The following is a 72,089-nucleotide window of genomic DNA, read 5'->3' on the forward strand; positions in this document are numbered from 1 at the left end:
CTTATGTTGGACAGAAGAGGATATATAATTCTCCTATATGGGCAGGAGACAAAGATTAACGTGAAGATAAGTTAAGGAATTTGTTTGAACTTGTTTATCAAAGGATTGCTTGCTCTGTTTTCATGTCAGTGCTGTAAATTACACGAACAAACCCTATTCCCTAAAATGTCTAATTAAGGAAGATGATTTTGAATGTCACACATAAATGTGATAGGACCTAATTAGAAAACTAAAGCTATCAAGGGAAGTGGGTGGACAGAATCCCTGACGGGTCCTACGGCAGGGTGGTCCGAGAGAACTGAGAGGGTTCTCATAAGGTTTTACTATTGTTTTGACCCTTAGGTAAGGTTAGGTTAGAACCTGATTCATGCCGTTTTAGGGGACCAAAATGGGACTATGCCCTATGGGCAGAGAGGTTGAGCAACGCATCCCTCTCGTTTCCCATTCTCCTTGAACCAAGTGCGGCATAGGTCTGCTTCAGATTGGTTATCTCTACGTAAAGTAGGATGTCTAGAATCCGATGCTAGAATACTGTTAGGAGGCCTTGACCCCTAGGGACGCAAGTTTCAAGTCGATCCTAGTGAGTTCAATCACGAACGTTGCATTCTCGGGAAACCCTAGGAGACAAACCCCGGAATATTCCATGGGAGTGCCGGGAAGCGACACTTAGATTTGTTTCTCGATGGACCTCTAAAATGTGCTTGGACAGCCGATAGGCGGGCACATTACAGTTGGTATGAGAGAAAACCTCGTAATAATATGGGATTAATTTATGTATAGGTCGTAGACATATCTTAAACAAAATAACCTAAATGATATGGCTTAATTGTCAGGTACCTTCTACACCCACGAATGCTGACATGTAAGAGAAGAAATTCCTTCTCAAGTAAATTAAGGCACTCGAGTTTGATGGAGAAGGGATATATGTTGCAGTAGAGGTCGAGATATGGATTGAGTCAATGGACGATTATTTCTCTACTTTGGGAATTGCTTCTGCCAACCAAGCAATGATAGCCAAACTTAAGTTAGTTGGCTAGGATCGGATATGATGGAAGCAATGGTGCAAAGATCAAGGTATTTCTAAAGCCACTATCACTTGGACTCAACTGAAAGATGTTGTACGCAGAAAATACCTTCTGCCAACCTACCAGATTTTGAAGATGAATGAATTATTCAAGCTCAAGCAGTTGAAATTAACCTTGGAAGCTTACTACTTGAAGTTCGTAACCCTAATAAAATACTCACCACCTATGGATATTGCGCAGCAAGTATCCAAGTTTTGCCATGGCCTAAATACTCCTCTGAGCCACCGTCTAGAAGTAATGCGTCCAACGGACTTGCAAGATGCATTACTTAGAGCAAAGCCAATCGTCCATGAACTTGGACCCGGCACTGGTGACAAAGATAATCCTTGAAATTAGGGAAAGAGGTGCCACATGTGCGGAGAAATAGAGCACATCCGTAGGAAATGTCCCTACCGTCAATGCATCCATTGCAATGAGTTAGGACACGTCCAAGCAGACTGCCCTAACGTAAGTCTAGAAGACAGTGAACCTCCAAGGAAATGAGGCTACACAAGTGCGATCTTCGGATATGTAGATGAATCAGATGAAGACAAAGACCTAGAACCCACTACACCTTTTCAAGATGATTAGCAATCCTAGAAGTTCTATCGACATGTAATACAACTTGTATTGGAATAAATCCTACTCTTATACCTACGATTGAATGCAATAATACAAGTTGCACTACTTGAGTCATTAGGAGTGGCGCGGCGGATGCATGGTGGGTCTTAACCCATAGGCCTTAAGCCCCATTAATACTTGTCTTCCCCAATTCTTCCGAGATGAAGACATATTGAGTTCTCTAAGGGGGAGAGGATGTAATGTTCCATGGAGGAACCAACCCTCCCTAAAAAGTAAAGGAAAAAAATTTCCCCCTGTCATCATTGATGACATATGGCAAGGAGGAGAGGGAAAGGACGAGGATGATTGAATGAGAGAGACATGACGACAGTGAAGAGAAAGTAGATGATGCTGACAAGGCTGAGGAAGCTGACGACGTTGAGTGGACGATGGCGTCAAGGATGCAGACACGGCGATGATGATGATGATGAGATGCCACAAGCCTATCACCTTTCCCTCCCTCTTGACTTGCCATGATTGTGACAAGTGGTGGGAGGGGAAAAACCACCCCTCCACCTTCACTCTATGTCCCCCCTAAATATTTAAATAAACCCCCCATCTTCAAGAAGATAAGAGGCTTGGAAGGGCAGAGGATGTTAATTAGTTGGCCCTTCCTGCCGAGAGCCCCCCCTTAAGCGAAGTATTTATATACCACCTCCTTACCCCCTACTACTACTACTGAGAGAGAGTATAGAGAGAGAAGAAGAAGAAGAAGAAGAAGAAGAAGAAGAAGAAGAAGAAGAAGAAGAAGAAGAAGAGGAGGAGGAAGAAGAAGAAGAAGAGGGAGAGAGAGAGAGAGGAGAAGAAGGAGAGAGAGAGAGAGGAGAGGAAGAAGAGAGAGAGGGAGAGGGAGAGGGAGAGAGAGCGAGAGAGAGAAGAAGAAGAAGAAGAAGAAGAAGAAGAAGACGAAGAAGAAGAGAGAGAGATAGGAAGAGGAAGAGAGAGGGAGAGACATTCTTTCCTTTTCCCCTCCTTAGAGGGTGGCCACACACCTGTTTCCTTTTTCTCCTTCCCCGAGTTTACTTCTCTATTCCACAAGCTAGTTTCCCCAATTAGCCCCCTCTCTTTGCTCAAGAGGTTGCTGAAATTCATGCAAAGATCGAAAATAAAGAGGAACATCAAGAATGGCCCCCAAGTGAAGAGTGTCAAGTGCAAGTAGAAATCTCACATTCCACAACGAACCCTCGGGCGAGGGCATCTTTGCCAATCCAACAGCGGTACTACAAGTCGTAAGTAATATATTTCCAAATTAAAGGACTACTTACTTTGATTTCCACACGAAGTGCATTAGGCCATACTATACTGCATGAGATTAGGTCAACTAAAAGGATAAAGTCCATGTCAAATATTCGAGGATGAAGTTTGCGAAGTGCTTGTATCAAGGGAAGTTAATTGCCCTAGTTGCTATGCGATAAATCCATGCATATCATAAGCAGAATATAGTGTTTCTAAAGTACTAAGCATCGATAAATCCTCGATTATTCTTTACCTAGGACAATATTGTTAAGACTCATAGATGCACGTAGGAGGTACATGCATGTGAAAGATTATATGACACATGCATCAATGGTACACAAATTGACCTTACATTAAAGTCTTGCTAATATCACGAGCTACTAATTCATTGGGTTCTTGAAGTTATGCCTAGCTAGTGCAAATAACAATCATTAGGATCATACCTATGATGCCTTGAGATCTATCTGATAGTGAATATGTTTATCGATCCTATTTGGGGTTAGGCTAGATGCAACAACAACCTTAGGGCAAGCCAAGAGCTCAAGGACTAGGAACCCTAAGTCAAAGGAAAGGCTGATGCTTTTGTACTTGTTGGAAAAAAGGTCGGGGGGTTGTCGATCAAAGTAAGTATTCAATTGAATTTACATTCTTACATTGTTGTATGAGACCTTGGCATGTGTCTTAGGCAACGTGTTAGGAAAATTTTGCATGGAACCGCTTAGATCCCAAGGGGGAGAGCGAGTATGCAAGGAAAGGGTAATGACGACTAATCTTGCAATGTTTGGAAAGGAGTATCATTGCTTGGTGATTGATCAAATAACGTCCTAAATGCTCTTGCATTAAATTGATTGTTGGGATGTGATTGGATGATTACTCCAAGTGCTTGTGTTTGATGGTAAATGCATGGCGGGGTCTGTGATGACGAATTGCCATGTGAAGTAAAGGAATGTTTTCCTGGAAAATGATATTAGACGGATTGCCTTGATTGTGCTTGGTTCTTAATTGGATTAATTAAGGAAGGATATTTTGCGCAGGTGGATCATCTCCAAGGTCACGCAGTGTTTCAACCCGAGAGGGCAGTTCTCGATTCACGGGCCGAAGGTCAAGTGGTAAAAAGGCCAACCATGGATGTTGTCTCACTCCTAGGATGCTTGGGGTCAGTGGAGCTCTAGACACCCCTTGCCAAATCCGGAACGGAGCTGTAGATTGCCATGAGACCAACTTCTAGGGCATTGGAAGATCCTATTCTAGATAAAGGATGGAAATTATGGTGCTATGTGATTTGGACCACAGGTACTTATGTTGGACAGAAGGGGATATATAATTCTCCTGTATGGGCAGGGTAGGAGACAAAGATTAACCTAAAGATAAGTTAAGGAATTTTTTTGAACTTGTTTATCAAAGGATTGCTTGCTCTGTTTTCATGTCAGTGCTGTAAATTACACGAACGAACCGTGTTCCCTAAAAGGTCTAGTTAAGGAAGCTGATTTTGAATGCCACACATAAATGCGATAGGATAATATTGTTAAGACTTGTAGATGCACGTAGGAGGTACATGCATGGGAAAGATTATATGACACATGCATCAATGGTACACAAATTGATATTATATTAAAGTCTTGCTAATATCACGAGCTACTAATTCAATAACAATCATTAGGATTATACCTATGATGCCTTGAGATCTATCCGATAGTGAATATGTTTATCGATGATATTTGGGGTTAGGCTAGATGCAACAACAACCTTAGGGCAAGCCAAGAGCTCAAGGACTAGGAACCCTAAGTCAAAGGAAAGACCAATGCTTTTGTATTTGTTGGGAAAAAGGTCTAGGGGTTGTCAATCAAAGTAAGTGCTCAATTGAATTTACATTCTTACATTGTTGTATGAGACCTTGGCATGTGTCTTAGGCAACGTGTTAGGTAAATTTTGCATGGAACTGCTTAGATCCCAAGGGGGAGAGCGAGTATGCAAGGGAAGGGTTATCATGACTACTATTGCAATGTTTGGAAAGGAGTATCATTGTTTGTTGATTGATCAAATAATGTCCTAAATGCTCTTGCATTAAATTGACTATTGGGATGTGATTGGATGATTACTCCAAGTGCTTGTGTTTGATGGTAAATGCATGGCGGGGTTTGTGATGACAAATTGCCATGTGGAGTAAAGGAATGTTTTCCTAGAAAATGATATTAGACTGATTGCCTTGATTGTGCTTGGTTCTTAATTGGATTAATTAAGGAATGATATTTTGCACGGGTGGATCATCTCTAAGGTCACGCCGTGTTTCAACTTGAGAGGGCAGTGCTCGATTCATGGGCCGAAGGTCGAGTGGTGAAAAGGCCAACCACGGATGTTGTCTCACTCCTAGGACGTTTGGGGTCAGTGGGACTCTAGACACCCCTTGCCGAATCCGAAACGGAGTTGTAGATTGCCGTGAGACCAACTTCTAGGGCATTGGAAGATCCTATTCTAGATAAAGGATGGAAATTATGGTACTATGTGATTTGGACTAGGTACTTATGTTGGACCGAAGGGGATATATAATTCTCCTGTAGGGGCAGGAGACAAAGATTAACCTAAAGATAAGTTAAGGAATTTGTTTGAACTTGTTTATCAAAGGATTGCTTGCTCTGTTTTCATGTCAGTGTTGTAAATTACATGAACGAACCCTGTTCCCTAAAAGGTGTAATTAAGAAAGCTGATTTTGAATGCCATACATAAATCCGATAGGACCTAATTAGAAAACTAAAGCTATCAAGGGAAGCGAGTGGGCAAAATCCCTGACGGGTCCATCCTACGACAGGGTGGTCCCAAAGAATTGGGAGGCTTCTCACAAGGTTTTACCATTGTTTGACCCTTAGGTAAGGTTAGGTTAGAACTTGATTCACGCCATTTTAGGGAACCGGAATGGGACTATGCCCTACAGGCAGAGAGGTTGAGTAGCACATCCCTCTCATTTCCCATTCTCCCATCCAACGCTCGAATACTGTCAGGAGAGCTTGACCCCTAGGACTCAAGTTTTAGGTCGATCCTAGTGGGTTTAGCCACGAACGTTCCGTTGCGAGGCAAAATCGGGAAACCCTAGGCAACAAACCTCGGAACATTCCATGGGAGTGCTGGGTGGCGATGCTTAGATTCGTATCTCAATGGACTGCTAAAACGTGCTTGGACAGCGGACACGTTACATTTGGACAATCAATAGGCGACGCTTAGATTCATTTCTCGATGGGCCGCTAAAATGTGCTTGGACAGCCATAGGTGGGCACGTTACATTTGGAGACTAATTCCGTATGTCTAATAGAAGGCCTAGTCTCATGGTTACAAAGAGTGGCATTAATATTACTATATGCACCATATTCTTAAGAATCTTCTTCATTGTGATGTGACTCAAGTATTGCCTCATATTCTTTCTTAATTTTTTTTTGAACATCATCATTAGGCTTGTTCTTTCCCTTGTTTCTAGCCAATTCTAGTCAATCTTATAGTGCAATCCTCCATGTAAACCCCCTAACACAAAAATGGCTATAACTTTTTGCTCTGATATCAGAATCAAGAACTTTTTAATGGAAGCAAGATCCACAAGTTGTTCTTTAGGATGAGCTATAGTACTGCATTTCAAAATCAAAATAGAATATTCTAAAAATATTCTTATACTGCTATATAGAACAGTCCTACAATATGTAAAAGCAACCAAACTGTCTCACAATGTTCTAAACCCAACTCACGTATTTTAGTTTGTCCACCTCTCTTAGGTCCAAATTAAGGTCTCACAACCCTATAATCCCCTGTAATTGACCTGTAGAAGTTGAATATAACCTACAGTATCTTATATATACCTTAGAAAAATTTTGAATTACTCTACAACACTTGAAATGAAGTAGGAAGTTTTTCCAAAAGGGTCCCAATTCACTAGTTGAGTGAAATACCCTATGTAAAATCTATAATCAATCTCAAGTGACTTGTAGCACCTATGGATGACTAAAAATCAACTTAAATCAATATCCAAGTATCCTATTACTCTTGAATACAATTGCTCCCTACTACTAAAGGGTGTAATAGGCTAAAATTCCATGTAGTAAACATGTAATAAGCCTTTATAATCCTTGTAACTGATCAATGAGGTCTAGATCAATGCTCTTCAATAGAAATCTTGGATCTTCAATGATTCCACTTGTAGTACCTCTGATGAGGGATATAATGGCATGACAAGGTCCCTACACACGCTCCAAATCACCAGGAGGTGGGCAAAGTTTCTCCCAAGTTGGTTGGTTGCACCCCTTTGGGATCTTTAATAGTGGGGGAGGGTTACCTCTCTATTGTCCAACTATCTTCTGTAGCATTCACCTTTTTCCTGGACAGAAATATCAACATGGCAAGAGCATTCTATTTAAGAAAACATGGATGAGATGCATGACTGCAAAGTTTTTTTAGCCTTCAAGGATATGAAAGATTTGATCAATGAAAATTGGAATCAAGAAATAGAGATTGGCCAAGGATCTTACCAATGCAATTTAGTGACTTATTGATTATAAAAAGTACTTACCCTTTACAATATTTCTTTCTTGGGTATAAGAGAATCACAAAATCAAATGAAAGTTATGTATCAAGAGAAAATGTAAATGGTAATCATGATGAAAGAGAACTAAGATGAATGCTGAATTTTAATTGAGAGACTCTGATTAATGAAAAGAAGCACCAATATCTGATTGATTGATCAATTCAGAGATTTAATTGATTGAGAATATTTCTTCAACAAGTGTAAAAGCTTAGAAAAGTGGATTTTGAGAGATCTTAGAGATTAAGCATGTACATTACCTATATTAAGCTTGAAGAAGATGATTGATTCACTTAGAATCAAGCTTAGTAAGAGCCTACTATTTCCTAAAGACCCATACCAAAAGGCACAATATACCACTTACCAAAGGAGTGTCAATGACACCCCTTTTGGTACCACCTAACCATGCTTCCATCTAGAAGTGTGTAGACCTGCATTGGTCTCCTTCTACTCATTGTGATATATCTGTTGCTACATTTCTATGGATCTACTTCAAAGTTGTGGCCTTCATTCAAGCTTCATCGACCTCTTAGTTTGGAATTCACACTTTCTTATATGTTTTATTATTACTCTTCTAAATCAAAATTGATAACCTTGTATTGTGGTCTAATATGCTAGGTAGTTCTAATTGTGCTTGCATGCATAATCATAATAGATTTTTTTTTTTACCAAATTACTATGAACACCAACATTAACATCTATTATATTTGAGGAACCTTGCCTAAGATATTATGGCACTTTGTGTCCTTTTATTTCTTCATGTGAGCTCTTAGAATTGATTTTGACAAGAGCTCACATAGAATTGGAATGTTATAGCCCTTAGATTTCATTTTGAGATGGACCATAAATTAGGACTAAGTATGCTATATGTAGGTCTAAGTGTGCTATCTAGTCTCTTCTATAAACTCACTTGTTAGTGCATTCCACCCTTCACTCCATCATTTCAGCCAAATATCATCAACCCTCTCCATGCCCACTATTATCTATACCCTTCTCTTGGTGGATATCAAAATTCATGGTGCTTCTTGGAGTGCTGATTTTGCTGTCCAAGTAATCCAGACCAACTTTGTGGTCCCATATGGGCTCCTTTATTGGGTCTTCATACCAATATATAGTTCCTGGTTTTGCCCGATCTATTTTATTCCTTCCTACATCCGTTATTACCTCTCCCTTTAGACTTTTTATAGAAAAAAGATGAACGAACTCACTAAGAGAATGAACTCGTGATATGGCTGTGCAAGGTTTATGGAGCATTGTTATACCCATCAACCTTGCCTATCTATCCACATCCTTGCTTGTTCATTGAATGGAGTACGTCCAAATTGTCAATGGGGAGGGACTCAAGGGGGCCGGCAAGGTGGTGGAAGGAACTTGCAAACTATTGGGAAGATAAGGCGGCAGAGGTACCTCGGCGGGTAGAGGGATATGATGCACAACCAAGGTGGCGCAGAAACATCTGGGACTATAGCTTGGAGGCCTAGATGGCTTTCTACAACACCCTACCTTATGAGTAGAATGATCCTATCTACATGCCCTACCCACGACAAATTGGAGTTGATTTCAGCTGGAGGTGCATGGTAGATATGTCTTCCCATTGATATATAATGTAAATGCCTCAATCCTTGAAGAGAGCTCGAAGGGACCTCCATCCATCTATAGCAAGTTTCCTGTCTACCACATGTAATTACCTCTGCCTACTATGAGTACTATTAAAACAAAAACCTACTACTGCAGAGGAAGAGAGGCTACTACCCCTCTTTTTTTACCTCAATGCTAGGATTGATAACAGTGCTATGGTGCATCTCATGATGAGAGCCACTCTCCTGCCAGCATTTTGCATGAACCTCTTAGAGGACATGAGTGATAGTAGATTCAACGGGTGTAACTACCCATTTTTGTCGTCTACTCCACTCAATGTAAAAACCAACTTAAAGGGATATCTACAAAGTAGGGCATTCCTTAGTGAAGCCCTCAAGCCACCACGCAGCTTGGTCCCTGCTTCGCAATGGGATGCCTCTTAATATACTTCCTTACTAAATTTATTCATTTAAAAGAAGAAGAAGAAGAAGAAGAAAGAGAATGAAAGAAAGAATTAAAAAAAAGAAGCACATCAAGGAAATCAACCATCTGTACTCCACGAGTGTCACAAGCACTGCACCTCTAGGAACAACCCTAGCCCATCTCCCACTTCACCCTTGGGGCTCATCAAGGACAGGACATACCTAGGGAGGTCACACTTGCCACTTGTCCCCCTAAGCTACACCTACCTCACCTCCCCTTTACATGAACTAGGTCCTCAAGTGTGGGACAATGCCCTAGGCTTACTTGTGGTTCGACCCAACTCCCAACTTCACTGGCATGGACACAATGCATTGCACGAAAAGATAGGCACACCCCCTAGGCAGTGCACTTTCTTTTCCTTTCCAGGTGCATTTGACCAATTGCGACAACCATTGACTTCAGAGGTCCGGTCACCCACTCAATCCACTCTCAACCTCCACAACCTCAACCATTTTGATATGCTTCTTCTCCATGTCCAATCCCTGCAAAGCCCCATCATCGACCTCTATGACAACCCTCCAATCACTCGAGCCCTCATCAACAAAGCCCACAAGTGATGGGATTGGCACTCTACTAGGAGAGGGTAATATTAACCCCAGTGCAAGAAATGTTTTTTAAAAAAAAGAAGCAAACAAAAGAAAATTTTAAAATACAAGGCAAAGCAGGAAAAAGTGGCCCAATAGCAGAAAGGGCTAAAAGCACAAAGACACCTTAAAAACCCAAGGCGAGTGCAAAAATGGAAGAGGCACATTTTTAAAATGCAAAGGCATCCCTAAATCTTTGTAAAAGAGCACTAGGCTCCCTCCTGTGCAATTTGTAAAGAGTAGATGGGAATGGGTGAAGCCGCAATGTAAATAGAAGGGAATAGGAAAAGAGGACCTAGGCTAAAACGGCCAGTCATGCAAAAAAGGGATGGGTTCCCAAAAGGGATTAGGGCATGTATAAAAGCCAAAAAGTGAATGGAGAAGCTCATTATTGTGTGTGGCCAAAACTAGCTCTCCTCAGCTAAAGCGGCCGGTCATGTAAAAAAGGGACGGGTTCCCAAAAGGGATTAGGGCATGTATAAAAGCCAAAAAGTGAATGGAGAAGCTCATTATTGTGTGTGGCCAAAAGTAGCTCTCCTCTCCTCTTCTTCTTCTTCTTCTTCTTGCTTGCTTGAGCTTGTGCTTAAGAGAGGGAGTGAGTGTGTGAGGGTGAGGGACTGTGGTGGAGATGCTCTCTATCTTCTCCTTTTTCTTCTTCTTCTCTTCTCTTCTCTTGTCTCGTGCACGCAACAATGGAGCATGGAGCTTGGAGCTTGAGGATCGAGCTCGCTTGAAACTTGCAGTTGGATCGTGGAGCTACTGGAGTGCTTGAGGGAGGAGTCAACTCGATCAACATGGAAGTAAGCTCATTACACTTGTAGGTGTGAGAATGCATATGGCTATGTGAGAGGTAGCCATTGCAGTTGGCTTGAAACGCTTGAACAATAAGTAGTTTCTAGGTCTTGGAGGTCGAGCGTGAGCTCCCACGTTTTAAGTGGCTCCCGTAATATAGTATACAATTATGCTATAAATGGGCACTTGAATTGAGATCGACAACTAACTCTTGGAGAAGGAAAACTATTCTTGCAAATACTATCATGGGAGTGAGAATATATTTGATTATAACTAGTTAAATGGAAAATCCTAAAGGAAACCCAATCCACTCAACATCATCTTGATCTTGAACTTCTCAAAAAAATATACGTTTCATTGATCAAAGTGACACATGGGAAGAATAAGGAGATATATATTCCTAATAGTTAATGAGATACATGGTGTAGCCTATTAGGAACAAGCATATGGTTCTAGTTTCTTACATACATATATATTATACTAAAGTTTCTTTGAAGTCGAGAAGAGATACCCATTTAGGAGCATATTCCAAATTAATCATTTATTAAATTTTGGATCATGAGCTTGAGATTGCAATTTCATTGTAAGCTTTTAGTGGTTTCCTAGAAACATTCTCTCCCTACAATGGTATTTTTTAAGGTGCTTTTGGCCTGCTTGAAAAATGTACGCTTAAAAAAAAGTATAACTCATTACATGATAATGAGGATGATGGAGAACTAGGATGCAGATACTAATGTTATAATGTTTGGACATCCAATATTGTTGGGGGTAAAGGCGCCTCCGCCGTGCCGCCCCATATATTACTACACTGACAGTACCCGCCACTGCACACTGCAGGTGGCGGGCGCCCATCACGTCACTTTATTCTTTATTCTTTTAGTGACAGTTTGAATAAAGGAAGGCCCGGTCACACATTGTGACTGTTGGAGTTCCCATTTCTTGTCTCTCTCTTTCTTGCTCTTGCTCTCCCGCCATAGCTCGCGTGCAAGCTTCGATCCTTCTCACCTTTCAACTGGTATCAGAGCTTGGCATTCTCTTGCTCGAGCTCGACTCGGTGCTTCTCTACCTTCGCATCAACTCCCTTCACGCATTGGATCTCCATCCCGGCAGCCATATCCGATCTCCCCGAGCTGCCGTCACTCCCCGGCTTCCCGAGCACCTTCCCAGCCTATTGAGGCACCTTCAAGGCATTGATACTGAGGTATTTGATCATTCTTTCAGGGTTTTATTTCATTCTACAGGTTGCAAACAGCAAGGGTAGCCATGGCTTCAAACCCTTGAAGCTTATTCCCCTCATATTGTGCCTTACACCTATCAAGGCTCAAAGAGGCTTGTCATAGGCCTTTGATAGGCCCTTCTTGAGCCCCCCATTACCCCCTTTTCAGCCCATGTGGAGCAGCAGCAAGTTCAGCACCAACAGGGTAGATTGCATCATTTTTTTCCAGGCTGTGAGCACTCATCTACTTCAGCTCCACACTTGGCCATTGCTTCTTGCTCTCTACCTTGATCAAGAGGGCTATAGACTTCATGTTTGATGTCATTCAAGCTTTGGGCATTGGTCTTGATCATTCGGGGCTGATCTCTTCAGATTTGGGACTGTCATAAACTGTCATAACAGGCTGAAAACAGGGCAGCACCATTGGCATTAGCATTTGTTGCTTATATTCCATTCCAGTTGTGCTATTTGATGCCCGTATGCGGTCTACATGATGCCTAGTGCCTTGGGAATGTATGCACATGATTATGCCATGATTTTGGCCTGAAATATTGGCTGATTTGGGACTGTTATTTACTGTTATACAGTGCTGGAAACAGGGCAGCCACACTTGGCATTGGCATTTGATGCTTATACTCTACTCCGGTTACCTTATTTGATGCTCGTATGCAGTCTACTCCCTACTCGGATGTATTGAGGATGTATGCATTTGGTTTGACCATGATTTTGGCTTGAATTTGGGGCTGAAATCTACTGTTTAGAATAGTAAATACATGCTGGAATAACAGTGGGCTGAAGGTACTTTACAGGCTTTGGCACTTACCTACCGATACCGGATGTATGCTTTGAGCTTTGGCATGATGTCTCTGACATTTGGGGACGGCTTGGAGCATATGTATGAGATTATGGGATGCTTTTGAGCTTCGCATTAGCTCCGTCTTCACTGGCATTTGGACCGACTTGGCATGCTTGTGGACCGCCTATGCCTCATGTCTCTGCTTGACAGTTAGGCTTTTGCATTACATGCTTTGGTTCGTGACATATGCTATTTGGCTCATGTATGCCATACCGACATTTGGAGCTTGGATTTGGATGTATTTGAGCATTCCTGGCTTACTTGATCACTGATCTTGGTTGCTATTTGGATGTCATTGAGTTGACCGAGAGCTTATTTGGGCTTATGTATTGCTTCATGGTTAATACGACTGGTGCTTCATGTATGTCATGCTCTCTTGGATGCGCTTGGTGCATTGACAGGGTCACTTATCACTGGTGCTTTCTCTTGGGTTGTTTGAGCTTCTGAGCTCGCTTTTATGCCTTTTGTGCCAGTGGGAGCATTTTACATGCTTGCTTGACCTTTGACAGTTGCATGCTATTGGAGCACTTACATGTATTTGGAGCAGTTTATGTCTTGAGCAGCTACATACGCATTGAGACTTTGGGATCATACTCCGATCTTTATGGATATGCATTGATGTACTCTTGGTTCACAGGATGCTTATGAGCTGAGTCTCATATTTGGATCTTTCTCTTTGAGCAGACACCTATTTGTGTCAGGTTTTGGTAGTTACAGGAACACTTTGCCTAGAGTGTCTAGGGGTGTGCCTTTCATTGGCAGATGTTATTTTGACATGCTTCGGTGTTGAGCTCATGTTCTTTTCACTGTCATTGGCCTTGCTTATGTCCGTTTCATGCCGGCTTTGGACCTATCATTGTTTGCTTGACATTGGATCCTATTTTGGGACAGTTTGCTCTCTAGACTGCATACTTGCAATTTATTACAGCAAGCAGTTATTGGTGGACTGAGGTGTACTTTTCATGCTGAAATATCCTGATTTGGTGTACCACACCTAGTACTAAGTGGGTAGCAACTTTTGGCACACTTTGCTCGCCCTTTGGACCCCGTTTTGGTCATTTTTGGGCAGTTTTTGCAGTAAAACAGCAAGCAGTTTTAAACTGTTTGGGCATTTCCAGCCTGCATAATGGTGTCATCTTCGCATGATAGTGCCATCTTTAACATTACAAAGTTGGATGCTACCAACTACTCTTACTGGAAGAGTCAAATATGGCAGGTTTTGGTGCAGAAATCTCAGATTAAGCCACTTCGGTTGAGTGGGGAGCAGCCTGAAACTATGGACAATGACGACTGGCTTGAACTTGATGAGCTATGCAAGTCCACAATTGTATTGTCTCTCACTGAACAGGTACATTATAATGTATTTGAGGAAGCACAGAGTGCATGGGATCTATGGAATAAGATCAAGAATCTTTATGATAAGAAAAGTCCGGCGAGTCAGATGTACTGGTTGAAGCAGCTTATGGATCTGCGCATGAAGGATAATGCGACTATGTCTGCTCACTTGAGCCAGTTCCATGCTATACTGAAGAACCTGACTTCGCAGGATATCACCTTTGGAGAAGAAGTAACTCCTCTTTTCTTGCTTGGGACTCTAAATGAGTCATGGGATGTATTCCGCACTGCCCTATGTGCCTCTAGTGCTACTCTAAAATTGGCAGATGTTGAGAGTGCTCTTCTTCAGGAAGAGGTGAATCGCAAAAACTTGGATGCCTCTTGTGGTAGTCATGCTTTGACAGTTAGAGGCAGGAATGACAGGTATGACCGTGGTAATGGCCGAGGCCGTGACTCGCAGAAGGGTCGGTCTAAATCTCGTGGAAAGTCGCGTAGTAAGTCGCGTGGGCGCAACGCTAATGTCACTTGTCATCATTGTGGGAAAAAGGGCCATATCAGACCACAGTGTCATGAGTTGCGCAATGAGAAGCACAAGGATAAGGGCAAAGAGAAAGTGCAGGAGAAGTCCTCTGATCGCAGCATAGTACCTGCGAAGTCCAGTGTCAAGATTGAAGAAATTAATGTCATGCAGACCAAGGATTCCGATGGTAGTGATGAGTTCATACTTGCAGCTAGTTCTTCTGATGCTTCACACTTGACTGAGACACCAAGTATGTATGCACAGTGCTGGTTATTGGATTCAGGTGCGTCCTTCCATGTGACGCCTTACCGTGAGTGGTTTCACTCTTACCGTACTGTATCTGGATCAGTCAGACTTGGAGATGACAGGTCTCTTGATATTGTGGGATGTGGAGATATTCAGTTGCAGTTTTCCACTGGCAGTTCCTTTTTGCTCAGGGATGTACGTCATGTACCTGCGCTTACGCGCAGTCTTATGTCTGCAGGACAGTTGGATGATGTAGGGTTTCATGTCTGTTTTGGGGATTCTGCCTGGAAGATTACCAAAGGCAGACTTGTGCTTGCTAGAGGCGCCAAGGCTGGCACCCTCTATCCTCTTGTTGTATCTGGGTCTTCTGTAGACCATGTTTTGGCAGTGGGCTCTATTCCACATGTATCACTTTGGCATGCCCGTTTGGGGCATATGTCTTTGAAGGGAATGAAAATGTTATCTGGTTTGCAGTATCTTCCGCCTTTGGACTATGCACATTTTGACTCGTGTGATCATTGTCTTTATGGTAAGCAGAATAGGTCTACGCATAAGAAATCGGGTAGGCCATGCATGAGTGAGCCCTTGGCTTTGGTGCATTCAGATGTTTGTGGGCCCATGCCGTGTATGTCTATGGGTGGCGCGAAGTACTTTGTTACCTTCATTGATGATTTTTCTAGGAAAGTGTGGGCTTATCCCATAAAGCAAAAGTCCGATGTCTTGGCAGTCTTTCAGCGTTGGCTTGCTCTTGTTGAGAACCATACTGGGTATAGGCTGAAATGCCTTAGGACTGACAATGGGGGAGAATATGTCTCACGTGCTTTTGAGCAGTTTTGTGATGACAGGGGTATTAAGCGTCAGTTGACCGCCCCTTACACCCCCACCCAGAATGGTTTGGCTGAGCGCATGAACAGGACTATTCAGGAGCGTGTCCGCTCTATGCTTAGCCATGCAGGCCTACCACAAAGCTTTTGGGCTGAGGCAGTTAGTACGGCAGTGCATGTCATAAACCGATCGCCTTCTAGTGGATTGGATTTCCAGGTTGCAGAGGAAGTTTGGGCTGGTAAGCCACCCTCTTATGCGCATCTCCGTGTCTTTGGATGTGAGGCATTCTGCCATGTGCCCAAGGACAAGAGGAGTAAATTGGATCCAAAGAGCATTAAATGCATATTCCTTGGCTATGGTGAGTCAGGAGAGATGGGCTATCGCCTATGGGATCCGCAGGCGCGAAAAATAGTACACAGCCATGATGTCGTCTTCCATGAAGACAAGATGCACAGGCAGCCTGAGAAAGTGGTTGAGATCTGCAGAGTGATCTTTCAGGAGGAGCCTAGAGCTCCAGCACAGCCAGTAGTACAGCCTGTAGCAGTTCCTCCACAGGGCCAGGGTGTTGGACAGGCAGTTAGACAGGCAGCAGAGCCTACGGTGAGACGGTCTGCTAGAGACAGACGTCCACCTAACAGATTTCAGCCCTCTATGCATTATGTTTTGGTTACAGATGCAGGAGAGCCTTTCACTTATGATGAGGCTATGCGCAGGGGTGATAGTCACTCCTGGGAGAGGGCTATGCAGTCTGAGATAGACTCCCTGCATAAGAATGAGACTTGGGATTTGGTTGCCTTGCCTAAGGGCAAGAAGGCTTTGCCATGCAAGTGGATGTACAAGCTGAAAAGTACCCCTGGACACCCCAAGCCGGCATACAAGGCTAGATTGGTAGCAAAGGGTTTTAAGCAGGAACATGGTGTGGACTTTGATGAGGTCTTATCTCCTGTGGTTAAGATGACCACCCTGCGCTTGGTCTTGGCTTTGGTTGCACAGCTTGACTTAGATCTATATCAGATGGATGTCAAGACGGCTTTTCTACATGGGGACTTGAATGATGAGATCTATATGGATCAGCCTAAGGGCTTTGCAGAACCTGGTAGGGAGCACCTAGTGTGCAAGTTGAAGAAGAGCTTGTATGGCTTGAAGCAGGCACCTAGGGAATGGTATCATAAGTTTGATGCCTTTATGCAGTCACAGGGCTATAGCAGGAGTGCTATGGATCCGTGTCTTTACACGAAGAAAGCCCGTGATGGCAGTTTGCTTATCTTGGTACTCTATGTTGATGATATGCTGATAGCAGGGAAAGCTCATGATGAGCTAGATGCTCTTAAATCTCAGCTAAAGAAGAGCTTTGAGATGAAGGATTTGGGACAGGCCTCACATATACTTGGGATGCGCATTAAGCGCGATAGGCATCTGGGGCTTTTGTATCTCTCACAGCGGGAGTACATTCATAAAGTCCTTGAGCGCTTCCGCATGCAGGACGTAAAGCCTATCGGCTGTCCATTACCTTCTTATGTGAAGGTATCACAGGCCGATTGTCCGCAGACAGATGAGCAGAGGGCCGAGATGGCCAAGATCCCTTATGCTTCAGCCGTGGGCAGTTTGATGTATGCCATGATAGCCACTCGTCCAGATATTGCGCATGCAGTTGGTGTTGTGGCACGCTATATGGCTACACCTGGCAGTAGACATTGGGATGCCGTGAAGGGTATCATGAGGTACCTGAAGGGCACAACAGATATGTGTATTTGCTATGGCAGCCAGGATACAGGGGTCGTGGGGTACACTGACTCCGATTATGCAGGACATGCAGATAGTAGGAAGTCCACTTCTGGCTATGTATTCACCTATGCTGGAGGGGCTGTCTCTTGGATGTCTAGGGTTTAGAAGTGTACGGCTTTGTCTACCACTGAGGCCGAGTATGTTGCAGCCACTGAGGCTTGCAAGGAGGCCATATGGTCTAGTTGCTGACCTTGGGATTGATGCTACACCTACACTGCATTCGGATTCTATGAGTGCCATTCAGTTGGCTAAGAATCTGGTCTTCCATGTGAAGACGAAACACATTGAGGTGAGGTATCACTTCATATGTGGTGTCGTGGAGGACAGGTCTGTTGACCTTGTCAAGATCTCCACTGACGAGAATCCTGCAGATCTGCTCACGAAGAGCCTCACTACTGAGCGCTTTGCCTTCCTCAGGAGGTTGATGGGCGTTGGATGAGATGTCGCCTTTCCTCATCGCTTGTACCTATGCACATTTGTACTGTCTTTTCTTTTTTCTTTTCTCTCTCACTAGGGCAGATTCGCCTTTAAGTGGGAGGTTGTTGGGGGTAAAGGCGCCTCCGCCGTGCCGCCCCGTGTATTACTACACTGACAGTACCCGCCACTGCACACTGCAGGTGGCGGGCGCCCGTCACGTCACTTTATTATTTATTCTTTTAGTGACAGTTTGAATAAAGGAAGGCCCGGTCACACATTGTGACTGTTGGAGTTCCCATTTCTTGTCTCTCTCTTTCTTGCTCTTGCTCTCCCACCATAGCTCGCGTGCAAGCTTCGATCCTTCTCACCTTTCAAATATAAGCATAACTTCTTTTCAAAGGTGTGGAGGATGTCATGGTGCTTCTTGCCTCCCTCTTGCAAGAAAAAAAGAGGAGCCATCCCAGAGGGTAACATCAAGGTTAGTCTTGGGGAGACGCAGGAGTAGTAATGGGAGACAAAGCAAAGTAACATGCAGTCTTTGCTTTGGAAGGGAATAAGTGCTCGATATGAGAGAGAGAGAGAGAGAGAGAGAGAGAGAGAGAGAGAGAGAGAGAGAGAGAGAGAGAGAGAGAGAGAGAGAGAGAGAGAGAGAGAGAGAGAGAGGATGCACACACAATAGTAATACACACTATTGCTTGTGCTACCCTCCCCACCCAAGAAAAACAAAACATGTAGAGGGAGATAGAGCATTTGTTAACTGGGGAGTTGAAGAATTTTCTCTTAGGAGGGATATTTTAAAGATCTATTTTTTGATTGGCCATTCTCAATCTTTGACATGTACTTCACAACATGTCTTACTCACTTGTATTGTTATAAAGATAGAAACTTTGTTCTCTTTTGTAAAATATTGTGTTGGCTAGGGTTGTGGAACGAATAACTAAGCTAAATCGTTTTTTACTCTTTTATCTAATTACATTCTATTAATATATTATTATCCTTTCATTTCTAAAATATGGCACTTGCTTATCTTATAAATATAGTGTTACTTTTTAAAACTCCAAAGCATTTTTAAGGAAGAACCAAGAGATTCTCTTTATTGGCTTTAGAATTGTGGGTTGTTATCCCTCACACATTGGATAAAGGTAGCTCTAGTCAAACTAGTAGCCTTTTCATATACTTGAGCTAGTTTGAGAGACTTTTTGGTGAGCTAATAATGAGCATCAAGCACTCTTTGATTGCATAGGCTCTTGTAAAAGCCTAACAACCCATCCTTGTAGATGTGAAGTGGAAAGGCCCTTCTTGAGCCAGCTAATTGAGACATGTAGGACAAGCTTTGTTGATGAGATGGCACTATTCTCCATTAATACATCTCTCTCAATATAGCTAGGTAAGAAAGGGATAAAATGGTGGAGAGATGCGTGGGACCTAGGGACCAAGTGATTTAAAGGTACAAGCAATAGGATCTCTAGGAGTTCAATCCAAGATGGATCATGAAAACAACAAAGTATGGAAAAAGTGGTTGCCACATGACTCCTTGAGGACCTAAGGTAAGCAACTCCAAGTGATATGGAGGTTAGCTCAAATGCCCATACTTCACCTGTTGCTGTGGCACATTTTGGCTAACAAGTTGCCAATCAACGATAGACTAATCAAGTTCTTATCAGTTGAGGCCTATGTACTTTCTGACAAGTTAAGGATGAAGGTGCACTAACTATGTCAAGAAAGTTGTGGAAAGAGTTGGCTTGCACAGTTGAATCATCACGAAGCAAGTGCTCCTTGGAGACCAATGAAAGATGAATGCAGAGTCAAAGAAGTTTGGGGATGTGATTATGGCCATAATTATGAAATATGCTTGGGGGTTAGGAGTGTCCTTAGGGTTGGGAAGCACAATGATGCTAGAGAAGTTGTGCTGAGAGCTATGCCTAGTGGTAATGCATGATGTCAGCTTTGGAATGACACAACGTTTTTTGCTAACCATGCCGTATTGGACTCTAGTACATTGAAGATCACCACTCTACTCAGTGGATTGGTAATTTAGTATGTGTGGTCCAAGAGAAACAACGTGATTTTTAGAAATGCCAAGAATGGGATACCTGATGTGATTGTGTCAATTAGTTTGAGCTTGAGGTGCTAGCCATGCTTAGAATGCTTAAGGAGAAACATTGGGTTTATTAGCTAATGTATAAGAAGCTTTGCTGTAAGGCTTAATGCCTCACCATGTCTAAATGATGCACCTTAAAAAAAAAAAAAACTAATATTAGCAAGTGCATTACAAAAAAATGCACTATGTGTAAGCTTGTATGAGGAAATTCAGTGTTAGAAGACCCTACTACAATATTGCCTAGGAAAGCTATGTAGTGTCCTTTTGGTTAGAGGTGTAATACAATTTCACTATTTGATGCATGTTTGCTAATCTAATGCTTATTTTGTAATTTGTAATGTAATGCTTGGCGCTATAACAATTATGATCACCCTGAAAGATTATAGCGAAGACATTCCCTGCCTTCTGCGATGAAGTTTTGATGATCCTGTTAAACATGTGTTCTCAGCCTAAACGTGTGCTGGTTACAGGCCCCCCGGTAAGACTCCCTTTCCTCCTCCTGGTACTACCTTCCTGTCAAGCAACCCTTTATGAAGTTTCACGCAGAGCTGTTGAAGGCATTCATGGCTTCCTTCTGTCATGATGATGTAGAATATTTGCTTCTTTTGTGCACAGAAGCTTTTCCTTTGATGTTTATCGCAACCTTCATCTTAATACACTTGTCTGACATCTGTCGCAACTTTCATCTTATTACATTTGTCTGGTCTACAATTTAACTTGCTGTTAGCTGAGTAAATCATGTCATTGTTCTAGAATGCGCCTTTATCTCGAAGCATTTCTTTGACATTGCGCGTTCTCAAGGGCGTTGCTTGATATCACGAGCCTGGATTTTGCATCTGACAGGGAGTTGGTAAGACAACCCTAATTACAAAGGTTCTGGAGAAATTGAAGGTTACCTATCCACAGCTCAAAGTCCAGGGTTTCTACACACGTTAGTGTTTTCCTCCACAGATGAGACTATTCTGTTAAAAACGTTTGATATGATCTATTTGTATGTTGGAAAATTTTGACATATTGCATGAATTCATAGAGCTTCAGGTATGGTGCATATGTTCAGGTATGCTACATATGTTCCGTGAGTTTTGTAAAGATATGACATGTACATGTACTAGTGTGCACCAGTCAAGCACAGATGCTTATGTCTTTATGTGTAAGCTATACACATTCCTATGTAGCATGGATATTGATGGCAGAAATGATCATGTTTCGACGATGCATCTGAGGTTCTGAAGGAATGTAGACTAGTCTTCAGGGCCTGACTTGCCTATTAGGCTGTTGTGTTGGTTTTCTGGCTTTTGACTAGTTTTTTTTGGTTATTTGGTTATTTGAATAAAAGGTGAGACAAGGGATGCCGGTGAGCGCACAGGATTTGAGATTGTCACTGTTGATGGACAATGTGGAAGGCTAGCTTCAGTATCACCTGGGTAACAATCATTATGTAGTTGTTTCCTTTATTTATTTTTGATGGATGAGATGACAGGTTGCAGCTTTATCAGAAATATGATTCTACATAGGATTGGAAGCAGCAAATGGCCTAATGTGGGGAAATACAAGGTGGATGTTGAAAGCTTTGAGACACTGGCATTGCCTGAACTCCAGGTTGCAGAAGTCCTTTGTTTCTCTTTGTCTTGAAAATGTCTGCCTGCTGCAAAATATTGCTCCATTCAATGACATGCTGGCTTGGTGTTCCAGTTAAATGAGGAGCCTGATCTGTTTGTAATCGACGAAGTTGGGAAAATGGAGCTCTTTTCTCCCTTGTTTTTTCCAGCTGTTTGGGAAATCTTCAACTCCAGAATCCCAGTGTTGGCTTCAATTCCAGTGCCAAAATATGGACGAGACATTCCAGAAGGTAGATTATGATCTATTGTAAGCTTTTGAACTGCCAGGCATGCTGGTTATGCATTAACAAGTGACAGAAGCACAGAGGTTGTTAGCTATCTAATGGTGAGTAATGTTGAACTCAGCGCTGCCTGTTTTGTTTCTGCAGTGGCAAAGATTCGCATGCACATGGGAACCAAATTGTACACACTCAGTAGGAACAATCGAGATGACATGTATGTAGAAATATATAATGAACTAAACTCTCTGCTTGATTCTAAAACCTAGTAAGACACCACTCCGCATGTTGGATGCAAATGGGTATTTTAATATGCTACAGGAGATGTGCAAAAACACAGGGTTTGAACTTGCATGCATTGATAAACTCAACCCTTACACAAATTGGTGAGCTACTATAGTACCCCATCGGCACCTCTTTGTACCTTGAAATGGGCGATGCTGTTAAAGCAATTTTTGCTCACAGGTACACTCCACCCAAGCATGTAGTTATACATGCCACATGTAGAAATGCAAAGAGCTTTGATGTATGTATTCTGTCCTTTCTTTGTCTCATGATGTGTAGAAATGCAAAGAGCTTTGATGTATGTATTCTCTCCTTTCCTTCTCTCATAAGACGTGTGCCATTGCTTGCCTTTTACTTCACAAGTGAGCTTTTGACTTGTCTCAAAGTTGAGGTGATAAGTTTCAAGTTTTGTTATTATGTTTTGATTGATATTGAGAAATCTATTAAGGGATCTGAAGTTGTATTTGCACCTTGGCCTATAGAGTAAAATCGAAATCTTACCTTGTGTTAGAGAACAGTACAGACTTAGCGAGATTGTTGGGTCAATGATAGGTTGTATCTGTATTCTTATTGATTTTGGCCTTTCCACTGGTTGTAGCACATTTTGAGCCTGGAAATTGATCTGATATTTTAATGATACAACAATAGGAGGCTTTTATAGAGATCGATTGCAGGATATATTCATGAATCCAAGAAATAAATTCCATATTGTGTGCCTTTCTTTGGCCCTCATGTTTATGTGATCCTTTGTAAACATTGTCCCCAAAATGAGTCTTTGCTTTTAAATTAAGTTGTATCTTTGCCAAAATTTTTAGCTTCAAACTTCTAGTTTATTGTGAGGATAGGCTTGATGTACTCATCCTCACAAAGGAGGAAAACCCTTTTTGGAGCAATCACAATGTTTCCATCTTAGAGGAGCTACACAAAGAATACAACAAAAAAACATTCCAAAACATTCTGTTTGTGTTATTTCTTTATGGAATAAGAGGATAGAGTGCCTTTTTGAATACAAGTATGCTTCCATAATTTGAAAACATGATTTGAAAGATTTGATTCCATAGTGTTTGCATCAAAGGGGGTAAGAGAGAAATCAGCATGATTACAAAGAATGCAAAAATAGAATGCATTTGTGAATCCACTTGTGTGAGTACAAAGAATACAACAAAATAACATTCCAAAACATAAATCATGGGCCATGGCTATCCTAGTCTAGAGATGTAGTAGGATCCACTTGTATTGAATGCTTTCTATAGGCACTATGCACAACCTCACTTTTGTGTCCCATTGTAGGGGAGTTTATGTTTATCTTTTCCATGGATGCATCGGCTAGATCAATCATTCTCTTGCTCGAGAATATGCTAGCACCTTGTGTGCCATATCTATTTGGCTTGGAAGTAGTGCATTGTAATTTGCAATAATTCCAATAATATATGTACTCTGTTCTTTAGCAAAGTTATTTGGTTCTCATAGCAAACACTAACTCTCATGTTAGCATGCTCAACTCAAAATGGACACAAAAATACCATATTCATTTTACATCCCAATGGAGTTTTTGAGTGCTACCCCCACCAAGCCAACAAGGTTTCCAAGGAAAGGGTTTCACCTTGAATTGATTCTAAAACCTTTTAAGCTTGTACTTGCAAATAGTAGCTCAATCTCAAACGATGCATTTTATCATTCATTGTACAAGGCTTACATTTTTCATATGAAGTTGGTCTAATATATTCACATCTTTGCACCAGTTCCCTATGGAGAACACTGTTTCTATCATTTTTGGGTATTATCAATTGAACCCCTCTAGATTATACAATATGAGTGATGATCCAATTCACTTGGGGCTAATTAGCCATGAAGTCTCGAAACTTTGGCTTTGAAAAACCATTCATTATTATATGTTGATTGCATATCAAACGCAATTTGAGCAAACTTATTATTTACTTAAATTTACAAATAGCAAGACTTGCTAGTTAGAAGTTCTCTATTATATGGGTTACAACTATGGGTAGATGTAGTTTATCAACCATTGAAACCTATGCAGAAGGTCAAAATGAATCTAGATGTCTTAGAGATTTCCACTTGATCTCATTCTTTTGACCACATCAAAGCCACTTCTAGGACCCTTGGTTGATATTTTACATACACAAGGGTAATTGTCTTGGACACAACAAACATTGGATGAATGGATACATACACTTGATATCGATCTAATACTTTGATCTTTCTTACTGTAATACAAGCACTTTAGAATTGGTAATGTAGGTAAGATTATCAATCTCATTATCTTTACACTTTTATTCCCACTAATATCTCAAAATAGTATCCCTTGCTACACTTGTTTATCAATTGTTTCACAATGGTGTAGGGAGGTCGCTCAAGTTGGGTACGAAGCAAATGGTTTTGAGTGTCAATCCACCTCCAAGAAGTATGCTAATGATGGGGATGAAAGTCTAGACTAAATCGAAATTGCTTCCATCATCTCAAAAGGACTTAATGGAGAGGTGAAGTGTGCTTTGTTTTGACAATGGGTCAACAGATCTAACTTCGATGTTGTAATTGTGTAAGAACATATACTCCATACGTTGAGCAGGTCTAAATATCAACATAACCATTGCTCATGCTTCCTTAGTGGAGTGAAAGCAAGTAATTTAGGATGTCTCAATATTGTGAAGGCTTCAAGAGAGTCCATCTGTCTTCAGATTTGATGGAGGGATTTGAATAGCCTCTTCATCCTAGGGTGAGGAAATAATTAACATTATAAACATCTATGGTGCTAATGATTGTAGGATTAGAAGGAAACAATGGAAAAGACTTTACGATATTCCAAATGGAAAAGGATTGTTCCATTAGGAAAAATTTAGACTAAAAAATGGGCCCTTTAAAATAATATAGTTTAAGATGTGGGCCTTTTGGATTGTCCAATAAGAAGGCTAGATGTTGACATCCATGGAGGGTGAATATTCTCTTTTCACATCTTATGTTTTCTATTAAAAAAGAGGTAGCAGAGGATTGAAAAAAGGGGTGAATGAATAGCACATAAAATTTGAGTTTCTCATATCATATTTTATCTCTTTTTTTGGTGAATTTTTAATTTTTTTAAAAAAGTTTAGCAACATATTACTTTTCCTCTCTTTTTCATTCTGGTAAATTTTCATCTCCATTGAAGCTCTCTAGTGAGAGTAATTAGGGTTTTGAGTGTTTTGCTTACCCCTACATTTTCTTCTCCTCCTTGTAGCTCCAAAATTCGGGCAAAACACAAGTACCTATTTCTCTTTGCATTTTCTCTTGTTTGTTATTTTTTTAGTAGGGTTTGATGTCATTTCTTACTATTATTGTTGTTTTGTTACAAAGGTTTTGGGTAGGAGACACATGTGCTTGTATGTGTGTGTGTGTGTGTGTGTGTGTGTGTGTGTTGTTTCTCTTTTCTATTGTGTTTTCAAGACCTTCATATTGATTCTAATTGTTGTTTTCTTGTAGAGTTCATTTGGAGCAAGAGGTGAATATATTGATTTCTTTGAGACTCTCTTTGTGGATTTTCTTTGTTGCTATCTTTTCAAAACAACATAATGTTAGTTCTAAACCTTGTTGGTTTATTGTAGAGATAATTTTGGGCAAGTTTGTATAAGTGCTTACCTTTATTTCCCTCTCTTTTTCTCTCTTAGTGTTTTCCTATTTTCTATTGTTTTTTTAGTATACCTTCATGTAAATACTAACTCTTAATATTGTTTTTTTGCACAGATCAATTTGGCCAAGATTGGATAAGTGCTCATTGCTTTCTCTCTCCCATTCACTCACACATACTCTTTTTCTTCCTTTTTGTGTTTTTCCTTTTATGCTATATTTACAGTAGGGTTTGATGCTAGTTGTAACTTTTGGAACAATTATTGTTGTAGCACTTAACACAAGTAGAGCAAAGATTTTGTAGCTCCAAGTTTTGATCACAACAACGATTCAATCTTATCTTTACATATCAACTTATAGATAAATTCGCCTAATTTTATGTTACTTTTATTCATACAACTATCTAGATATTTTTTGTTAAAAGGGATTTATCAATTGAACAATCTAATTTCAGATTTCTCATGGCTATGATATTAATAGGTTTTGATAATCATAAGTTTCAAATCTATTGTTATTGCAATCAACAGAGTATTGCAAATATTCTACCTTAAAGGTAAATTTTCTTTTATATTACAAGAACTCATGAATAACTAGTTATTTTGGTTATTATTGAAGTGTTATGTTTTTGTGACATGCAAGTATTGTGTAAGGTTTAGGTGAAGCACAAACTCTTGATCAACTATTTTGCTATGGTAAGCGATTCCTTTGTACTGGACAATATGGATATGCCATGTATAACACAAGTTTCAATAGACGTATTAAACTCTATGAAGCCAAGCACTGGTTCAAAGAATGTGCACACAATTTGTGCACATATGTTCAAGGAATGTGAGGGTATGAGATATACCAAAAGCACATACATCATGAAAAGTGCATCGGAGGATTATATAATAAGGATTCTAGGCAAAACTTCGATATCAAAAATCACTCATAGTCTTGACATAGTAGAGTGTTGAGTCACAACAAGGTACATAGCTTTCAGGTAAAATTTACTCTCTTAGTTGACTATTTGTTTACTTCGAGGTGGATAAGTTAACTTTCGTTCCCAATTGTAGGTACTTTGTCACACGGTAGACTTTATTTCTAATGTTTAAGTATTGTAGATGGAGGATACTCAAGGATGAATAGTTGTGCCTTGATCAAGAAACATGTAAAAGTACAACTTTGGATGTTACTGCTATCTGTGAGGGTTGCGAGCCCCAAGTGTTACAAATGGAGGATGATTGGCCTTTGAGTATAATGTACTAGAAAAGCACAATATTAATTGAGAATCCACTTGTTGGCTTCCATTTTGAATTAGATAGTAGAAAGATTTGAAGCCGAGTTGAGGGTACTATTCCCAGTGAAAAGTACGTGGCTTCATATATTTTAGAAATAGTAGAGTCTTCTTAAAATTCCAACTCCACAAGTTGTAATATCCAACACTTGTAAAGTTTCGAATTTTTTTGGCTAATGTAATATTATCACTTTGCAAAATCATACACTTGTAATATTTTAATTTTTTTAATTAGTGTATTTATGTAATTATATTCACAACTATTCAAACATGTGTATATGTACACATACTTCAAATTTTGAGATAAGATGCATGCACCTAACTGCACAATGGGGGAGAGAAACATCTACCCTAACCTTGATTCTTTTGAACATATATACATATTGTTTTATCAAGATAAGACATATACATCCAAGCATCCACTTGGGGATGGGGCAAATACAACTTTTCCATGTTAATTGATAGATGTGTGTGTATTCATGTAATTTACAATGAAAATTTTGAACATATATGACACCTTTTAATTGACATTTGATATACATGCGCATAGCTACGTAAGGAGGGGAAGAGGGCGGGGGGACTCCTTCTAGATCATAGCTTATACAATAGGCAATTGCCACATTGACACATTTACATATGCATGTAAAATTTACAAATACATTAGGTAAAGCCATAACTAAACATCATATGCGAACAATCCTTTAATGGTCTAAAACTTAGGGGTTTTAAAGTGAAACTACTTTAGTTCTTGTTTCTTTGTTTCATTTCATACATTCTCTCTTCATCTTTCTACATCCACTACATCCCTTCTCCTTGTTGTTGTGATAGATACTTGTGTACACTTTGACACATGGATCCATGAGACTCTCTTTGCTAGTTAGGGTGATGAGATCTTTGAGGTCTTCTCAAAGAACTTCAACCTTGAATGCATACTCTCATTGTTGGATCCCCCCCTTTAGGTCTTGGAAAACTTTCTAACCACTATTGCTGCACATACTCCATTGAGGGATCTGACATGACTTGGGTGTCTCTGGAATAGTTCATTGTATTTCAAAAAGGAAAGAACCACCAAAAGGTGGTGAACAAGTATTTGGCTCACATGGATCCTTCGTACAAAGTATACACTATTCCCATGGGCAATACACCAAGTACAACACCTTTGGAGCTTGTGGAGCATGATTGTGCATTGGCGATTTACCTCCTTGCATTGGATACACCCATAGAGGAAGAGAACGATGAAGATAGAACTCCAAAAGTTATTACTATCATATACAGGGGAGAAGAGCTGATTGAAGAGCCAATAAATATTCAAGAGGAATGTTGGGTAGTGGTAGAGCAAGGGTTGGCTCTCACGGTGCCCATCCTCTTCAGAAGAGTCACAAGTCGACAAACAAAACCTTGCCTCCTTGACACCCATTGAAGTAGATGGCGTGTAGTACTTTCTTCTATCAAATGTGCTACAATACTTGGAAATGAAGGAAAAGGAGTTGTTCTTTGTCTTATTAGGGATTTGATGGAAGAACTCATCGATTATGATTATGTGGATGTACATCCTGATGGCAGAGGCTAGAAGATATGATGGCACAAGCTTAGATACAGTGATGCCATCATAGGTATATATTTCATTGGCTAAAGAAGGATAACTTGTGTCGGATATTGAGTTTGAAGTGCTACATGCACGATCTATTTAGACCAAGGTCCCAACTTCCTACCAAGGAATTTGTGGATCTCTCTACCTAGAGAGATATCTTGTTACAAGATGATCTAGAAAAGATAATATTTCTAACCATCATGTATTTTTATGCAACAAAACTTGACCATAGGGTGCATTGGGACCCTTTGAGTACATATGTGAAATCTTGCCAAAAAATGATGCATGCAACTGCATTATATCTGAAGTTTGGCATCTAGGGCCACTTTCTTGGCATACAGCTACCATGTCCAAAGTCTGACGTCTTGGCCAGTTTCCACATAAAGGACTTTCTTCTACAATGAGCCTACCTCTAGATTGTATTAGGAAAGCTACAATGGTACCACTCAATAAAAGGTATACCAAACTTGCAAAAACAATTAGATGAATATGTGAAAATGCTTTTTGAGGGCTAGTCTATAGAAGAGTACCAAAAGACTTTTGATGAAGTTGATAAACTTGCAATCAAAATGGTGCAAGAAAGAGAAGATAGATTACTCTGAGCTATGCCCTTAAAAATAGGCCCTGAACATTTAGACAAGATGACATTGGAAGGTATATACAGAATAAATATGATTTTGGAATGATGGGCGAATCCATAGAGCAGACCCCTACTTCACCCTAGAAGCAACTCATTTATAGCATCTCCTCTTCTGATGAGAACAATGATAGTGTTATTGATGATAACTTTATGCCCATCAACCCTCATTGTGCGACAAGTGAAGATTATGAGTACCTCAATGCTCATTCTAGTAAGGGTTATAAGGATGAGAAATTCAAACAAAAAAAATGGATGTACATGCTAAAGTTGGTAATTTTTCTATATGGTCAATGGATAAAAAAAACTCTAGATGTAATTAAAATACTCATTTACATGATGTATGCTTATGTTGGACAAAAACTACTTGACAAACCTAATGCCAATAGAATGTTAATTCTTAATGCCATGACACATGGTTTTGTGTGGATGGATTGTGGCAATGGTGGACTTCTATACATCCACAAATCAAAGCAATCATTGCATCACATCCAGACTCGATAACTCTTTTCTTTGAGTTATTACTAGGAGATCTTGTTGGAATGTCTCTTGTATGGTAGCAATATTAGATAGTAGACATAAGGAAATAATGGACATGACAGTAGATGCAGTAGTTTTGATGACAAAATGAAGTATTGTCCATTGATAGTGTCTATGTAGGACATAGAAGGCTGTTTTAAACATGTTTGTAGCCAAAATGCTTTATGAAGAAATACCAAAATTAGAACAAAAGATTTTAAAATTTCCAGACACCCTGCCTAGGCATCCTAAGAGTTGTTGAAGCATTTTTGCATTTGGCAAGGTGTTTGGAAAATCTAAAATCCTTTTAAGAACATGTTCGTGGAGTTTAATCATACCATGATGGATTTGTAAACCGAAAAAATCTACTTTGGTTACAAAAAATATAGATTTTGTGGGAGATAATATCATGCTTGCATCCTTTATGGCTTGCATAAAAAGCTTAAGATGGCTAAGGTGTTCCTCAACAATTTTAGTGAAAATTAACATATCATCAATATCATCAATACATACCGAACAAAAAGAAAACTTTAAGAACACATAATTTGTCCATCCTTGGAAATATGTAGGAGAAGTTTTGATGCCAAGAGGAAGTACTATCCATGTAGGACACAAAAGGTTGTCTTAAACCTATTTATAGCCAAAATTGGTAGTTGCCAAAAACCTAATTTGAGATCAAATTTGCTAAATATTTTGGCTTTACGGATCCTTTTGATGAGAAGTTATTTGATAGGACTTGGATGACCATGGCCAATAATTAAGAACTTATTTAAAGGTTTATAGTTAATTACTCTTCTTGCCTCTTTTTTTTTACTTAGAATGCTTGTTCACGTAGAAAGCATGGCAAGCCCAAGGAGAATTAGTGGGTTCAATAAGCCCTTTAGGCAAGAGATCAACAATTTCTTGCTTGCATAATTCTAGATCTTCTTCTTTCATGCCTTCATGAATAGCTTTTATGGGGATTGCATTGTCCTTAAGTGAAAGATAAATTTTGGCATTTCTCTTTAAATAAGAGCCTTCGACATATACACTTTCATAGCTTGTTGAATCTATTGAATGTCCTCTTTATGTTTCTATAACTCTTGTTGAAGCCAACTTTTTGTGCTCTACTTTGATATGACAAGGAGGTTGAGAAATAGTATAAATAATTTGGCCAACCTTTTCTAGCAAAGGAATGCTAGTTTTTTTCCTGAAGTAGAAAAAAGAAATATGTTTTGCCCAAAAATTGTAAGGGACTAAATGCAGAAGTACATCAGTACCAAGAAGCAAATCATGCCTCAATTGTTTCATTATAGCTGAATTTCAAAGGGTAGTTTGATATCTTCCAAATAAAGAAAAGATTTAGTTATAGTGGAGAGAGTAAAATTTTTGTTATTAGATAATTCCACTATAATGGGATTGCTATATTACACCACATCTAGGGCAGAAAAGCTCATATAGAGCAATCATTAACTGGAACCGGTATCCACCAGAGTGTCTACAAACATATTGAATTTTCTTAAGGATAGTAGTTTGACACAAATTGTTGGAATTGGGCCACCTCCTTCAAGGGCATTAATATTGAGCTTATGCTTGGGATGTTTTAATGTAGTCCTGATTAGTTTGATTGTCTTCATAGAAGAGGGACCACGATCATTAGGAGAAATTTTAGGAGATTGAGGAAGAGAAGTAGTGAGTTCTTGTAATACCCGTGTGGTTGCTATCTATTCTTGGAATGGGGTATTTGTTTTTAATGGTCGATTGATTCAACCCTCTGTAGTCAATGCATAGCCGAAGCATTCCATCTTTCTTCTTCTGGAACAGCACTGGAGCTCCCCATGGTGAACTGCTAGGACAGATGTAGCCTCGGTCTAACAGTTGCCTGAGTTGCTCCTTCAGCTCAATCGCTTCCGGGATGGACATCCTATATGGTCTCTTTGCGATTGGTGCAGCTCCTGGTGCTAGCTTGATTTCGTGATCGACTTCCCTTTGAGGAGGAAGTTTTGTCAGCTCTTCAGGAAATACGTCTGCGTGTTCCTTTAACCAAGAAGGTTCTTCCCTAGATTCCTGATTCTGATCTAGCTTATTTAGCTTAATCAAATAGACAGGTAGGCCCTTCCTAACTCCTTTTATTATCCGTGTTGCTTTTGCCAGCTGAATTTTTGGCTTACCAGCCTCTCCTTGAGTTGTAACTAGTTCCCCTTCAGAATTTCGAAAGGAGACATAGCCCTTTCCATAGTGAATATGGGCGTCATTGGGTATTAGCCAATCCATTTCGAGCAAACATTCGTGGACACCTAGGTTCATTACCCTGAATCTGACCGAAGTCGACTTTCCACCCAGTAGGAATTTCACCTTAGCAGTTTGCCTAGTACAAGAGACCTCACGACCATTTGCTAATTCCGCAAGTAAGGTAGGTGCATCTATTGTGGCTATTCCTAATCTTTTTGCACAGATTGGTGAAATGAAGGAATGTGTACTGCCACAATCAATCAAGGTTTTGAAGCTTTTACCGTGATAATCCGATGGAGTTTGAATCACTGAGAATTGGCGATTCGGGCCTTTCTTGTGAAGAGCGGCATGAACCGTTGCCCTCTCAATGTCAGCTTCCATGGATGGATCTTTTTCATCACCCAGCTTCTTGTTGGCAACATTGGAGGTTCTCCCTCTGGCCCTGATGGTGGCTCCTTGGCCATGAATGGTTCCTTGGAATGGCCCTTGACGTGGTCCTCTGCTAAGCTCGGGACACTGCCTTTTAAAGTGACCAGGCTCGTTGCAATGGAAGCAACGGAGATTGCGGCTATTACCTTGTGTAGGAACGAAATTGTTGACATTGTTGGCCCTATTTTTCTTCCTTTGTCGCTGGTTTTGGCCCTATGCTCTCTTAGCCTGTGACCTATACATTCCCTTATTCTGATCCTTGTAAGACCAAGTCTTGTTATTCCTTGGCTTGGTCTGCACCTCCTGCATTATCAGTGTAGCTCAAATGAGCGTGTCTTGTAGGTCCGTTGGATGCATTGATTCCAAGCGGGTGTTTATGGGTGGATTTAACCCAACACAAAACTTTGACACTTGTTGTGTCATATCCATCTGTGGCACGTATTTTAAGAGAGAGACAAACTTTGAATAATATGCATCCAGGGATAGTCCAAGCTACTTTAATTCATAGAATTCGTTCATCTTCTGTGTGCGATAGGCAGGTGGTAGATATCTCCCTCGCACAGCTTTTTAAAGCTTCTCCCAAGTAATTGACCCTTCCGAGATCCCTTGGTCTCTGCACCATTATTTCCACCAAAGTCTTGCTTCACCGATAAGCTTCAGTTTGGCGAGCATGGCTTGGTTAGCGGGTGCAGTTCGTGCTGCCTCGAAATAATCCTCCATGGATTCAATCCATATCTCGGCGTCAGTTTGGACGGTCCTTCCCTTACCATCGAATTCAAATGGTTTGAGAAGGAACTTCTTCTCTTGAATTACAAGCGTACTTAGTGCAGGGGTCAGACTAGGAATCTGCACTTGAGGTTGCGCTTAGGCAATAGGATTCTTTATGTTAGAAACTTGCTAAATGTTTCTCACATTACATTAATATGCCCAGTTTAACTTTTAGCCAAGTGACCTAATCACTTAACTCCTTTACCAACACTTACAGCCATGACAGACAGTGATAAGAAAAATCTTATTCATTCATGTGGGCATGGCCCTTTCGAGTATATTTATTTTGGGAAGGTAGAACAAGCTGATACATTAGTTTGGGAAAAATAGGATTGTATTACATTCGGCTACGGGGATTGAGTAATAATATGGAGTGGGGTCATGGATTTTCAGGAATCGATAAGTCATAGGAAGCTTGGGGTATCCCTTCCTTTGATACCCATTCTTCTCATAACGTCCCAGCACCTTGATTCTGTCGGCAGGGATTACTCGAGTCACTTCTTCGTACACATACTTGTCCTGCTTGACTTTCCGACCGCCGACATGCAAGGTTGCGTTTGTGTGAGCCTCAACAAAGATGAACAGCTTCATTATCTTTAAATCCTCCATTCACTTGATTCTCTTCAAGTTGGTTTGAAGGTACGCAAGTTGGTGGGCCGCTATGTAATATATTCCTGATTCACCTGTCCATCTCCGTTCCATGTACAGGGGTGAAGGATTGTAGATACTGTCTAGAATATTCATCATGCCTAGCCTCCATCGATAATTCGAAGGACGCATTGCAGTCATAAACATAACTTGGAACACCAAGAATTTGTTCCATGCTTCGCGACTCTGCAGCCCAACATCCATAAGTAAGTAAGGAAATGTTCTCAGTGGCAACATTGCTCTACTTCCCTTCATTAAGTTCCCTTGTAAATATTAGATCCCATTGGTTCTCTCTAATACCAACTGTAATGTGTCCCCCCTGTCCCTAGTAGGACACATCTTAGCAGCCCATCGAGAAGAGTCTAGAAAGCGTCACCTGGCACTCACAAGGAGTGTCACGGGGTTTGCGATCAAGGTCTTCCCGAGTCTGCCACGAAGCGGAAGCATCTAGCCATTCCCACTTAGGACCGACCCAAATCAGGGTTTTCCTAATGGTCAAGTTCCTAGGAGGTAGCTAGTGTTGAGCCCCAACGAACCATTTTGTGCAGAAACATCAAAATCGAAGCCGATTTATACTGCACTTGGTTCAAGGAGAATGGGAAACGAGAGGGATGCGAAGCTCGACCTCTCTGCCCGTAAGGCATAGTCCCATTCCATTCCCCTAAAACAGCATAAATTGGGACTCTAGCTCTGTAGATTCTGGGTCATTGTTACCTCGCTGTCAATTTTCTTTGAGAAAAGTTCCCGGCCAACCGAGACCACCCTTCCGTAGGACGGACCCAAGGTCACATCCACCACACTTTCCTCGGGTTGCTTAGTTATCTAATTACCTACCACATTTAGTTTGACAAGCAAAAACAACTTCCTTAATTAACCAATTAAACACTGGTTCCTTCACGTAACTTAAGCACTGACACAGAAAAACAATGTCAAGTAAGTTCCTTTTTCAACATTTGATCTTTATTTATCATAGTCTTTGGAATACATCAAATAACCTGCCCGAAGGCTAACCTAGCAATCCTCAGGGATCGCTATTCCAAGTTTCGCCCGTTGACTAGTATACGAGCCTCGAGATCCCATCTCCAGTCACGTCGGCCTCTTGTGCAAGATCTCAAAGTAAGGAATTTACGGTCAGAGCCTCCCCTAGCACCCAAGCGTCATCCTGCTCCAAGTAGCACCCATGGAGAGACCTCTCGCGGCGGCGGGTTTGGTCCACGTACCCGGCACGGCTAACAATACCCTTGGATAGGGCCAGGCAGACAGTCAGAGGTAACTGATATTGCCTCTCCCTCCAGGCTTTTAACCTGAAGCATTAGTTATTTTTTCTGAATTAGTTCCTTGAGCAAGAAGTACAAACAGTGCACCTAAGTGTACAATCATGAGCATTCCAGTGGTTGTTTGTACGGCTAACTGCTAAGGTGTAATTCCTTCTCCCCGAATACCTCCAGCATTCGATACTGGATCATTCGCGACTTGGCAAGATCCCAAGGGTTTTGTAAGCTGAGTTGCTTGTTTGCCCTTTTTCCTTGGGTTAGGGTTTATACCATGTTAACCCAAATTGTCGCTACTTTAGGTTTCCTTATATTATGGTCAATAAATCCTGGACAACCCCGTTGTCCTAACTTGGTTGGTCAAATTGCTTCTTGGCAATTCACTATTGCCCTAAACTTGACAAGACAGTTCCCAAGAGGGAGTGTTGTAGTAGGGCAACTACTCAATTCTCAGAGAAGCTTATTTGTAATTAGAGCTTGCCAACCTTGGTCTAAGGTGTAGCGGTACTGACTTGTGATTTAGTTGCAAAAGCATATGACGCTGCAGCTTGTTGCACGAGATAGGTGTTAGTACCTAACTTGTAGGATTATATCTCTCAACGTATGGTATTTCTTGATCAAGAATACCTTTGATCAAGATAAGGGCTTGGGAGTCCTATTGACCCAATCCAAACCCTAACCCTACTAGGCTGATAAACGTTTTGGCCCTAGGGTCCCTAAATTCCTTGTGGAGGTCTAGCATTTGGTCATCTGATCCTTAGGGTGAGAACCTTAGATCATTCTTGCATGGGCGATTAGATAATCCTAACATTTCGAGAATGTGGGTAGGACCTTTGAGATCGGAAATATTAAATCAGCATCCCAAGTGCAATACTAGGCAGAATTTTAATATAACTTAACCTAACCTAGCACATTGAGGTGTTCGTCATATGCCAACTATTCACGCCTTTATGAATCTCATGTGAGTTACACAATTACATGTGATTTACCTAATTGATCTAATTTTCTTACGATTAGAGGTGATCTTTCCCTTAGAGATGCAAATACTTTCCCTAAAAGATGTAAATAACTGCAAGATGTATGAGATGTATCATTCCATGAGAATATGCAATTTCAAGACCATAGACCTTTTGCCTTTATGCAACTATATGATCTATAGTGAGCTTTCTTTTCCTTGCCCTATGCGATATTGATTGACATTCAGAGCTATTCTTATAAACCCTACGTTTTATGCATCGAATTCAAGCTTTAGTATTTTAGTGAAGATGCATTCTTTCCCAAATTCAAACTTTGATAAAATAACTCTATGCATGGATGCACCATTCTTTCATGACCAGATCCCAATGAATACATCATTGATTTAATCCTTCTTTTACCGCTTATCTCAACCTAAAATGTAACTATCCATTTGCATGCTAATTGCATAATATATGTTTTTGTCAAAGATTATAAATCTTTTCCTTTCATTGCAACTATTTAGACATCATTTAATGCCCGTCTACAATTTTCTTATAAACGAGTCACAACCAGGAATTTGTTACATAAGTGCATTATGTGTCATAGGCCCTATCCTTTGCGAGATGCAACAAGGACGCCTTTGCACAATTTCATCTTTTAAGTTATGTAATATACGTACAAAAATGTGACTACCCTTAACCATGGAAATGCAAGCAAATGCAAGTACTCGTCATGCAACTAAACTTTGTAAATCAAACGAGTATATAAATTTCCCAATGCATTTAAGTTTCCTATGTGAATTAAAACATGCTTTATGCAACCTTTCCATGCGGGAATATTATTTGGAACCTGGGCATTCAATATTGAGGTGTTGTCCACTCTCGTACTTTGGGTGGAAGCTCCCGCGTGTGCTCCCCTCGACTTTTGCTTAGGAGCCATTGACGAAGTAAATTTCGACTCAGCGAACTCTCCCTTGGCTCCCTTACGAGCTTCGAGGTTACTACTGCCCAAGATCTCCTTCCCTGCGCAGGAATCGGGCCTTGCAAGACACGGTTAAAAAAAAACCAGGAGGCACGGGTGAACTTGGCCTAGAGAAGCTTCTCAAGCTTCTGGAAGAAACAGAGATGACGTGTGTTGGTGAGGATGATGATGGTGAAGATGACGATGAGGGTGATGATGATGATGGCGATGGGGGCGGCAGCTGCCTGCGACGACGGCGGCAGTTGGGCGATGACGACGGCAGGTAGATAGGCGGCGGCAGCTCCTCACGATGCCCCTCCCCCCCCCCCCCCCCAAAGCTTGGCAGGGGGGCTTATATGGGGTGAAAGGGGGGGCGGGGTTTTCGGAGGTGTGGTGGGGTGGTGTGGATTGAGCGGGGTTTTTCGAGGTAGGGTGGGGGGGGATGCGCCGCGTCGTGGGGGGGTGCGGTCGGGTGGGGGCGGTGTGCCGTGTCGTGGGGGATGGCCACACAAGTGGCAGGTTGCATGCCCTCCTCCCCATGCCCCTCCACACTCCAACAAATACTCCCTCTCTCTCTCCCCGCCATGCAACGGGTGAAGGAGAGGGAGTGATTAAAAAAAATTGCAAATAATTCATTATCCTTTTTCCCGTGAAGGGGTGTTCCCGCGGTGGACTACGGTTTTGAGCCACGATTTCCTATGCACAACGCGGGGTGGATGTTTATTAGTACATGAGGATGGAGCACTTAAGCCAGTGTTTCTTGGTTGTGGGAGATTTACTTCGGGTTGCTTTTGCACGGGATCCAGGATCTTTTAATATTTTGTTATGGAAATATTGCATTGGCTTCCTCTACAACCTATCATCCACAAACTGATGGACAGACATAAAGGGTAAATAAGTGGTTGGAGACTTATCTTTGCCATTTCTGTTATGATATCTAGAATTCATGGGATTCTTGGTTACACGTAACTGAGTTTTCCTACAATAACTCCACTCATGCTAGTATTGGAGTTTCACCCTTTGAGGCTATGTATGGTTATAAGGTGCCCTTACCCATAGTCATTTTTAATGAAAGAATCAATCCTCATGGAAAAGAAGAATTGAAAAGAATGCAGACCCTTCTTCAACAGTGTAAGATGAATCTTAGGAAAGCCCAAGACCAAATGAAGATGTATAAGTGACCTTTAGAGTTCCAAGAAGGAGAATTGGTTTTGTTGAAGGTACCTAAGTCTCGGTATTCTACTTTGAAAGATGAATATGGTAATAAGCTTGCTCACAGATTTTATGGCCCCTACCGGATCCTGAAGCATATTGGAGACTTACCATATAGATTGGAGCTACCCTTTTCCACTAAGATTCATAATGTATTCCATATTAGTCAACTCAAGCCTTTCTATGGTGATCCTATTGATACAGTTGATGAGCTGCTACTTATTGATGAAGAAGGTCTTATTCAATATATCCCAGAGGCTGCCATACGTCAACATGAGAAGAAACTTTGCTCTCACTCCATCATTGAATACTTGATCAAATGGAAAGGTTTGGCACTTGAGGAACCTTCTTTGAGGTCTGATTCCATATTAGATGAGTTTCCTTACCTAAGGGACACATTGGTGGCTAAAGCTTACTGACTATGGAGCTAGTTACGATGCAGACAGGGACTTGACAGCATATTGTTTTAGAATAGTTTTTATTTTGTCTAATTTCTTAAATTATTCCACCTACATAGGGTCAAAGTACTCTTTAAGAGCTACGTTTTGACATGTAGCATGCTTCGTTTGGATACTTCTATCAGAAGTTATGGCAGATTTGGTTCATCATGATTTGTTTAAATAGCAAACTGTCTACTTCATTTTGAGTTCATCAATTAAAGAAATATAGCTGAGGCTTACTTCCATTCCTTCATTTCAGTCCATATGTCTCTCATCTTTTATTCATTTTCCCATTTGTAAAGCTGAAAACATAGTAGTACTTTGTTCTATCCATCCTTTTCCAATCTTTGTAAGTTTGTTTTTGACGGCAAAAACCCTTGGGACGAGATGGATTGTAAGAAGCTGGGAAGAATAGTGGTTTAAGTGTGCAGTAATAGTAATACCATGTCACACTGACATAGGTATAAAAGGAGGGGACATGTAATTTTTCTCATCTTTTAACATATTAATATATTATTGTCCTTCTTCTCATTACCTTGCTCAGCTTCAATGGCTTCTTACTTTTTTTTGTCTTTCTCTCCTATTCTAATATTTCTCTCTTCTTGTCACTCTCTTTCTCTCACTTTTGCACTCCATCTCTCTCTTCTACAGTCTTCTCTCTCCTCTTTCTCTCTCTTCAGTTCACTTCTTGACAGTTTGATACCCTAATTTAAGTAAATTCATTCTCAAGAAGAAGAGCAAAAGTTGAAGGATATGATCGGCTAGCTTGAAGGGCAACGAATCCACTATCTTCCACATGCCTTACATCATAATTGGTCCTTGCCCACTATTCTTCTGTGGGCCATTTTTAATGAATTGAAATGTTTTTTTGAGCTTTTATCTCTACAAACTGTGATCAGAGGGAGCTAAGAATTTTTCCCTAGGTAGCATTACTCAAGGGAAAGGCTATGCAAGGGGATTTCTTGTAGATGCCATAGTATTAGGTCTCATCTATGTCTAGTACTAGGCCCCTTAACCTAACAACTAGACAAGAATTCCTCTAGGGTCTCCCACACTTAGGGCGGTTACACACTATTGGGCAATGACCGAGCTTGCCCTCAAAACAATCCAAAAATAGGTTTATATACTAAACGATGCGTAATGTTGAAAAGTGAAGCTTGGCGTCTAGTGGTTAAATGCTTTCAATGTTACCTTGATAGGCGAGGGTTCAACTCCTGTCAGGCGCACAATAATTTTTAATTCAAAATGTATTGACGTTGAGCACCTTGGGCATCGAGAAGGATATCAAGAGGGGGGAGATTGCTCGCCCAAAAGTGTCCAACCTCCACAAAATGCGCGACCTATATCATTGCGACACATGATTGAGGGATACCTTTTTCCCTTCAAAAAACGTCCATGTGCAGTGGTGTGTAGCCGATTTTCCACGTCAAATAGGAGGCTCCTAAGCACCCCACTAATACGGCATCTCTTACTGTACGCGTGGGTGGAGATTAATGTGTGATTCATGGATTGGGGGGTGCAAGTTGATCTGATGATCCTGGATCCGCGGGCGATGCGATACCCACAATCGATCATGGATTGTGATTAAGCAACAAGTTGGGGATTATGTGGGTTTGGCGGCGACAGTAGCTATCTGTTATGTGGGTTATGCGCAATCAATCGAACATTGATTGTGATTAAGCAACAAGTTGAGGATCAAGCAGCAAGTTGAGGATTATGTGGGTTTTGGCGGCGACAGTAGCTATCTGTTAGTGGCAGCCTGGAAAGATTGTGGAGCCCAACAAGAAGACAAAGACAGAAACGGCCGAAAAAGGGAAGGTGAGGTCTGCATTTCAATCATTATATGTATCCAGACCCAGATATACATCCCGACAGTTGGGTTGAATGCTGCCCATCGGGGTTTTCTTTCGTTCATCACAACCGACTCTCTCAGAGTCTCTCTCTCTCTCTCTCTCTCTCTCTCTCTCTCTCTCTCTCTCTCTCATTCATATCAACGATTGACGCTCCATCACACACAAGCAGGCCTCGTGATCGCGCTCACGCCACAGCTCCTCACTCTCTCGTGGTGCGTACCCATCCATCAATTCCGCTTTCTCTTTCTAATTGCAAATCCTTTCGTAGCATTTGTCTACCTCACGATTACAATACTCTCTCTGTTTTCAGTGTTTTATAAACATTTCAGACACATTTTGTCGCATTTTGTGTAGCAGACAATATACACAATTGTTCTGAATATATGCAGTCTATTGTTCTTGATATGTCTAGTCTGATGGTTTTTACCAGAGACAACTGTGTGTGTCGATGCGGCTTGATTACATTAACAGTGTGCAATTGTTCACATCTGAATCAGTAATCGGGATTGCATCAGCCACAATTCGATAGCTTTAAGCCCCACAGTATGAGCTGACATTCACTCTGTCGATCGCATCACCACCAATGCTTTGGGTTTAACCCCTTCTATCTGATCACATCCGGGAAGTCACCCTCTCTCCTCCCATGGCTTGCCTGCTTGGCCCTCACAACGAGAAGTTTGAAGACTTCTATGCAAGCTGGACTCATAAGCAGGAGGAGCTGATGAACCAGGTGCATGAAGCCCTAGAGTCTGGCATGGAAGAACCAGAGCTGAAGAAGTTAGTAGACCAGGTGATACAGCACTATGACTACTACTATGAAGCCAAGGACAACGCAACCCAGCAGAACATATTGAAGATCATAACACCATCATGGAGGTCTCCTTTGGAGAAGGCCTTCCTGTGGATGGGCGGGTGGCGCCCATCGATGGCATTCCAGCTTGTGTATGCTCTAGCTGGCCAGCAGACTGAGGCACAGCTTGCCCAGTTCCTTGAAGGCCTGGACACAGCCACCTTTGCATCCCTTTCTTCTTCCCAGCTGGCCAAAGTGAGTGAGCTCCAGGTTGCAACTTGTAAAGAGGAGGAGCGGCTCGGAAACGAGATGGCTATGCTGCAACTGAGCTTTGCAGACTTGCCTGTGCTGAAAACCTTGGTGCATAAGGAGCAAGAAGAGATTATGGAGGCTAGGCCAGGTGATAGCAGCAGCGGTGGTGGCGGCAGTGCTGGAATTGGGGCGGCTTCGCATTCTGAGCATGGTGATCCTGATGCTGGTGATGACATGGATAATGCCATGAAGGAGAAGTTGGAAACGCTTGAGGAGCTTTCTACACAGGCAGACAACTTGAGAAGGAACACACTGAAAAAGGTTCTGGATGTTTTGGACACTGTGCAGGCAGGTCAGTACCTTGTGGTTGCAGCCAAGCTTCAGGTTGCCCTTAGACAGTTTGGGGAGAAGTTGAGTGGGGAAACCTGAGTTTGTAAGTAGCTTTCTGATTTGGCCATTGAATGGAAACCTCTCCTACATGCTAAATACTGTTTTCTTCACTTCTTGCCCTCAAGAGTGAGCGTACTAGACCAGCTCTTATCTTGTCTTATAAATTCAATATAAACGTTACCACTTACATGCGCTGTTTGCCTCAATTCTAATCGCCTCGACAGGATCCTAACAGCTGCAATAGGGTCCTAATAGCTTTCGATCAGACTGATTGCTTTGGTCTTTGCAAAGTTTTGAAGACTGAGGTTAATATGATATTATGATCTTTCTTCAACAGCCCGCAAGCTTTCGAGTGATTGGGGAATTACTCGCAACATGATTGAATGCGAGTGCTGTGGTCTGGATGGTCGGAGGCTCAACGTCCTGCAGATTGAACTCGTTAATGGTGCAAAATGGCGAGTCGAATTATTATTGCATCGTGATTTATCAACCTCTTGTTATTGTCTGGAATTTGCAAAATCCCATCGCAGCGCATCATGTACCGACCGATTATTGAAAGCGGCACATTAGTTCTGGATCTCGGGGTTGTTTGAGTAGATGGTGCAAAATCGGTGATTCAGGTTTTGTTGTGGCATCGTGATTAATTTTGGGAGGCGGTGCGAGTTGATATGGATGGTCGACGTTGTATTGATGGTGCAAATTGGTGAAGGTTTCGTTGTAATTTTATGATTTTGCAACTTTTAGTCCCCCAATTATGGTAATGTCCAACATCCAATTACCTTCTGTAACTTGAATAAGGTGGTGGGCCTAGATGTCATGATAAGTAGCAAAAGTGGTTTTGACCAAGACAATTGTGGTTTTGTATTAAAAAGGGGAAAAGGGGAGTTCAATATTTTCATCTTATATTTTGAACTTTCTCAAATGTGATTGCCTAGTGGTATGATGGAGGAAATAGAGTGAAGCTTAGAGATGCACTTTTAGATGTTTGGAGAGGGGATTGATGCCATGAGTGAGAATAGCAATATAGCCCCCAGAGGTGGCCTCTCAAACTTGAGTAGAAGAGGGACTGGAGGGAGGGTTATCACACAATCTCCTCAATGCTTGTATCAGAATTGGTGTTCATGGAGCAAGACAAAGTAGGTGAGGAAATGGATAGCTCCTAAGGAGCCAAGGGTGGATAACAATCGTTGCCTTGCAACAATGAAGAGAACTATGAAGCTGAAGGAGAGGAAGGAGTCAAATAGCCTCTATCTCTGAAAGGAGAGAATTGATGAGATAATGATATCCAACAATCATTGTCTCTCCATGGAGCATACTATATTTCAAGTTATAGGACTATTATCTCTGTGCATCATTCATTGAAAAGGGGGGAAAAGAGAAAGCATTGGTTGTCTTTGCTTTCATTTATTCTTGCCTTGTTTCAGCCTTGTTTGTGATTTGGCATAAGGAATGGCATCATCAATGCTGAGAATAGGTTTGAGAGCATTACAATGCGAAGTAGTGAGAGGAGAAACAACCACGTAGGCTCACTTAGCCACATAATACTCACCACATAGCATAAGACTCCATCACATAGACTCTACCAAATCCACATCAAACTCCATCACATAGAGTCCACTACATAAGAATCCATCACATATACTCCACCACATAGACTTTACCACATAAGACTCCAACACACATAGACTTAGCCACACAAGTCTTAGCCACATAAACACACTCCATCACATTCACTCATCCACATAAGAATCACACTCGCATGCCACTGTGCAAGTACCACATGAAAAAGGAAGAAAAGTGTGTGAAGTATTGAAAGGGAAAAGCACATAAAAATCATAGCTGATGGTGGAGGGTGTCTAAGTAAGAGAGGGAGGAGGAGCACCCGCCATGGCTTCTAAAGTAAAGGGGTTTGCTATCCATCCTCAAAAGTAGCACCAACATCTTCATCCTTGAGTGCAATGCCTATCACTTTCCATACCATTGAGTGTATCAACATCCTCTCTAGCACATGAGTATTGATCTTTAACTATCCTTTTATTTCAAGAAGAGGTGTAACAAGAGTAGAAAGAGCCTACATTTTGTTGTGAGTAGAAAAGAAAGAGTAGTGTTTCCATTAAAGACATGCTAGTGTTCTTGCTTTAGGGATGGGTGAATTTGCTAGTTAGGAGGTCGATTGAGATATATGGAGTTTAAAAAAGTAATGCATATTAGAGGCATATGGTGGTGCTCCACTATTCTAGCCACATGTGGCTACTCGTTGGTGCTACGATGGTGAGGAAGTGGTCATGAATTTTTTTTTGCAAACATTGTGTGAGATCAAAATGGAGTGCAAGAGTTGACCTATGAAATAGAAACTTTTAACAAGGAATGAGTTGAGAAAAGGAAGCACTTGCAAGCTTGAGTATCCAAGGCACAAGCATGGATAGAAGATAACACAACTAGACAAACAAGAGCAAAACTCCTACAAGGATGAGCACATAAGGAAATTTTTGCAAGAAGATCTTTAAAGGATTCTATTCAACTATTGAGAGCTTGATACCTTGTTGATATTCTTATAAAGAAAAGTTTCCCCTTAAATCTATGAGTCCTAAGTTCACATGAGTAACCAAAGATTCAAGAGTATTCTCATCTAGCCAACTAATAGGATGACAGAGCTAGCAAAACAAGTGCCAACTAATAGATCTAGTGAGGACCCAAAATTCTTACCATTTCTAACCCCTAATGCGTAGGGTACATCTTCACTTACATGTATTAAGATTTCTAAAATATAAGGTAGTACCACACCCAAGCCTACAATTAGACCTGATATTCAAAGAGCTTAAGCCTCAAACAATGACCCCAAAGATAAAGAACACATCTTGTCAACCTATCTTAGGGTCAAAGAAATCACAAAAACAGAGCATATCATTGAAGCGCCCATCAACAAAGATCAAACTTTTATTTCTTGGCCTACAATGCACACGGACTAAGATGGAACAACCAAAACTTGCACCAACAACAAATGCAACAATCAAATCTTGCAAACAGGATCCCCATATTCCTCCTAGGAAAATGCAAAATTTTGATGGTCATAGAAACTAAAAGCATGCCTATCATATTTTATGTGTTGTTGAATCACAAAGATGTGGGAAAGGAAATCCTACATCGAAAAATTTTTAGGGGCTCAACCAAATGCGAAGTGGAGTATGAAGCCCATTAGATACACTCAACCCTACTTGGGATCAATATAATCACTATTTTCAATAAAGGCACCCTTCCCAATTCTTAAGGAAAGGGTAAGAAGCTTGGCTTTCAGTCAAGAAAAAAACTAGAAAGTAATACCCATGAAGTTCTAATCAAAGTAATCAAGGCACAAGTAGAGCAATGGGAACCCCTTAGTCAAGACACCCTCCTAGCACAAAAACAACAACTTTGGCTACTAAGAGCCACACAACAGTAGCTGGAAAGAAAATACAACCACACAATAGGAATGGCAGATCTTGGGAGTGCCATCACAAATGTTGATAGAGAGTTAGCACCATGGCACGATGGATCTCCAAAACATTGCTATGTTCTCAAGGGTACTATATGTGGGAAACCAATGGATCTAGCTACCAAAACCATCACAACCATATTCCAAGTTTTAAAAAAATGATAAAAATCCCAAAACATAGATGAATGACAAAGCCCAAAACAAAGGAGATGGAACTAATCAAGATAAAAACCAAAATCTAAAGATCATCACAACTTCAACAAGGACAATGTGACGTGTTGCCTATTGGCTGTCCAAGCACATGTTAGCAGTCCATTGGGAAACAAATCTAAGCGTCGCCGCTCGGCACTCCCTTAGAATGTCATGGGGTTTGTCACCTAGGGTTTCCCGAGTTTGCCTCGCAATGGAACGTTCGAACCCACTAGGATTGACCTGAAACTTGAGTCCCTATTGGTCAAGTCCCCCTGACAGCATTCTAGCGTTGGGACCACTTTACGCAAAGCTATCCAATCCGAAGCAAATCCATACTCCACTTAGTTCAAGGGGAATGAGAAACGAGAGGGATGCGCCACTCAACCCCTCTTCCCATAGGGCATAGTCCCACTCCGGTCCCCTAATACGGTATGAATCTGATACTAACCCACGCTGTCTAAAGGTTGAATGATGGCAAATTCTTGTGAGAAGCCTCCCAGTCCTCTGGGAACACCCTGGCATAGGATAGACCCAACGGGGGTTCCGCCCACCCGCTTCCCTCAATAGGCGTAATTTAGTTATCTAATTATCCCTATCACATTTATGTGTGACATGTAAAAGTATCTTCCTTAATTAAGCCTCTTAGGGAATAGGGTTCGTTCATGTAATCTTATGGCACTGACACGAAAACAAATTCAAACAGGTTCCTTGGAAGTGAACTTAATATTAGCATTTCATCAAAGATACAAGTCTTGTTCAAAAGTAACAATATCCGCAATCCATGGGGATGCACTTGATTTCCTCCAAGATTCTACCTTGCACTAGTAACAAGGGCCCTTGAGAATCTATCCCGAGTCACATGAATCGTTTGAGTAGGACCCCCGGCATCCAAGCGTCCTCCTACATTCAAACCAACCCGCGGAGAGACCTCTCGTGGTGGCGGGTTTGGTCCATGTTCCCATCACGGCTATTTAGAACCCCCTTGGCTAGGGTTGGCGACCAGCTAGGGGTGGTTTGGCACGCCCTCCAAAAGTTCAACCTGATTCATTATTTCCATTTTTTTAATGAGTTTGGGGTCATACAATCTTTCACAAGTGGTGTTTCTAAATTTACAAGCACAAACAATGGTGCAGGTAAGTGCTTGAGACATCTGTTAAGGTGGGGTCCCTCTCTTGACGCTTAGTGTTTGTCCTTCTAGCCTTGATGGAAATTTCCAATATCCTCCAAAGGTTAGGGAATACCTTCTTTCCGACCCCGTTTCTATGTGATAGGAGCGAGTAATTATGTAATTGGATCTATATCTGGATGGTAGTTGTTCTAGCTTGCTAGCCTTAAGTCCAAGGTTCTGGTCTTAGAAAAATGACACCCAAATTTTCTTGTATTAACATTGATTTGTGTCATGGTTAAGGGTGATATCACCGAGGTTGTTTTGGCTTTATCAGGGCCAGATGTAGCATAGAGACCAACGAGTGTTTTACTCGTCTCCAGGTCCTCCTATGAATGTAACAATAGTTTGGCTCATTTACTTTTAAACTCATCAGACCTAAAGCATGTGCGAGCTACATCTCTCTAAAGGTTTATAGGAGCCTAATACCCGGCTTAATATTACAAAGACCTAAACATACATAACCGTTATTGTAGTAACTCACGATTCTCATGGACTAGATTCAAGCTTTTACTCCAACCTTTCCAATTTCACAAATTTCTCAATGCAAAAAGTATGATTTTTGCTTATTGATGGATATGCTTTATCGTTGCAATAACCCATTTTTCAGTTTCTTTTACTTCTTACGCATGCTAATGCTAGTGCATAAATCTAATGCACTGCGAGTTCAATCAATAAAGCCCTTGCCGTTTAGTGCACACAAATGTGAAATCTTTTGTGCAAGTTGTTCATTCTAAGTCATGCCAGAGTGCAATAAAACACAATTTCCAACATGCTTGAATGATGCAACCAAATTGGTGGTTAGTTATCATAAATTTTTGTGAGAATACTTATCCCTTCCCAATGAAGTCAAACTACGTTTTTAAGAGTTCCCATCAAATTAGGATTTATGGGGCGCACCTGATTACCAAGTGACATGGTTCCTTGACCTGCGGCTCCATCGATCGAAGTAGGATTCGCACTCGATTGGACCTTACTTCGCTTGGGAGGCATCGTACAATTCATCTTTTGCTTCACAGCTACGCACCCAGGCTACAAGAGAGCTGACTCTTTGTGGAAGGAATCCGCCCGTGAGTAACCTCTCAACGAGGAGGAAAAGAAAGGAGAGCTTGGAAGCCTTCAAAGAGGGAAATTTTACCTCTCTCTCTCTCTCACTCTCTCTTTTCCCTTACTCTCTGTCTTTTCTCCTACTCTCCCTTTCCCTCTCTCTCTCTCTCTCTCTTTTCTCTTACGGGGGGGCCGGGAATTGGTAAGGTATGGAGGCCCCCCCCTTATTCCCAATAGAGCAGCTAGGTGGATGGCCATCGCCATGCAAAGTATGGGGGAGGGGAAGAGGGAGTAATCATTACTCCCTGCCCACGTTATCCTCCTACCAACTGGAGCTCCCGCCCATGCCTCTCATCATCCACGGCAGCCCCCCCTCCCTCTGTCGACACACGGCACCCCCCCCCCCCCCCCCGGTCGGTCCGCTAGTTGGCAGCATGAGTAGGGGGGTTAATTCTTCCATTCTTTGAAAATGGCTTCAACAAAAACCTAATGTTACATCTAGTGAGGGGGTAAGGCCTTGCTTACAATGTCTAATCAACCATTAATTCAAAAAGAGGAAATGAAATGGCACCCTTATGTTACTCTATTCGCAAAGGAAAGCTTAAAGAAAGACGAAGTAGAGCCAACTAAGAAGATAGGAAACATCCTTAAATACCTATCAATCCATGAGAGAACTCAATGTTTTCCAAAAATCAACAAGAAGCATGAAATAGCCTCCTCTCAATGACGTTGCTCTCAAGGTAAAAAATAAATTTCCTAGAAAGACACAAAATTCACACCTATAGTTGCCCAATGTAGTTATTTGTCTAGCTAAGCTCTTGAAGTCTCCTAAATCTAAGACACCTTCCTCCACCAAAGGAAAAACAAGAAATCTAGGAATAGCATCCTACTATAGTTCTCCTATAGATGCTCAACCTAAGGGAATGCATCCATAAGGGATAGAAAAGGACACCATATACAAACAAACAAGACCTCTTTAAGAGAGCTAAGAAGCTACTCTAAAAAATTCCAAGACCAAGACTACTCCCCATCAACCCAAGGATCCGAACAAGTTTTCATCCTTAACTACCAAAAGTAGCTGGTCCACTGAGTCGACTATCACTACTATCAAATTAGAGGTGGAACCTCAATAGTCACAACTATCGGTTGCAATGAAATATGTCATTTCAGTCAAAGAACAAGCCTCTATTGGTTTGATACTACAAGGGGATGTAAACTCTTTGATCAAGAGCACAATAAGTCCAATGCTTCACAAGACCTTTTTCACATCCAAAACCTCCATCAAGCCTAGGCACATTAAGAAATCTCTAATAGAGATGGCACAAGAGATAGTGTAGAAAACTAATGAACCAGAAGTAAGGTGCCTTTGTAGAGCTAGATAACATGTTGACATCACTAACATGTCCTCACGTCCATGCTAACATTGAAAATCCAACTAAAATGCATACAAAGATCTTGTAAAATTCACTAACATGGGAGTAGCAACAACACATTTTCTCTTGTTATATAGCCACTATAAAAAATGAGGTCATGAGGCCCATGTCAAAAGCCAAATTTGTGGAGATGCACTTGATTTTCTGATTCCACACTGACTATTGTGAGATAAGCAAGATGAAAATAGAAGCAATAGAACACTAACTATTGTGTCAAACTCGCTACACCTACCCAACAACATCCCTTGTATGATAAAATCTTTTCAGAGGAAGAGTTCCATGTGGCTAGTAGGTTGGGACAAGGAATTGTGGTACTCATTAGGAGAAATATGGACTCTCTTTTTTGCCCCTTAAGGGGTTTCTCTCACCTCTCTCTCTCTAAAAAGAGATTCCAAAATAATATTATAAAAAGAGATCTTCTACAATCAAGAAAATCTCGTTTTTGTGTTTTCAATAGATTTCACCTATTATTTTATTCCCAAACTACAGGATAAGGTCACTTTTTCTCAAAATCCTCATAACTAAAAAAATACAATTCTATTTTTTCTAAAAACGCAGCCAATCATTCTTTAATGCCCTCATGACTCTTTAATGCCCTCTTTAGTGCCCTCATGACTTTTCAATCATTCTCATTCTCGCTTCTTAAAAGGGCGGAAGTTAAAAAACGATATAAAATGACGTACACATCATATTTTAAGATTATTTTTTACCCAGAGACACCTTTTTGACTCAAGAGTTTCCTTGTAAATTTTCGTCTTTTTTGGACAAGTATATACCTATTTCTGGGCATTTTTTCATTCCCTCAGAAAGCTCTAGTTTTGTCCCAAATTTTGTGCATTCTTCTCTTTCCCTCCAGAATATGGTTTCTTGCATACGAGTTCTTCTGAAGCAGCATTGAGGAGTAGTTTTGATACCGTTTGTTGAAATCAAAGAATCTCTATCTACAACACACTCTACCCTGCTACAAGCCATCTTCCTCTTCAGAAATATGCAGTAAGAAATCTCCGTCTTCAACAGTCTATACTACAAGCAATCCAGTGATAATGGAGGTATCTTTATTTTTTAAATCTTTGTGATGTTATTATTCTTCACAGTTGTTGTTCAGTCCTTAAGCATCAATTCATAGAGAGAGAGAGAGAGAGAGAGAGAGAGAGAGAGAGAGAGAGAGAGAGAGAGAGAGAGAGAGAGGAGGGGAGAAGGGGGGGGACAGAGAGGACTGTGTGAGATGAACAAAGAAAATAAGTGATAGAGTGACAGATAGTAAATTAGGGTAGAAGATAAGATGATGTTATTGTTTTCCACTAGCCAAGCTTCAGTATGAATGTGTTTAGGGTTTCCTTGATGAATTTTTGTTGAGAGAGAGAGAGAGAGAGAAAGAGAGAGAGAGAGAGAGAGAGAATATTTTGGATAGAACAGAAGATAAGATTTGATGCTAATTAGAGGTAGATTAAAAGCCAAGATTACAGGCTGATTAGGGGTTGATTAGGGTCTATCAAGACTGAAAGCAAGAGAAAGAGACAAGAACCAACTGGGTTTTTAAAAAAACACAGATATAGTGAATCAAAGGGGTGTAGTTCTGCTATTTGAATGTTAATCCAAGTTAACATTTGCATACTTTTTTTTTTGCAGAATGCAGGTGCAGGATGTACCAAGAGAAAGAGAGATATTCACTTTCAATTGGAGGATGAATATGCACCAATGTTCAAAAGAACTGTGGAAAGAGATGATGCAATAAGATGCAGGATGCAACAAGAAAGAAATGCAGGGAAAAAAAATGTGGACCTTTGGGTTGATGGGTGCATTTATCCACCCGATCCACTCACTCGAAGGCCACCACAATTTGAAGGGCTTACATCATTTGTAAAGTTTGCTTGTGAAGGCAATGAAGGATTGTATGGATACACATGCAGACTTGTCACACAAGGAATAGCAGGGGCTCATCAAACCTTGACAAATATGCAGACAAGATTACAAGGGAATATGCAGTCTTTGATGGAAAAGGATAGATTATTGGCTGAGAAGGATAGAGAGAACCAGAACCTACAACAAGCAATGTCTGTCATTGAAGATGCTATGCATGCTACACACGTGCAGAATATGGAGTTACAGTCTAAAGTCAATGACTTGGAGAAGGAGAATCAAAACATAGAGAGGAAGCTCACAAAAACTTTGGAGATTGGGCCCACTTTAAAAACCAAAGGGGCACGTCGGCGCATCCGATCCGTTAAACCAATTGGCCAATTAGCCAAAGGAAGTGGACAATATCATAGACGGATATATGCTCAATCTACTACAATGAGAAATATGTTTCCTCATGCAGAGAATGATACTATTGCCAAAGTCCTTAGCAAGAATATGGTAAAAAATGCATTGGAAAATCGTAAATTCAGGGACATTGTGGATGGTGTTGCTAGTGAACGTCTTAGGGATGTGAGCAACTTGTTTACTGCTACAGATGCTCAGGGATTATGTGACAAGGTGGGAATGAGTTCTGAGTCATATAGTATGCTCTATCAACAATTGGATACAGGTTTTAAGCAAGTCTTCAATACTAAGCGAGTAATGCCTCTGCCAAAACCATTTCACGTGAAGAAGGCTCGAAAACAACTAAATGAGAAAGTTTTAGAACTAATTGGTGAGCCTACGCATCTGGAACACACACACATATTGAAGTATGGTTCCAAAGAAGTTGCCTTTGTATTGAATGCATCCAACAACTTTGTATTGGATATATGTAGGGTTCAGATTGTTATGGTCAAGTTTTACAATATGTCTATGGAAGAATGTAGAGGCAAGCTTAAGTTTGTCCTCAAACTTGATGAGAGTGAGATTATCAAGGGGCAAAAACTTGAGCGTGTGAGTATAACACTTATGAATCGAGCATTGGATCCCAACATCGATGAAAAACATCCTTTATACTTCAGTGTACAATCGGAGAATGAAATATGGTGGCTTGCAGCATTTGAAGTACCAAAGGAGGACCATGAAGTACTTAAAGTTTTTTTTTACCTCACTAATATACCCAGTGTTATTCAACAGCAAAATAATGGAGCAGTTTTACATGTTGAGGGGTTTGGGGACTATCAAGTTGAATGGCATCTTGCAGGTGATTTAAAAACATTGAAGTGTATGTTTGGTTTATCAAATGCAGCAAATGCAAAATTTCCGTGCATATACTGCATGCAAACTAGGAAGAAAGGGAAAGATGGAAAGAAAGAATGGCTTGCCAAGGCAGGACAACAAGGTGCTCCGACACGTGATCAGAAAGTCATGAGAAATGGAATGCTAATTCCAGTGGATCCAAACTGGCGCCCTATTTTGGAAATACCACTAACAAGGGTTCACTTTTGCACATTGCATTGTTTGGTTAGAATAATTGAGAAGCTAGTATATGAATATATATGCTTTGCATACAAGATGCAGCCCGTGTCAGAATCTGATGCTACATGCAAGAAGGTAGAACAAGTCCTCTCTGAAGTTGGATTGCACGGAGGCCAAGTAGAAATAAAAAAGGACGAGAAAAAATCGGGGAAGAGTGGAAATGTTCCTTGTAAACCATGCTTTGGCGGACCCAAGGCTAGGAAGTTTTTATCTCCACCTCGAGATGAGGAAGGCAATATACTAGTAAAACAACCAGAGAAGTACGAAGCATGGAAAAAGTTGCACCTTGTTGTTTCAGATTGGAGCAATGGGGGACGAACGAGGATTGCGAAGGCAGAAGTGTGGATACACCTAGATAGATTAGCAGCTCTCTTACAGAAGTTGGGGTTTATGGATGGTGATGCCAATGCATTTAAAGAGACAGCTGCTAAATTTCATAAGTCCATGGTGGAGGCATGGACTACAAATAGCATAACACACTACATGGTCAGTATTATCACCATTGCAAAAAAAAATCATCATTTCGAATTACTTTGTGTTTCTAATCTCTTTTCTTGTGCAGCATATACTTGAAGCACATGGTCCATACTTTGCAGATCAAGGAAGTTTGGCAATATGGTCAACTCAAGGCATGGAAAGATCTCACTGGCAAGCTCGCTGTGCTTTTCAAAAGGCAACTGATCATGGAGGTGGCATCAATGATTCCAATTCTATGAGGCAATTATTCCAATGGTGGTATAGGAGACTAGAGATAAGATATGAGGAAAAAGAAAAGAAGTCCAAAACATCTCAAGCAGAATCTATAAGTAGGGCAATATATGAAGTGAGAAAAGCAAGATATGAAAACAGCACAGCTAGACAACGGCACGCAGAATGGTTGGCAACCCAAGAGAGAGATGGCAAAAAATGGAGACCTAGATAAAGATAATAATTTTGATGCATTTAGAGTCCACAAGAGAGCACAAGTCCCAAGGATATGACACATCAATACTCATATCTCTAACATGAGATGTCTTATAAATTTTCTTTAAAATTTCAAAGGTTTGTCACTATATTTTTCAAAGTCGATTTCAAACTTTGTTTTTTAATTATGAAAAGTCCATTTTGAAATCCTAAGACAAAGATATGAAAATTCTAAACATTGGAACATTCATTGGCCTAGAGAGAGAGGGGGGGCATGAGGGGGGTGTCAGGAGATAGAGAGAGGTAGGGATGGGGTGGAGAAATGAAATGAAATGATAAATTTAAAATTCATTTACACCACAGTAAGTTTGAAAGTTTCGTATTTAAGTCGTCTCTCCTTTCATTTTTTCCCATTGCTCTCCATTCTACCCTCCACCTTTCTATCCTTCATTATCACAGCCATGGCACGTTCCAAGCTTCCTATCAAAAAGGCGCCTGCGAGAGCAAGAGCTCAACACTCTTCCGAATCTAGTGAGCGTACTGTGAGTGACAAAGATCCCCTGGTGACCGATAACGGTGGCCCTACTGCAGCCAATAATGGTGGCGCTACTGTGGCCAACAATGGTGGCCCTAGTATGGTCGATAATGATGGTTCGCCATTGTCCAGAAATGGTGGTCCACATGCTCCAGCTGCTCCACCTCCCACTACTGCTCCAACTCATAATACACGCCCTCCAACACATAAAAAGCGAAGATGGAGACCAGGCACAGCTGCGCTACGCGAGATAAGGAAATTCCAGAAGAGTGCCGACTTGATTATTCCTAAGGCACCATTCTCCAGGTTGGTGCGAGAAATACTGCAAGATCTACAGTCAGGGCATCATCACAAGTTCTTTTCGAGGAACCAGGCAAGGAATGTGGGGCGATGGTCAAGCCAAGCCTTGCTTGCTCTCCAAGAAGCAGTTGAAAGCTACTTGATTGATCTAATGAGTGATGGTCAACTTTTAGCCATTCATGCCCGACGTATCACTATTAAGCCCATAGATCTGGTTCTTGTTCGCAGGATCCGCAATAACAAGGATGCATTTAATCTTAATGTCAACAATATGCTTTGAGAAGCTACCTTGTAGTTGGATCTATGTTTTTAGCTCAGGTTTGGTTGTAGATTGTAAGGATCTTAGTTTTGGGTTATCTTTCCAATAGACCTTCAAGTATTTGATAGTAGTGGCCTGCAAAATGGAGCTAAATTTTCCCTAGCTCTAGTCGTACTTGGTGCGATGCACTATCTACCGTGTATTTCATAGTTTCGCAATGCTAAATCCAATATGTGATATTCTATTTTGACCATGTTTCGCATTGTGTGAATTTTCAAGTTTCCAATTTTGTAAGTAGTTTTGTTGAGGATAAATTCAATGTGCAACCACGTACACGTCGGTGATCAGTTGTACATGGGCCGATGCACTATATCCTTACTATATTTAGTGGTTTGGCAACAGTATATCTGATGCGATATTCCATTTTACCCATGATTTATTTTTTGTCAATTTTTAAGTTTCCAATGTTTCGCATTGCGAGGTTGACAATACATTTAATCTGCAGTTGCACACACTCATTATCAATACATTTAATCTACAGTTGCGAGGTTGACAATACATTATCAGTGCAGTATAATGCAGTTAACACATTTTCAAAAAAAGATTGAACCGTCAAATTTATAAATCGGAATCTGGTGAAACTTCACCCTCATGCTGGGCATTAGAAAAACTCATTTATATTAAAAATTTGGCCCCATCAGAAGCCTCTGGGTCACCTGTCCGGAGGCTCGCGTTCAGGGCCCCAGACGCGAGCCTCCGGACAGGTGATCCAGAGGCTTCTGTTGGGGCCAAAAAAATTTTGGATGGTTGATGTGTCCTTGAGGAGCCTACAGGTAAAATTTCATGTGAATCGGAGCACTGGTGATATTTTTCCTAAGCGTGGATTCATTAATTGAAATTTTAGGGTTTTTGAAAAGTTTGGCTATAAGTTTAAAGTTTCACCTCATTTTACACATTTCACTTTTGAGTTCTGAGTTCTCTCTCCTAGAAGACATGGTACGCACCAAGCAAGCGGCCCGGAGATACCCCCCTGGAAATTCCATACGGCAGCCACGTCCTCCAGCTCCACCACCACCACCACCACGCCAGCATCGCAAGCGTCGATGGAAGCCAGGCACAGTGGCTCTTCGCGAGATCCGCCACTACCAGAAGACCACTCACCTCCTGATACCGAAGGCTCCATTCCAAAAGTTGGTGCGGGAGATCATGGAGGGCATACTGATCATGAACAACAGGAACCAGTTTCCAAACACATCACACGCGAAACAACCGGATCGCTGGACTGCCCAGGCCCTCCTCACACTACAAGAAGCTGCTGAAGCCTACCTCGTCGACTTATTTGGAGACTCAGTCTATGCAGCGGTGCATGCAAGGAGGGTCACTGTCACCGAGAGGGATCTGCGGATAGTCAGGTTCTTTCGGCGATGGAAAGATAGTCCTCGCGGAGGTCAGCAAGGATAGAGGTGTACAAACTCAAAACCACATGGAATGTAGCTTCTGAAGACATTTTGTAAAGCCTTGGTCGTAATGGACCCCATGTAAAATTATTATTAATACAAATACAAATTTTTTGGCGCGTCTTATTTTTGTTTAGTCACTTGATATTTATTTTATTTACGTCGTTGAGTTATCGTTACATGCGTTCGAACAAATACATGTTGCGCACGAATTCGATAAAGCACTGTGTATTAAATTTAGGGTACGAATCGTGTTACGTATAAATTCGATAAATAAATGTAACATTCAAGTAAAAAAAAACAGTAAATGACACGTATCACAAACTACATTGCACGCGAATCCAACAAACATCAGTTTTCATTACTTGAAGAGAAGATTACAAAGTGCAGTACATCAGTGATGCGATATCAGTAGGCAATAAGTACATCTATTCTCTCCTAGGCTTCTTGGAGCTAGGCTCCCCATGGTCAGAGCTATTCTTGATCATAGGCAACAATACATTTTGCCCCAATAGTTCCTGTCTAATGACAGTGGGGTCTTCAACACCGGCAACCATGCCACGGGCCACCATGGAGAAAAGTGGGCCAGACCTAGTACTCGTGAATAAGTAGAGAAGCTTCGAACGTCGAAGCAACACTACTTTCTCCAGGATGGAGTTGGTCGGGATGGTCTTCAAGGGCCCAGCCTTTGTTAGTGCCCTCAACTTCAAGAAGTTCTCTGCAAAAGCAGGGGAGCATGTCTTATGAAATACAATAATGTCGTTGACAAGCTGCCCAACATACTCCTTCAATGCCGAGTCTTGCACCCTTCCTTGGCTACCAGATCGGCCACCCTGCCTAGATGAAAACTCATCTATATAGACAATCTCCTGCAACACACAAGTTCAGTATCAGACTCACTATGCATGGAGTGTGCTGAAGATATATAAATCATATTCATATGAAACTTAACCAGTAGGGCCTCTAGGGCATCGGGAGCACACACATGTGTTTTTATCGGGATCGGGCCCCCAGAAGTGCCCTGGCCGGAGGCTCGCATCTGGGGGCCTGAATCTGCATGTGTGTGCTCCCGATGCCCTAGAGGCCCTACTGGTTAAGTTTCATATGAAACCGAGAACATTACCTTCTCTGCATCATCTATCTGCCGCTGTAATGGAGCATCCAGGTCTGCTCCTGCCACTGGGTTGCCCTCGTCTCTCTCCTGGGTAGGCACTGCATAGTCGGGTCGAGGACCAAAAAGGCTTTCCTGCAACCGCTCGAAATCCTCATCAGAGATCTGATACTGTGGCTCCGCATCCTCAATCTGCTCCTGGATGCTCACAATGGCAGAGATGTCATCGATGCTCGTGCCATCATAACGAGCCACCTCATCAACATGTGGTGGGGCATCCTGTAAATCAAAATCTATGAAATCACTAGGTGCATCACGCACCATGATACAGTATAGTTCTTCTTCCCTAAGCTCCAACAACTCTAGCACATCCTGCATGAGTAGATATTCCACCCCCTCGATGGTGATAGCATGGAGAGAAGAGAGGGGTGGCTCTTCGCTCATGGGCATCTCATCAGGGCAGGGAGGTGGGTGCACAATGGCCAAGCTCTGTGCTACCTCAACACTCAGATCGAGAGTGATCTCCTCAGGCTCCCTCTCAAAGTACTCTAATAGTGGCCGAGAGGGTGCGTCGATGTCCTCGTCAGTGTCCTCTTGCACCTCAGTGCACATAACATATATGGCAAAGGCGGCATCCCTCTCAATGAGATCCATCGTGACGTGGTCCTGTGACGAGGTGGGCACTGCTCTAGCGCGGAGATGTTGCCCCACATGCACCAGGGCTCGACTTATCACCTTTGCATGGCTGGATCCGGCACACAAACTATACAAAAAATCCATGGGAACCCACCTGAGAGTGGAGTCGGGAATAGAGCAAGTGAGAGGGTTCACTGCATCACAAAACGATGCTAGTATACTAGAGTCAGGGTCTATAGCGGAAAGCGAGCTCTCTAGACTCAAGGTCACGCAAAACCTAGGGTATATCTGGTCCCCTATGTGCGCGTAGCATGTGGAACTGATCCATGCGGCGAAGGCGGGAGTGGTAGCCATGGCACACAAAGAGAGAAGGAATGAGAGCACAAGTGTAGGGAAGTGGAGAATGAAAGCGAAAATGAGTTTGGAGTTATAGCTTTTATGTGTCTAGGGTTTTAAATAAAGGTTCTTTATAAAGTTATTAATTCTAAAGTTTCAAATTAAAACTCTTACCTTAGTTTCTTTATTTCAGTACTTTAAAGTCACTGTTAAAATTACTCATACAGACAAACGCTTCGTTCTACATTATTATATCCTCGAATATGTTTGGGTCGCTAAGTATATTCAAGTCTAACGAGAGAAAATATATAATTTTTTAAAGAAAATAAATCTAAAAGGCCTTGAAATTCCCTTTGGATCCAATTTAATATTAAAATGTAATAAACGAGAAGCAGAGATGCGCTACAATATATCATTGTGCAAAGACAATATTCTCTAGATTATAGACCTCTAACCTGCAATTTAATTATGATTTTTAACTGCACGATTGAGTAATTACAGTATGTATTATCGCACGCTTGGATCACAGTAAACTAAAATTTAAAGTACTCAGAAGTTCAAAAAAGGTATGTATTCGCTCTTTATAAAGTTTTTTTACAAGGATTCCACTATCTCAAGGATATGTGGAGAAGCACATTGTTTACATGTCATGGATTGCTCACTACGAGTCCTGACTTTTCTATTATCTAACTTGAAATAGAAGTTGTAGAGGGGCTCACTAGACATTAATTGGATTTCTTGTCTCAGAAAATAAATGGGCCAATGACTCTCTGCACTGACTACGAAAGGATTCTGACCACTCCACAAGATTACCACATCTACGAGCGCTGTATGTGTGTCATCTCGGATATCTTGATCCAAGCTGATCCACTCCCCTCGCAAAAGTCACCATCTTCTATATCGAAAGCGAACGCACAGAGTTTGTCTAGCAATGAAATACCTGTAATAAAAACAAAAATAATGGTAAGTGATCAATGCGACTAACATAACAATTCATCTAAGCGAGACCTATGTCAATTAAATCAAGGTATGCAAAGTAGTAAAAAAGTTTTACCTGAATGTAATATCAGATTGGTTGACCCTGCACTCAATCGTCTCATCAAAATGTGTTCTTTTGACTTCCCAAGACTCACCCAATAGCTGACTCATCCATTCCTCGGATGGACACTTGCATTGATAAGTAATCTTTGTTTTCTTCAAAACATCACATGAACCAAACAAATGTGCAAACAATGAGAATGGAATAAACCAATTAAGATGCACATCTTTGGAGCCTGTGGTGGGTTTCATAGCACTATTGATGTCAGATTTTATCTTCGACTTGCAAGCTCCTGACAACTCCAAGCTACCAATGAACCATTCACCACTAGACAATGGCGGCAATGGGACATGCTGCAATCTCTGGCTTTCTACCACATACAATGAATTATAAAAAAAGATATTTTGAGTGGCAAGTTGACTTGTAGAGGTATTATCATAGATCAAAGAACCTATCTCTTCATGCCAAACATGTATCTTGCCGCTTAAACATTCCACATTCTGCCATTCATGCAAAGTCGATGGATATAGAGCTGTCAATCAAACAAGACTGAATTAGAATACTGCAAAGACTTTTAAAAACAACTCTGATACAAAAGAATAATCAATGATAAAATTTAACAACTTACTGTTTTGTTTATAATTTGCAATGTTGTTCTCGTCGTGTACAGAGATTTGTTTATGCGTATAAACATGTTGAATCAACACTTCTGTTACTGCACTTGTGCCATTAAACACTTTTCTGAACTCTAGAATTCTACCTTTCCAATGTTTGCTAGGGTTTGCAACATCCTTGCGCTTGACCTTGAAACTCCCTCGAGTACTTGGGTGCATCAAAATCCAATCCAACTTATAATACTTATCACAAATCCAATTACCGCCATTATCTTTCCTATTGAAGACCTCCACTGCAAGTATGCTACTGATATTTTTCCTCCGTGAAGACATCTGTAACAACCAAATACAAAAGTTACCTATTAACATGTGTATAATTTGCAAATGTTATCTCCAAATGAAATTAAATTTAAATGGATCAATTTAAAAAAGAAACATTGTACCTGTAATTTCTTTCACAAAGATCCCGAGATATGTTGAACAAGAAGTTGACTTATAGCAAGACCATTGTTCCTTCACTGACAGATTCCTGTAGTACAAAAACAAAAGAAATATTGGGTCAACACATACATATAACTTATATAGGCTTTGTCCAAATGCGTTGAAATTTAACCATGGAACAGTAGTAAAAAATGGCAATATACCTGTGGCTTTCTCTGCAAAAAATCCCAAAGATATTGTAGAAGTTGAGTTCTTAATAAATCATTGTTCTTCACCCTCGGAGATTCTTGGAGTAAAAAAACAAAGGAAAGCTCAGTATGCATGTAACTTGTATACATTTTGTCTAAACGAGATAAAATTTAACAGTGGAGCAACAAAAAAACAAGACAATATACCTGTAACTTTGTTTACAGAGAAACCCTAAGATGTTGAAGAAGAAGTTGAGTGTTCAAAATCCCAAAGATGTTGTAGAAGTTGAGTTCTTAATAAATCATTGTTCTTCACCCTCGGAGATTCTTGGAGTAAAAAAACAAAGGAAAGCTCAGTATGCATGTAACTTGTATACATTTTGTCTAAACGAGATAAAATTTAACAGTGGAGCAACAAAAAAACAAGACAATATACCTGTAACTTTGTTTACAGAGAAACCCTAAGATGTTGAAGAAGAAGTTGAGTGTTCAAAATCCCAAAGATGTTGTAGAAGTTGAGTTCTTAATAAATCATTGTTCTTCACCCTCGGAGATTCTTGGAGTAAAAAAACAAAGGAAATCTCAGTATGCATGTAACTTGTATACATTTTGTCTAAACGAGATAAAATTTAACAGTGGAGCAACAAAAAAACAAGACAATATACCTGTAACTTTGTTTACAGAGAAACCCTAAGATGTTGAAGAAGAAGTTGAGTATTCAAAATGTCACTATTATTGACTGTAAGAGACTCCTAGAGCATCTAAACAAAAGAAATTACATGTCAGAGAATGCACATAACTTGCACAGGTTTTCTCCAAACGAGATAAAACTTTACCATAGAACATCTATGGAAGAGAAAAATATACCTGTAGAGTTTTGTGAAGAGAATCTTAGGGCTTTGGTAAAACAAGCTCTGCTCTCATGAAACACATGAATCTCTCTCTGTGCTTGTGCAAAGCAAATGAAATTTTACAGGGTTACAGACATGGCAAGAAACAGTGAGGCTGTAAAATTTCGTCAGGAAAGAAGAAGCGGGGAAAGAGATATGACAAATTTGAGTTCCGCCTAGAAAAGAGGGGGAAACTGAAAAGGGGAGAAAAGAAAAGTCAAACATAAAAAATAAGAAAATGAAAATTCGAGGCACAAACTTCCAAGAAGTGACAGCTTTGTACTCCCCTTTTCCCTTATTTTATTGCTGAGGGAAGATTTGGTCCAAGATATGGCTAGAAGATTCATGTTACATGAATCTGGAATCCCAGCTCTCTCATTGGTTAGGCCTATATTTGTTTATTCACTCCTTAAGGGGCAAAAAAGAGAGTCCATATTTCTCCTAATGAGATGTCAATGCCTATGTTTTTTGCCTTACCCAAGACCCACAAATTCTTGAGAGCTATGCTTTGCTTCAATACAATCCTTACTTCTTTGAGCGGCTTAGGTTGAGTAAGAGTATACCTAATTCCTCTTCCATTGCCACCCTTGCACAACTTGCATCCTTATGCAATGATGTGAAGCAAAGAGATTCACCCAAAACCTCCCCTAATGAGGACATAGGAAAAAAGAGCAATAGGCCTGAGCATCCAAATCTTAAGACAACACACGTTGAAGGACTTGCTCTAACCTCTAGAACAAACTCTAAAGGAAAAGGAAACAAGCATTTGAATACATAATGATGACAGACCAAAAGTGCTGACAACGGTACGCCTTAAGATCGTAGAATGTCAAAATGAAAACCAAATGATTGTAGAATGCCTTGAGGAACTGAACAATAAACTAATAACACTTGACCACGTCTATGTTCAGGTGGATGTCAAAATCCTAGCTAAGGGACACATGGAATTGTTGAAATCTTTAATCAATTCTTAAAATCTATTTCATGGTTCTTAGTTTTAGTATGTTACTGAAATTATCAATTCTTGATTTCATTGGCATTTCAATTCTTACGTATTGAAAATTTTTAGCTCCATTGTTACTTTGTAATCATTGTAAACATATTACTTGAGGTAATGTAAATAAGATTAGGTACAAAGGGAGTTTACATTTTAGGCTAAATTGAGATTTCACCCCCACAAGATCTTGCCATTAGAGTACTAAGATTATAACATGAATTCATAGTATACTCTAATCATGACTTTCAACCCAAAGTTACTATTGAATGAATTTCCCACAAAATTGTTGTTTGTGAAGACTAGTGGAGATAATATAGTTTGAGGAATCCTACCAACAATCAACATGGTATTTGAGGAACACATGGTTTACAAGGAAAGAGATTCATAACCAATTTGGGATTTTGTTCGAGAAGAATATGTGATCCATTGAAATTTTGGGTGTCCATTAAAGGAAGGGTAAATTTCTTTGGGTATTTATGTGAGATTTAACCATCTCCTTGTTTATAATGAGCATTGGAACCTCCAAATGTGAAAACACTTATTTAATCATTGTTTTATGATCAATTATGCATGAGATGTGTATTGTAGAGGAATGATGCTCAGATTTTTAATTATAGAGCATGACATTTGATGTGTGTGATCTTAAACAGGTATGGAACACATTGCTTCATTGCAAGGTCATAACTTATTGCTATGAAATTGGGGACTATCAATGTGCAGTTGCAAAGTGTTGGGGATAAAGGTACATGTGTCTATGCCACCTTGTATTTACTAGACATACCCATGACCGCATACCTACACACTATAGGTGGTGGGGGCCCATCACTATCACTTCATTCTTTATTCTTCCAACAACTATTGAATAAGGGAAGGCCAGCCACACATTATGACCGAGTTCCCATGTCTTGTGTCTCTCTCTCTTTCTCTCTTGCTCTATCTACCATAGATCACATCTCGCTTGCCTCTGCTTGATTATGCTTCCACTTGGGTTTCACCCCTTCAATTGGTATCAGGCCCTACCATTCGAGGATCTTCTTCATCATTCACTTCAAAATATGACAAAAGCTTTAGCTTGAAGATTTCATGGCAGTTCAACTCTCTTCTTCCCAAGGTATGCATTGTCCTCCCACTTCTTGTCCGCTTGTTTCCACCTATTGAGGCTTGATCCAAGAGTTCAAAGGGCCTTGTTCATCATTGTTTTGGGATCATTATAGTGAGTAGAGGACCAACAAACACACTAGGTAGCTTGGGGAAAATGTCAACCTCCTATCCCTAACATTCCAACATTCATTGGCAGATCTTGTGACTCTAGTAGCACTTGGCAAAGGCTTGGGCCTACATTGTTTGGCACTCTTTGCAAGTGGATACCTGAGGTATTGACTATATACTCAGGATATCTTGTTTTCATGCATAGAGGGATAGCCATTTCTTCACTGTTTTAGGTCCATTGATGCTCATGCATCTATGTATTGATGCTGGGATGCTTGATACATATCTTGACGTGCTCTTTGGATTAGTTTGAGATTTGTTAGTTTAGTTTTAATTAGGGTTCTTTGTTGGATACACTACAAGCACCAAGCTATTAATAGTAAGCTTCATGCATTTAAAGTCTACATGCTCTATGGGTATGCCACTTGAATGTATTGATGTTTGGACTTGGATATGATTGTGGAATGCTCTGGGACTTGATTTTGAGATACATTTGATGTCTTGGAGCTTTGGCTACCTGCTTCTGTTGCTTTTGTGATTGTCATTTTACGAGTTTGAAGGCTCATTGGGTTTTATTATCCTAGACATACCAATTGATATCTACGAGCACCCAAATGTTATGTACATGACGCACTAAGCCTTGCATTGCTTTTTACACTCCATATATGCCTCAATGGATGTGTGTTTGAGATAATTTTCATTTACTTTAATATATTGCATTAGAGCCTTGGATTTTCTATAAGGTTGAGCTTGGCTAATTGAGACGATGGGACTCTTGCCTTATGTGCATGCTCTCTTGGATACTCTTGGATGTAGTTACACATATTGGTGGGTTGATTTAAGTTACATGCTTTGGACACTAGCACTTATTTCTATCAATAGGATTTAGTGATGTGTACATGCTTCTTGGTTATGTATTGAGCTTCATTACTCTCTGCTCAATCAGTTGTGGATCTATGCACTTAAACTTGAGATCTTTTATATACACAATGTCTATGCCTATGAGATGTATTGGTTACCAACTCCCTTGAGTTGATGACAAACTTTAGTACTGGTTGTATGCCTATTCACTACTAGCTACTTTTACATATCTTGATTATTACCCAATTATTCATGGTAGTGGGGGCTTTGTATTTCTTGATTATTTTCCCATAGTGCTCTTAGTCATATTACTACATTTATTATGATAGTGTTGTAACTACAGTTTTTGCCATTGTCTTGGAGAGTAGACATTGTAGTTTGGCAGTCTATTGCTTGCAATTGGTGGAACGCTCTATACTTTAGTAATCCCTCATGTTTTACCCTTGTTTTGGCTATGTTTTGGGATACCAACTTCGCAGTTTGGCAAAAGCAGTGCTATAACATCTTGTTGCAAAAGAAGTAGGCAAAGTTGATCAAAGAGAAGGGGATAAAACCAGCTAATGTAGATTAATATGATTGGGATGAGTTGAATGAGATTACTTTCTCTGACCACCATCGAGCTTTTAGTTTTTGATGCTTTGTTTTTCAACATAGAAGTGCTTGATACTACCTATGCCATTTGGACATGACTGGAGGAATTGTATGCCCAAAAAAGTGTTGTAAGAAAAGTCTACTAGTTGAAGAAACTCATGGATTTGCACATGAAAGAAGGCACTGCCATGTCTACTCACCTCAGTGAGTTTAATTCCATTTTTAGCCAGCTTGTTGCCTTGAAGTTCAACATTGATGAGGAGTTCAAAGCTATGTTCTTGCTATGTACTCTGCCAGAGAGCTGGGATACTTTTAGGACTACTATGAGCAATTCTAATGCCATGTTATTGCATTCGGATGTAGAGAGTACTTGTGGGAGCTTTTGCTCAACCGCCAAGACCCACAGACCGCTTATTGTTTCAAGCGTTCCAAGCGAGCTCTAATGGCTACCTCTCACATAGCCGATTAACCCTCAATCCTAAGAGTGTAGTGAACTTACCTTGATGCTGGTATGAGTTGCCTCCTCCCTTCCACACTCTGGTAGCTCCACGATTCTAGATGCTAGCTCAAGCATGCTCAAGCCTCCTCCTTCTCCAAGCTCCAACCTCCATAGCCGCTCGCGCAAATGAAGGAAAGGGAAGAGAAGAGAAGAGAAGATGATGAAGAGCTTCACCCCCTTGATCCCTCACTCCCCCTCACTCACTCCCTCACTCTCACAAGGGCACTCACACAAGCAAGGAGAGGGGAAGAAGAGGAGAAGAGAAGAGCTCTTGTTGGGCACACACCAAAGAATGAGCTTCCATTCACTTTTTGAACTTTATATATACAAACCCTAAAACCCCATGGGCACCCATCCTTTTTTACATGACCGACCATTGTGGCAAGGTCTCTTTTTCTAATTCCCTCTTTTTGCTTAGTGCCCCAGGCCTATATTCGGCTATTCTTTTACAGGTGGCACAGGAGGGAGCCTGGAGCTCTTTTACAAAAGTTTTTTGGAGTTTTTGAGGCACCTTTTATTTAAAACTATGCTTTTGGCCCCGGCTTAGCTTTGGAGTCTGCCTGCGTGTCCTTGCTCCTTTTCCATCTTTTTTCTGCTTTTTCATTCGCCTTTCCTTCTTTTCGGCTTGGGGTTAACATTACCCCCTCCGAGACGGGTGCCAGTCCCATGGCACTCTTGGTCATCTGTTGGTGGGTGGAGAGGCCATCGGCGGAGCAGTGATGTGGGGACCGGGCCGCATGTAGACTCGGGTGCTCGTGGAAGCGTGGGAGGAAGGTTGGGTGGAGAAGTGACGGATGCTGATGGGGGCCTCCGAAATTGGTGGGTGGGTGCGGTGGAAGAACAGGGGGTGGTGCGCCCCGTAAGGAGGGGGATGTTTATCTTAGTATGCAGTGCGAGTGGCTCAGGGTGATAGGTCTAACCATAGGCGAGTGGCCTCCCTAGGTATGTCCTACCTTTGTTGGGCCCTAGGCGTGCAGTGGGGGGCCAAAATAGGGGCTAGGGGGTTAGGAGTGGAGTCGGCCGACCGAAGCCACTGGGCATGCCTAACTTGAGGACCCCTAGGTGCGGTGATTGTGCTTTATGTGGTTCTTAGTGGTTGTGGCAGTGAGTTGTTTGGCTTATTCCATGCGTAGGGATGCACAAGTATTCCCTGCGTAGGGAGAGTTTTTAGCAGGAGAGTGTTTTTTTTTTTAGAGAGAGAATGACAGAATCTTCCTTGTCTGATGGAGGCGAATAAGGGGGTCGAATGGATTTTCTCAAAAATTGGCGGCTTTGCATGTACACTTTGAGGTTCATGCGGACGTGGAGAGAGGTGGTAGAAAGAAAAGGGTGGTTGCACCTAGTAAACTGGCTATCGTTCATATCTTCTAGGAGGGCTAAGAAAAAGGAGGGGAGTAGGCTAGCTCTCATCATTAGGCGTGCCATAGCGCAGCTATCAATAGCATTGGGGTCAAAAAAGAGGGGGGGCAAGCCGCTTTCTTATGGTGTCGGATCTTGCTTGAGTAATAATTTAAGAAGCCTAAGGTAATTACATGTGGTTATAAAGGGGGGATCTGGACAGGAGGAGAAGTTTGCGAGAAAGCGCGTCATGGAGTCACTTAGGCTTCCTAAATAAAAAAGGAGGGCATGCTCGAAGGAGGTGGCATTGGAGTTGTAGATGATGGGGGAGTCATGCCACCCATGGAGGGTGGCAACAAAATCCACGCCTACCCTACGAGGATACGCCATGAATGTGGGGTCATTCCTCTCGTAGGGTAGGGTGTTGCAAAAAGCCATCCAGGCGAGCATGTTAATATCGCATACTCGCCTTCTCCAAAGAGGTTGGTAGTTGTAGCCCCTCACAGTGTGTGGTACCTCGAACACCTTGTCTTGCCAAAACTCTCCTTCCTCCGTGCCCCACAGAGTGGGGGTCTTGGCACTGTCTTCCAACCATTTGTGGCCCAGCTGGCTACCAGCCCCACGATCACCTCCTTCATTGCCTTAATTGGCAGGACCCTTCTCAGGTTTTTAGGCATGAGAAAACTGAAAGTAAAAGGCTCCTTTTCGTTTTCCTGTTGTTCCCAAATTACCAATTCCGTGTGGAATTGCGTTGGGAGGTCATCGAGGCATGGTGGGAGGGGCGCGGATGGCTGCACGATTGGTTTGGCTCGCAACTATCTTCTGGTGTCTTCCACTAATTTTCTCCGTCGCTCCTTGAGCGTGGTTTGTCTGTCCGGGTGCGGGTCGAGTTGCTATTGTTCCTGGTTGTGCGGCGAGGGGGGTTGTGGGATTATTTCTTCGCTGGTATTTTTTATGACAAATTCAATGTCAGTGTCCTCCCCTGCCGGTCGTCTAGCTGCGCTCCTTCCTTAAAGCCAAGTGCATCCGCCTCCTGGGGGGTTAGGCCGGCCAATAGCAGGTACTTTCGTTGTTCTTCTAAGCCCAACGTAACCTCCACAAGTTGGGGCGGCATCTATAGCCCCGCATGCAGGGCTCTGCGTGTGCGATGCTCAGTTTCTTCTGCACCACCTCCAACAACTCCTTTCCCTCCGGCCGGGTTGTGTCCAGTATTGTGTTGAGGAAGGTCTGTTGTTGGGCAGTGAAGGCTATCTGGGCGGCGTCCGCTTTGCTTTCTGCTAAGATTTTTTCTTTTTCCACTAAAGCGAGGCGCCGCGCCAGTGCCTTCACCCGTTTCTCGTTCAACTTGGCCCACTCCTCGGTCCTTCTGTTCATTCCTTCCATGCTCTCCCCCTGATTTTGTGCTAGGGTTACGAGCTTCTGCTCCTGGGCTCTGAGTTCTTTGCTCATACTCTCGTGCTCTTTTCTTCTGAGGTGTAGTTGATCGGTCATGGACTCGATCTCTTTTCACTGTTGCTCCTTCTCTTGTCTTCTCTCCTCTTCTTTGGCATTTAGTTCCTCCATCATCTGCTTGATGTTGGCAGTTTTCGCCTCCAGTTCCCCATGTTGCATCAGGAGGAGCTTGTACTCTTGCTGCATCTGCACAAGTTCCTGATTCTTGTCCTCAAGCTGTTGTTTGTAGCTTTCTTCCCTATCTTCTTTTGCTTTCAATTCTTGCTTGAGGTCAAGTATTTGATGTTGTTGCATGGCTATGATGCGGGTTTTCTCCAGTTGGAAAGCGGCCACTGACTCTTTCTCTGCCACCAACTCAGCCACCGCCATTCTCTTTTTCTCCTTCGCTTTCTCCAATTGGGAGAGTAGCTCGGTGACATATTCATCGTAACTGGCTGGTGGCGTCATTGTTGCGTGGGTGGGGGTGGTTGGGGCCTCCACACACAGGCGCTTCTGGTCCTGCCTTGATTCTACATCCGCAATTGGCCTTTTTTGCCCCGTGGCCATGGTTTCTATGCTTTTTGCTTGGGCCATTTCTTTATTGATGAAGTATTGCATCTAGGCCACAAAGTTTGAAACCTCCATGCTGGTGGGGATGCTAGGGGTGAGCATAGCGGGTTCAGTGGAGGGTACCATGAGGGTGGGGATAGGATGGAGGGGTGCTTTGCCTTTGCCTTCCGGGACTGCGGGCGGCGCGGCTTCTGGTGCCTGCGTGCTAGAGCTAGGCCCCTCTCCCTGCCACTGGCTCCAGGCCTCTGGATCATCCGCCCTGCGTTGTTGCTCGATGGACCGGCGTGTGGCCTCGGCCAAGTCTTCCTCTTCCTTTCTTCTTAATTCCTCTTCTTCCTCTGTAGCTCTTCTTTGTCTTTCTTTTTTGGCCTTTCTGTATTCTTCCTCCAGTTTCTCCTTTTCTTCCTACTCCTCTCTTTTTCTCTTTTCAACCTCCTACTTCGACACCTTTTTAGCCCGCTTAACTTGCTATGTTGCTTCTTCTTCTTCTTCATGCCTTCTCTTCTTCTCCCTCTCCTCGGCCTCCCTGAGGGATTGTCTTTTTGCTTTTTCCAAATCTTCATTTTCCTTCCTGCGGCCTTCGTCAAGTTTCTTTTTCTTCTGCGCTATCTTATTCTTGGTTTCCTTGACTTGCTTTTTGCTTGATTGCTCTTCTTGCCCCTGTCCTTCCTTATCGGTCTCAGTCCTATCGCTGGACCTCTCCTGGTACTGCTGTGGGGGTGACCTGTCGAGCGTTTCCCCTTCCCTCTCTTCTGCATCCTGCGTCTCTTTCACGGCCTCTTGTATGATTGATGTTAAGATGCTTCCATAGGAGATGAACGAGGCCTTGGACGAGGCTTTTTTTCTTTCTGTGGCCTTAGATGTCGGAGACTCTCTCCCTGCGGGCATGCTTCCTAAAGCCAGCACCTTAGCCGCCTGGTCGATAGTGTTACGCACGTAGCCGTTCCAATCGACTTCATGCAGGGTGTGAGTTGCCACATTCTCCAGTATATCGACACACTGATTCGGTACATCAATGTGTTGTAGTGCTGGCTGGAAAAGAGTACATGTACCAGTTTTGGCTGCAATCTGGTTTCTGCATCAAGGATGTCTTGAATGCTGATACCGTCGTTTGTGAGCACGTCCTCCTTTCTCATCCCCAGCATGGCGTACACATCTCTTTTCTACTTCTTTTCTATTTTGGGTTCTAGTCCCAGCGCCTTTTCTACCAAGGCGGGGGTTAAGCAAACCAGTACTTGCTTAGCGCTTTGTCCCCTTCCCATTGTGACGGTGCCGCATTCATTGTCAGGGTCGTAAGACCTGAGAATTTCCACGCAACTTGTGTGGTCCAGTTCTTGTGCGAATCTTTCCAGGTACGTGGCGAAGTTGCAGTTTTCAATGAGTCTCATGGCCGCCTCTTCCTGGCCACCAATCCTTCTATGTTGTGAATAGTTCGGAATTTTAGTTGGTTGTAGGCGCAGTTCTCTAGGGTGATGCTGTACTGCGCTCTCTCTTCTTCCATGAATGGGAGCTGGTGGGCATGGTCTTGCTACGACATTTTTGGTTCCTGTCATGAATTCTAGTTTCCATTAGTTCTTCCAATTTGACAATACAAAAACATCCTAAACTAAAAAGGAAAGATTTACGTGTTTATTGAATGGAAGCCTTAAAACCCTATCCAACGTGAAGCTTTAACTTTTTTCCTTTTATATTAAAGTTCTCTTGTCATTTTTCTACTTTGCTTGGTGCCTACGTGCTTAGCGTTTTGCTTGATTTCCACGAGTTTTAATTGATCTCCTGATTCTCCCCTTTCCCTCCCAGCTTGAGAAGAATCCGTACTAGGATTGAAGGTGTGGGGGGTTGAGGACCTTGGAATGGGTCTTAGGAGTCATTGGTGTGGGAACCAAGTGTAAAAGTCAGGGTTGTACTCTAACCGAGCTGTGCAGTCAAGATCAACCAGGTGAGTGCCTACATGCGTTATGTAAGTGAGAACATTTGTTAGGAAGTCACCTGAGGCATTGCGGCTAGCAATGTGTAGCTCCTCCTCTGCCAGTAAGTGATCGAGGTGAGGATGTGCCTTGATGTGCTCCTCCAAAGGTCAATTGCAAAGAGTGGTTAACACTCTATACGAGGTTGGTGCGATATAAGTGGGGTCGTACTCCGTTGTTTTGATTGCGCGGTGCTGCTCCGCGTTGGTAATTACTCGATAGCCCTCTACTTCCCATTTCAACCTAAGAGTGTACCACTGCCGTAAAAACGAGGATTCCGTCCTAGCAAGTTGGGATAATTCTACGATTTCTTGGTCAGTGATGGCAGAAGTGGTTCGTTGATCGTATGATGCGATGAGACACTGTTTGAGTGCTTGCTCTTTGGAGACCTCGCTGTTGAGTAATACAGCCGCGGAGTTTGCTGCCTTTGCAAAGGCAAGTTCAAACATCTCCCAAGAACAAGGCATTGTGCGAATTTTGGTTGCGAAAGGTTTGGGAAACAAGCCTAAGTCCAAGCGGTCATAGCTAAGAGCCAGGTCTCTAAAGGTGGCATCGAGTTGTCTAATGTAATCAACCACGTCATCCCTCGTATTTGCAGCTAGATCTGAGGCCAGTGTCAAAAACGACTTTCGCTCATAGGAAGGATTAAGCCCTACTGGTGGTTGGGATTTAATGGCCCAAGAGCCTTTGACAGCGGGTAATTGTTGTTGCGGGTGTGCCAAAGGTTGCAGTTGGGCGCCTTGGCTTAGGGCTGGTGGAGCGGCAACTACTTCGGATTGGCAGCCTTCAGCGTGGATCATTGTTGTGGGACTAGTGCGTGATGGGTTGTACGATGGTGTCTGTCGTTTGGGCGGCCGGTAGGCTTGTTCGAGTCTCTCGGGCATATGTGTAGATGGGCTTACTAGACGTGGTCCTGGGGAGCACTGCGGCTCGTTGTGTTGAGGTTTGATGGGGCTGGGGGTGATCAAGCTCGGGGGTAACATACGAATGACGGTCTAGGTCGGGTGGGTTTTAGGGATATACAACCAGGTGTTTCCCTCATAGTAGCCTTGCACGAGCAGGAGAG

At 41.6% G+C, this 72,089-nt stretch overlaps 2 protein-coding genes across 4 annotated transcripts; both read left to right on the forward strand.

Annotated features, from left to right (window-relative positions):
- Positions 1-20,537: 20,537 nt before the first annotated feature.
- LOC148038393 (uncharacterized) lies at positions 20,538-22,840 on the forward strand. Of its 2 annotated transcripts, none has more exons than XM_087671406.1 (7): positions 20,538-20,695; positions 21,061-21,148; positions 21,554-21,641; positions 21,714-21,816; positions 21,910-22,066; positions 22,205-22,271; positions 22,376-22,840. In XM_087671406.1, the coding sequence occupies exons 1-7, from the start codon at positions 20,639-20,641 to the stop codon at positions 22,452-22,454; spliced, it is 639 nt and encodes a 212-aa protein (XP_087527532.1). In that variant the 5' UTR covers positions 20,538-20,638; the 3' UTR covers positions 22,455-22,840. The 2 variants fall into 2 exon arrangements, with proteins under 2 accessions (XP_087527532.1, XP_087527539.1); XM_087671413.1 differs by having other exon boundaries at positions 21,732-21,816; positions 22,376-22,690.
- A 17,953-nt stretch (positions 22,841-40,793) lies between these two features.
- Positions 40,794-42,865, forward strand: LOC148038394 (protein DELAY OF GERMINATION 1-like). Of its 2 annotated transcripts, none has more exons than XM_087675417.1 (2): positions 40,794-40,941; positions 41,227-42,864. In XM_087675417.1, the coding sequence occupies exon 2, from the start codon at positions 41,373-41,375 to the stop codon at positions 42,198-42,200; it is 828 nt and encodes a 275-aa protein (XP_087531543.1). In that variant the 5' UTR covers positions 40,794-40,941; positions 41,227-41,372; the 3' UTR covers positions 42,201-42,864. The 2 variants fall into 2 exon arrangements, with proteins under 2 accessions (XP_087531543.1, XP_087531544.1); XM_087675418.1 differs by having other exon boundaries at positions 40,798-40,941; positions 41,160-42,865.
- Positions 42,866-72,089: the final 29,224 nt, after the last annotated feature.

The sequence above is a fragment of the Lygodium microphyllum genome, chromosome 3 (genome assembly GCF_053477565.2).
Source record: "Lygodium microphyllum isolate KBCC chromosome 3, Lygodium_microphyllum_v1.1.10, whole genome shotgun sequence".
Taxonomy (NCBI): Eukaryota; Viridiplantae; Streptophyta; class Polypodiopsida; order Schizaeales; family Lygodiaceae; genus Lygodium; species Lygodium microphyllum.

Coding starts and splice junctions, on each gene's coding strand:
- LOC148038393 (XM_087671406.1), top strand. CDS start 20,639: ATGATCCTGTTAAACATGTGTTCTCAGCCTAAACGTGTGCTGGTTACA. Junction 21,149..21,553: donor AGTCCAGGGTTTCTACACAC/GTTAGTGTTTTC, acceptor TTTGAATAAAAG/GTGAGACAAGGGATGCCGGT. Junction 22,272..22,375: donor AGGAACAATCGAGATGACAT/GTATGTAGAAAT, acceptor AATATGCTACAG/GAGATGTGCAAAAACACAGG.
- LOC148038394 (XM_087675417.1), top strand. CDS start 41,373: ATGGCTTGCCTGCTTGGCCCTCACAACGAGAAGTTTGAAGACTTCTAT.